This window comes from Typopeltis vanoorti, chromosome 6, assembly GCF_054136105.1.
Source record: "Typopeltis vanoorti isolate ZY-2024b chromosome 6, IOZ_Tvanoo_1.0, whole genome shotgun sequence".
Classification (NCBI taxonomy): domain Eukaryota; kingdom Metazoa; phylum Arthropoda; class Arachnida; order Uropygi; family Thelyphonidae; genus Typopeltis; species Typopeltis vanoorti.
This window is the reverse complement of record NC_143554.1, coordinates 120,240,408-120,312,496: the sequence shown is the minus strand read 5'-3', so window position 1 is coordinate 120,312,496 and position 72,089 is coordinate 120,240,408. Positions and strand designations below refer to the sequence as shown.

At 35.8% G+C, this 72,089-nt stretch overlaps 1 protein-coding gene across 1 annotated transcript; it reads left to right on the top strand.

Annotated features, from left to right (window-relative positions):
• The first annotated feature begins 12,771 nt into the window (after nucleotides 1-12,771).
• Nucleotides 12,772-49,325, top strand: LOC150105874 (uncharacterized). Its single transcript, XM_090393640.1, has 8 exons — nucleotides 12,772-12,846; nucleotides 13,570-13,736; nucleotides 13,853-13,951; nucleotides 14,292-14,397; nucleotides 20,096-20,165; nucleotides 25,124-25,175; nucleotides 27,769-27,843; nucleotides 48,049-49,325. Exons 1-8 carry the CDS (start codon nucleotides 12,789-12,791, stop codon nucleotides 48,394-48,396), a joined length of 975 nt encoding a protein of 324 aa, XP_090249766.1. The 5' UTR covers nucleotides 12,772-12,788; the 3' UTR covers nucleotides 48,397-49,325.
• Nucleotides 49,326-72,089: the final 22,764 nt, after the last annotated feature.

Sequence of the window (72,089 nt, the reverse complement as noted above, 5' to 3'; positions counted from 1 at the left end):
TTCAAATTGTTTTGAGTTATGTTTTGATTGAGATACTTTTTTACAAAAAAATGTAAGTAAAGATGTTTGAATCGTGCTCGACCTTTTCATCTTATCATGCAATTTGCGATGGCTGGCGATCGCTTTTTCAAGATTTCCGGACTTCGAAGCTTCTTTCCATATTAGGATCAACATCGAACAAAATTTCCTTAGCATATTCAAAGGGATTGAAAACTAGCTCAAGTTCTTTTGCGGTAACATTCTCTTCTTGTTCGCAATCCTTATCTTCTTCTTCTTCTTCATATGCACACTGTTCTTTTAGTTGAGCTAGTTTTATAGCGTCCTCGCTATAAACCAGTTCATTAAATCCGAGTTATTTTCCAATTGTCCTGATTTCTTCAATAATGTTAAGCCTTGGATTTTTGAGCACGATAAACTAACACAGGCTTGAGATTAAAGTCGCTTTATGTATTGCCTCCTAATAAAAGCATAAGACGATCTTTAGGTACTTTGTATCTTGGGTTGAGATGTTGAGATGTTTCAGATTTAGTTCAGTTATATGTTGAGATGCTTCAGTTTTAGCTAGGAAAGATTTTGTTGGAATACGCTTCCAAAGGAGACAAATTTCGTCGATGAATATCTGCCGATTGTCATAATTACCTTCCTGAATTATGTTTGGCAATTCTTCAGGAAGCTTAGCTGCAGAATCTTTATCAGCACTAGCAGATTCCCCAATTATTCTTATGCAATGCATCCAGTTCGATTTTTAAAACGGTCAAACCATCCTAAACTCGCAGTAAAGTTTTCACATTCCTCTTGAAATCTGGTATCTTTCAGTGAGGGAAAAATATTGACAGCTTTTGCCAGAATATTCCCTGTACTAAGAGGCATTATTGTTTGGTTATAATCCTCAATCCAGGGTGACAGAAGACGCTCCATCTCGATCATTTAACGGCTTCTACTTCGGGTGACCTGCATGCATAAAGAAGCAGTAGCAACTTTTGATTGTTCTTTATATTCTTTGCTCTTATTTAATATATTCCAAACTGTAGACTCGCTGTATCCCCGATTTCGCATAATCATTGTATTACTAGCTCCACTTTCATGTCTCTTAATGACTTCCAGCTTTTCCGCTCGCTGCAGATTGGCGACGAAACATTTCGCGTAACGTAAAAAATTGCATTCACTGATTAATCACTCGCTTAAAGCAGGAAATAGTATCATTTCAATCAATCGCGCTAATTGATTATCACGCATATGGAATTCGCGTTAAGCGAGGTTTTCCTGTACTTTCTAATTGATCAGCATTGTCATCTATAATAAGATTTTTAAATCTGCTGTTGATTACCAGGTGATGATTACAAATTTTAAAACAATCTTCACGAAGCTATCCTAAACCAAACACCAGACTAAATGTGAAAAATACATTAGCTTAAGTACTGCTAACAGTAAGAAAATGAAATTTGTACAATGAAAAAAAAAGAAATATGCAATATTGATAGCAAATAAAATTAAATTTATGAGGAGGTCTCAGCCAAACATATCCTATTTGATCATAAAAGAAATGAAGAAATGATCAAAGACTCAAACCAGGAGCAATAAAGAAATATGAACACTGTTGAATGAAGAAAAACTACTCAAATAGAAAACACAAGCTACGGGAACAGAAAGAATACTCAGACAAGTTTTCCATTATAAATCATCAGATCAAAGTTGACGTTAGGGCGTGGAATAAGTGGCAGAAGATTTAAATCTTTCAAATGCATGATGAGGATGACAATGAACAACAGATTAATACGTCCTTCTTTCTGCTTAATATATTAAGAATAGAATTATGTCCTAAACGCTTTGCTACAGTTCTTCTGAGTAGAATGATATTAAAAATCATACTTTGCTTTCTCCACAACAGACAAAGTGATTGATTACTGAATTCGAACAACCGGTAACATTCATTCATTTATTTTTATTTTAGGAAAACAACTTCAAAATTTTCTTGTAGGTATAAGATAGCTTATTAAGATGTTTAGTCTTTTTTTGTATTTTCTTTAGTTCCCAAATAAATCCATCCCTTTTTCCTATGAAGATGTAGAAGAGCTCGGACCACGCTTGAACGCTGGATCTGTTTGGCTGAAATTTGAGGACAAAAATGTAGCAGAAACTAATATAAGGTAAATAAGTGTATACATCTTGTAAGAAGAATCTAGTGTTGAAATGCTGAAATTAACAACTTATCATATTTAGAAAATTCCTCAAGAAAGTAAAAGATGCAATGATAGTATGACTTGAAACGTTTATATTAGTGCTAACTTCCTATCGATAATTTTCGTCTCCACTCCATAATTTCTTCAGTACTTCGCTCTTGAATGATTTCAGTACTTGTCTTTTTAAGAAATAAGTGTTCCTTCTTGAATCCTAACTTTTATTTAAATGCTTCGCTAAGGATACTTTCCAAAAATAATACCAAAAGAAGTTTTGATAAAAAATATTTATAATAGAAAATTACAGAATTGATGATACATTAATATAGAAAGACATTGAGACAATCTAGAAAGATAGTTATATTCAATCAAAGCCAATGGAGAACTTTTTCATCTCGTTTTTTTCTCTATATTTATTAATTGTTGCCGATTTTATTTTTCTTTTATTTCCTTTCGTTAATATTTCTCTGCCAACAGTTTTACCATAAAGAATCTAAGGATTCAATACTCTAACCATCATCAGTTCAATAATGTCACTTATATTTATCTTATCTCTAACCATTATCCAAAATTCAGACTCGAACCCAAAAGACACAACGTTACGTCACAGATAGATGTGTTCCCCCAGTGAAATTCCAAGGATTCCATAATCATGACGTCACTTATCTAATCTGCCAATGATGTCACTTTTCCTTATCTTATCTATATCTTGATCAGGTTTAAAGTGACCCCCATACTACTTTCCTATATTATTTTTAATTTTCATGTTTCCAATTCTTGCTTTCAAGTCTCCTGCTAATTTTACATAATCACCTTTATTTATTTTATTATAAATAAAAATATCTTTGTAATTTTGTAATTGATTATAAAATTCAATAGTATCATCTTCTCTTCCTTCGTTTGGGGAATATAGACCAATCGTTGTTAAATAACCTCTGTCTTTATTCTAGCTCCTAGTTTTCGTTCATTCCAAAATTTATAATATTTTAAATGTTTTTAAAGGGATGTATGAATCCAAATCATAATGCCCGTTTGTGCTGTTTGGTCTCTGTTGACTCCACTATATATTACAGTAAATTTGTCACGTCTCATGGTTCCTTTTAATTTATTTTTTTGCTTCAGTGATTATTGCTATTTGAAAAATTTTGTCATATAATATTTGATCTAATTCTATTTCTTCATGTGCTGTTCCAGTTTGCTATGTGTATTATATTTTGTCGTTTCCATTTTTATTTTACTTTTTCCATTTCAGGTTATACATATTCATTTCGAATACCTTTCTCTATTGTCTTAGAAGTAAATTAGTGCTCTCGTGTCAGGTTACTAGCCTGTCGATGTAGGGCTGCTACCTTAAGGCTTCTGAACTTGCCTTCGGCCAGTTTTAAACCCTTAGAAGGAATAGGAATAGAGTATATTGAAGAGGAAATAATAGATTTTAGAAGGGTCAAAATTTATTGGCCAGAAATGGAAAGATTCTATTGCCCTCAAATACTCTAATAGCGCAGTTTAATATTTTAACCAATTTTTGTTTACTAATTTTGTCAAAGGCTTTTTATAATCAATAAAGGCCACATTTGTGTCTTTTTGAAATTCGCTTCTCTTTTCTATTAATAATTTTAAAGTAAAACTTTAATTTTAAAGTAAAAATTGGATCTATGCAGGATCGTCCTTTACGGAAACCATTTTGTTCTTCTAGTTGTTTGTCTTCTACAATACTGCTTAGCTTCTCTTTTAATATTACTCCATATATTTTATATCCTGTATTCAGCAGACTAATTCCCCGAAAGTTATTGCAAGCTTCTTCATTTCCTATTTTTATAGATTGGGATAACCAATGCTTTTTTTCCAAGAGTTAGGAGTTTTTCAGACATCCAAACCATATTAAAAAAAAATTCAGAAATCTTTCTTTAAATTTTTCCTCTGCATTTTTGTATAGTTCTATACGTATATTGTATTCTCCAGGTGTTTTCCAATTTTTCATCTTCTTTATTGTATTTTTAGTTCTAACATTGTGATATTTTCTATTAGGTCATTCTTTGTTTTATAAAATTTTATTTCATTGTTCTCATCTGTCCAGAGATTTTCGAATTAGGCCACCCATTTCTCTAAATCTATTGTTGGTATTTTTATATTTTCTCTTATTTCTTTAATCATGTATTTTATTACTTTATAGGTTTGGGGTTGTGGCTTAAATCCTTTTCTAATTCTGATACGAAATTCTTCCATCTCTCTCTCTCTCTCTCTCTCTCTCTCTTTATCTATCTATCTATCTATATCTATCTATCTATCTATATCTATCTATCTATCTATATCTATCTATCTATCTATATCTATCTATCTATCTATCTATCTATCTATGCTTTTTAATCTACAAAGATGCCCTTCGACGATGGAAGAAACTAAACCTCCAGCATACAGTGAAGACAGCATCCCTACCTGAAATCCTCATGGAACCCATCTTTCACAACACGATGGTAAGAAGCCCGATCACTCAGAAAGAATTTTTCTTTCCTCCATGGAGCTGGCGAAACGTGAGAATCTTGGGTGACATTCTTTCTCCAAGCCTCACCTGGCGCTTTCCAAATTCGCTCGAAAACCTAGAATATGGGAATGAGTCTGAGCAGATAGACACCGTAAAGGCCGCGTTTCAAGCCGCTATGCCTTATAGCATAACAGAAGTGGGGCTTAGCCCTCCAAACTCAGAAGTTTTGGCGCCTATCTTTCTGATAAAAACCAATAACTCATGGGAGAAACTTACACCCAGCAACACCAACAAGATCTACAGCACACTAACACAACAGTCGAACCAAAGCACTTTGTTGGAAAATCCTGCATCATCTGATCAAACCCTATTTCAATGGGATCTACCATATCGCACAAGAGCCATCAAACCTGACGCAGATATTCAGTGGCGAATGTGGCATAATATATTACCCACTCCTACTATATTAAGAAAATTTAACTCAAACGTCTCAGATAACTGCCTCTTCTGCTACCAATTAGGAACGGTCCGGCATATCTACTTGGAATGCCCAGTCAACACTAAATTAATCAGTTTGACTCGGGAAACGGCAGCTCTTACCTGTGGTAATCTTCATACAGAAGAGGAATATTTCAATCTCGTCCATGTGGAGTCAAATAACCATTCATTCTGCAATTACCTTTTCATCACCGCAAAAGCGGTAATATACAACTTCTACCTCAGACATACAAGACCAGACAGCACAGCAACTTCACAGAGAGAGGCAACTGACCAACTCACTGCAGCCTTCCAACAAAAGGTGAGAAGTCGGATCCTACACGAGCATCACCATCATAGGCAAAACAACACCTTAGATCTTTTCCACCAAGAATGGAATCCACGGAATCAACTCCTGGCTGAGCAGGGCGACTGCATTATAATCCACTTTCCAGCATAGAAGTGACACCTTTACCCCCCCCCTCCCAAAAAAAAAAAGAAAGGGGGAAGAAAGAAGGACTGTTGTGCTTAACAGTGCGAAAGTTAATCAGCTGGCACTCTCATGATAATAGATAATATTGTGCAATAGTAACTACTGTGTTCTTCCACATTTATGTTCTTATGTTATCATGATAAAATAACTCTTAATGGCTTTAATTTATTTTAAAAAAAATATATAATTAGCCTTATAAGTGACTTCGATGTAACATACCTCAACAAGAGTATGAGCATGTAACCTCTCTGTCTGACTGCAGAGAACCAAAAACCGGTTAATCCTGTAGATAAGATTGTTATGTTTACAATAAAAAAAAAATATCTATGCTTTTTCCTTACTTCTCGTTTTGCAATTGAACTGCTTCTTTTATATTCTATTTCTGCTTCTATTGTTTTGGAATTTAACCATTTCTGGTAACTGTCCTTTTTTTTTCTTTTTATTATATTTTTTATTTCTTTGTTCCAGTCTCGTAGTCCTCTTTTTTAAATCCATTTGCGCTTTATTCCTATGGTTTTTATCGCTGATTTTGTGAGAATTTGTTTCAAATTTTCCCATTCATCTTCTATGTCACTTGATTCATATGCAGTTTCCGTTTTTAAGTTTGTACATTTTTGATATTGTCTAACTTGGGGATCCTGTAATGAAGAAATTTAGTAGCTTTGCTGGTAAGAATTTTCAATTTTATGTGTTTTTAGCCACTTTGGTTTAAATCGAATTTTTGCTGATACCATATAATGATCAGCGTTTAATTCGAAGAATCGATATACTCTTACGTCAAAAATTAATTCCACTAATTTAAAATTTGCAATAACGTAGTCAATTACTGATCTGTATTCTCTGGCTGACCAAGTATATTTATTATTTCCTTGTGCTTAAACACTGAATTCATTATTATAAATGACAAAATCATGCAGTGTGCGGCCATTTTTACATGATTATCTTTGCCAAATTTACCTATGTTTGTTTTGTATGTTTTGTTTCCTATTCTGACATTTAAATCTCTTGCTGGTAGAAAACAGTCAGCTTTGTTTCGTTTTATCTATGTCATTCTGTAATTCTTTATAGAATATATTACTGTTTCTTCTGGTGCATATACACCAATTATTGTTATGTGGCCTCTGGGACGTGAAACGGGTTGATGAAGCGCAATACATAGCCTCTCCCACTCAAATGTCGACCTCATCTTCCCGTGGTCCATTCTGTTCTATATCCTGCGGTATAACCCTAATATCCTTATAGAGTAAATGCTGATAGATCTGCCTGTCCAGAGGCGTTAGGTAGCAGCCCTACCATTCAACGTACCCAGCGACAGGTTAATAACCTGCCCTGGGGAAATTTAAAATACTTTCAAGTATTTTGAATTTTCTTATCCAAAGAAAAGCCGAATTCAGCTTTCTATCTACTAAAACTCCAAGTCCCTAGCCTGATCAGTTTCTACCCGCGAAATCCCAAAAAATATAATACGACATTGGATATCTAATCACGCCAAAGTGAATAACTTTACATTTACTGACATTGAACAGATAGCCATTTGCACATACCCACAATTCCAGACTATTCAAATCATTCTGCAAGTATTGCATATCAGAAACACTCTCCAATTTTGGAGAGAAGTACTATCCAATTTATGTAACAGTGTTCCATGCAATATTCTATCAAAAGCTTTGGTCAAATCCAAAAGTATCATGATGTATCAATTCCACTTGTCTAACTCAATGGTAACATTATTATAAAGAACATAAGTTCATAAAACATGACCTTATTTTTAAACCCGTACCGTACCGGCCACTGAAAAGTAAAGATTCTCTGTCAGTCCATTTCTGAATGAGAATACTAACCAGCTTTTTTCCAAAATCTTCACCATCACTCCTGAAACACAGATTGGTAGATAGTTGTATACATCGATCTTTGCACCACCTTTGTGCAATGGAATTACCATACATTCTTTCCATTGCTGTGGAATCTTCCGTTCTGAGACTCATATTAAACAGTGTGGTCAAAGGAATAGCCAGTTCAGCTGAATATTATTTTAGCATTCGTACTCATTTCCCATCAATCCCTATTACTGAATTCTTATTCAATTTATTCAGCAGCTCTAATACTTCCGCTTCATTACACTGCGTTTTTTCATCCACGAAAAAGGTAGAAATTAGCATAATGTCTCTTTTACATCTGTCATTTTCACGTCATTTGTATTCAGTAAAGTTATTCTTTATTTTACTTGCAGCATAACGATTCAATTCCTTGGGATAGTCTTTAGCTTGCAGAGCCAGTTTTTTCACACTTTCCTTACAACAGTTGTGACTATTCCAGCCTGCTGCTTACAATTTCATAACGGGATAATCACTATGCACACAGAATTCCTTTCGCATCAACAATTTCTAAAGAATCTCTTTCTTGATAAGATTACACATCCACATGAACCCGATTTATCTTTGAACTTTCGGTAAACATTCTGATATTGCATAATTTAAGTATTTTTTAAACGTTTCCCTTGCACTGTCGATATTCTTTTCATCCAACAACCGATCTCATTCCACTGAACAGTTTCCTGCTTTGTAGTTCAGCATGTAGCCTTTTCTGAATGGAACATTCATAAACTTTGTCACTTCCCAAGTGAGTACCGCATGCCCTCGTCACCAACCGGATGCAGAAGAGTTATGTCTTTAACTGAAACCCTTCCTCTCTCTCTCTCTCTCTCTCTCTATGTTCACTGGGCATCTACAGATGCCGTATGGTCACTCCGATGCTCGGTGATGTGCAACACGAGGCCTCGCCATGTAGTCCTACTGATCTTTTCTGACACCCATTCATTTGTATGCCTTTCAATATATGATATCCTCAACAGACTTTTGTAACACCAGATCTCAAAAGAAGATATCCGTTTCTTATCTGACTTCTTTAGGTCCCAGGTCTCACATCCATAAGTCGCTGTTGGAAAAACAACTGCATCCAAAATCCTCAACTTTGTTCCCATGGAGATAGATCTATCCTTCCATATTTTAGACAAGTCTCTGGCTGTTGTTTTAGCCATTTCTCACCTTCTTCTGACGTCTTCTGAACAGCAATTCTTACCATTAATAATGGATCCCAGGTACTCAAACTTGCTGACTTTCTCAATTCTTTCTCCATTAAGGTACACTTGTTTCTCAAAATCTTCCCTGTTTGTATTTCCCTTGAGAAGCATAATCTTTGTCTTGCTAGGATTGAGTTGAAGTCCTCTGTCATTACTGATCTTGTTAACTTTGTCAAGAATTAGTTCTAGTTCTTCCATGTCATTACAAAGGAGTACTGAATCATTAGCATATCTCAGATTACTGATCAATCTACCTCCTATCGTAATTCCTGTCCTGAGCTCATCCAATGCTTCACGCATGATGTCCTCTGCATATATATATTATACAAGTGAGGAGAAAGTAAACATCCTTGCTTAACTCCTTTTCTAACTGGAAGCCAGTCAGCCAATCCAACACTGTTCTTACCATGGCTTCTTGCTCCTTATACAAGTTGGCTATCAACTTGATAGTGTGTTGAGGAAAACCCATTATTTTCATTACTTCCAGTTTCCTATGCTCAACACAGTGAAAAGCTTTAGAGTAGTCTAAGAAACACATTACAAGAGGGAGTCTGAATTCTTTATATTTTTCTCTGATCTGTCTAAGGCAAAGTATCTGATCTCTGGTGTCCTTACCTTTCCTAAAACCTACTTGTTCTTCGGGCGTCTCTGCCTCAATTTTGGCCTCAATCCTATTTAGCATTAACTTCAATAAAATTTTACTTGCATGATATATCAAACTAATAGTCCTATAATTCTTGCACGCCTTCATGTCACCTTTCTTATGTACTGGTATGAAAACTGCCTTCTTCCAGTCTCTAGGCCATGATCCTGTCTTCCATATCCTTGTAATCAATCTATGAAACACTGTTATTCCCTCTGACACTATAATGAAATCTAACACTGACTTCCGGTACCTTCTGTACTCGATGTTTCTTCCTTGCCAGGAGATTTTACTGCTACCCAATGAATGCTCGGATAATTAAACTCCTCCATTATGATTAATCTTTTCGCGCCCGTTGTATTTATTTGGTGATGCATTTCTTCGTCACTTGCGACCAATCCACCAGGTGTGTGGTGGATATCCCAGTATGTAATTGATCTTTTTAGATTCCACCTCACATCAGATGGCTTCAAATTCTCTTCCACCTGAAAACTGTTACTAATATTACAATCATCCGTCTCGACACAAACTGCATTCATGTTATTTAATATCCTTAGAAGCATGCCAACACCTTTTCTGTTCTCGTTATCCCTCCTAAAAATACTGTACCCCTTGTTTCTGATACTCCAAGCATTCCTGTATAGACATAATAAGCTACGTACGTGTTCTTTTGCATACTCTTGGCTGTAGTCTTCGTGACACGGTTGACTAACTTGCAGATCTCTATTGTTCTCTAGTACCTAGTATATGCAGAAATTTTTGAACGCATTTAATGGATCCAAACCGGATGAACAGAAAACGAAATCGTTCTCTGCTCGTAACTATTTCCATAATACTGGCAATTCCCATCGCTAACACATTTACATAACATTCTCCTTCTTACATTTCCATAATTATCCATAATTTCTCTCTATCAGTACTGTCGAAAGCTTTGGCAAAATATTTAAATTTATGTCTATGGTTCTAAAGTTTATACTTCGTTCAATGATATTCTTTAAACTCAAATTTGAAATCAATTTATTTTCTTATGCATTTCTATTGTTATATTAGTATACACATGCCTTTCTGTTCTTCGTTATGTCTGTTACGTTGAACTCTGTTACGAGCATTACACCATTTTATATATCACTTCTATTTCGATATTTAAACCCATACGTATAAGCGATAGTTCAATTATTTTTCTTCTCATTGTGCTATTTTTGCTTTCTATGCTTAAAATCTATATTAATTTCATATATTTTGAATATGATCTTGTCATTATAATTCGACCACGTATGGACTTCCAGCATAAGGCAGCATTGACTTCCCTAAATATAAGACCCATTCCTCTTTCATGTATTCTGTCAGATTCAAAAGACGTTGTTTCATATCTATCCACAGTTCGCTCTTTAACAAAACCTATTCACCTTAGTTCATTCATTCTTAAAATATCTATTCCAAATTTTCTGCTTTCTCCAATAGCCTGTCGTGTCTTTCATGATTAGAAAACTGTGCTAAACTTTTATGTTGTAACAATATTGAATGTGATTTATGTTTAGGTGAAAGTAGTGCATTCATTCCTTTCAAAGGTCTCCTATCTTTGCCCTTGTAGTTTAATCTTTGCATTATCCTCTTGCATCTTAAATAGCAATTATCCGTGCATCTGCAAGTTGTCACACCACAAACCTGATAAATAGATTATTCGAACACTCCTGTCATAATGAAAAAATAAAGTAATTTTTTCATTATGACAGGGGTGTTCGATTTTAGATATGACAGGATATCCAAAATTGATATCCTCTTCTTGTGTACTTGTATATGTTGTAGAAGGAATTCTTTAATTTACTTTTCTGATATAATACAAGGGTAATTTCGTACCATTTTTGTTGGGTGAATTATCCATATGCTCAGATATTATTTTAAATTTCGGTTTATTTTTGAATTTAAATCTCCTGTTGTGATCACCTGATTATATATATATTGTTGTTTATTATCTTTACACACACACACACACACACACACACACACACACACACACACACACACACACACACACACACACACACACACACACACACACACACGCACACACACACACACACACACACACACACACACACACACACACACACACACACACACACACACACACACACACACACACGCACGCACGCACACACAGATAGAGAGAAGAGAGAGAGAGAGAGAGAGAGAGAGAGAGAGAGACATTAAGACTAATAATGCATGTGAATAAGTTAGAGGATTGCGATTAAATGATAAATTATTAACAAGGATTAAAGAGTGGCTGACTGACAAGTAATATATGGGGAGGAATGTATCTGCGAGAGTTAAAGCATCCAATGCGTTGTACCATATGGATCAGTCCGCAGTTCACTGTTTTTCTCTACAAATTAATGACTGGGAAGTACCTAACAGAAGATGTAGAACTATTCCGTGATAATGCAAGATAGGCATGCAATAAGAAATGCTACTGTTATATTGCCAGAATGATTTGAAGGGCAAAATTGGGGACAAATGATGATGATGACAAAAGTGTAAAATTGTGCACTTTAGAGTGATGAGATTTGCAATTGCACATTTTATTGGGGTGTTATATTAACATGATTTGATGAGACTAGTGATCTTGCAGTTATAGTAGATAGGAAACTGAACTTCAAAGGTCACATAGCAAAAATTTCAAACACAACTCAAAAGATAATTGTGCCGCTTAAACGAACATTGCTTCCTAAAAGACGAACCTTCTCGTCATAGGTGGAATCCAGGTCTTGACCATCAAATAAAACGACAAGTCATAATGTCGATACCGACAGCGCTGTGAGGATCGCACAACGTAACATTAATTGATGACAATGCAGCTGTTGAGAAGTTTCTTATTAGAATGATGTAGTAAAAGTAGATTTTACATTACTGGTTAGAATTTGGATGTGCTAGCGGCTCGTCCTAATAAATGTAGTACTTCCTTGCATTCAAATTGATGTTACTTTATACCACACTGTGGCTGTGTTGTATATTTTATTGCTTTTTTTTATTCAAAGAACAAAGATTATTACCTTATTAGCATTGTAAGCTGGAAAAGGCTCAACCGATCGTTTTACTGATTTCATCTCACTGTTTTATTATTCAGTATATCCCAAATATCGACTCCGTAACAATTCGATCAGCTAGAACGTAGTTAATTATACTGTATATGCGGACTGAAAAAAAAAAGATAACTGCATTGACTTCGTCTGTTGTTGTTGTTGTTGTTGTTGTCTTGTCCTTTGAGGAGTCTTAGATGTTTCCGTGTGTTCCGTGTACTGCTTTGGCTATGACTTCACCTGTTCTTTCTTGTATATTATTTCTTTTGTGATACTAATTTATATAACTTATTTCCTTTTAGCAAATTCGTTACAGAACGAATTGATGCTTATAATGAATTTCCCAGAAAGTGCATCGATATGTTTTCTGGGCGTAATCTATCAAAAGAAGAACTGATTCGTATTCAACTTAAAGGAGGTAAAAATTAATTTAATTTCTATCATAATAGTTGATGTATATTAGTTAGCAGAAGTTAATGTATAATTGCTAAGAGAATAAAGTTCATATTATTCTCTATTCACCTTATCCAACAACAACTATTAACCAACACCCAAACTAAAATATGTTTATGAGTTTATGACGATGTTCGTTGACAGGATATCAAATTAGGCCTCTGTTCTGTCATCTAAGATGTCGATTGATTCTCTAATCCAAATTTGATAAAAAGACCTTGAATTATTTCAGTGTTGTCAATAATGATTATTGCTGTTATATTGCAGTCGATGCAAAGTCGAAGATAATGGCAATGGAATAATCATGTACGAGTTCGATAAATGTTCAAGTATTTATGATATTCATAATCAATTTTAATTCAAACTCAATACGTATTCATAATTATAATAAAAATAAAGTATTGATAATTAAATTAACTGGTTAATCATGTCCTTTATTAAAGTGTGCATAACTTTCTTTCTTACAACTAGAATTACGTACGCTTTCGAATATATCACTCGACTCAGTAAGTGGAACGTCCTTAGGTCGGTTTATTTAGACGAGCCTTTAATTGCAAAGATCGGGGTTCGAATCCCGTCTATGACGTCATTTATACATCGTTCATTTATAAATGCACAATGTATAAATGTTAAATTTGTTTCAGATTTCAGTCTAGCTAATCAGAAATTTCTTGTTTCCATATTTCAGAATATCACACAGTTCTCACTGTTAATATATCTCAGTTCCCACACGAGCACTCCTTCATAAATGAAGCAGGAATTTTAGTAGACTTTCATTCCCCGTATTCCTTGTATACGGACCAAATTCCAGTCCTTGTTAATACTGGATATCGGGTAGATTTCAAGATTACAAGAGTGAGTTTGCGTATTGTATACAATTATTCTTTTTTTTTTTTTTTTGTATTGCTTTCCAACACTAATTCTTAGTTGCTTTAAGATTTTGCTAAAATCATTTCATTTTTTTTTTACAGCAAACAAGCAAACTCCTTCCATACCCATATAGGACCAACTGCACTGACTATTTGAGTCAAAGGAAGTTCAACGGTGGCTTCGAGCCCATGTCATTTGATGTAATCATATTTTAAATATTTATCTTTTAAATCTTTCTTAATTAAAGATGCATTCAGTGTGCTAAATTTAATTTTGTTTCTTGAGCTTTGATATTTATTAATTATAAATTTAAATTAAATAGCTGTATTAGCAATCAATGATCATCTTCCATAGCAATGGATTAGAAAATAAGATCATTCCTTCGTTAAATAAATAAATAAATAATAACAAATTGATATCATGCTGAATATTTTCAACTCTCGCCCTCCCATAACTCCTAACTTGACATTACAGAATGCGTTTAATTGCTCTATTTACTTAACATATTAAGCACACGATTTCTTTCATTTCATCTTCCAGGAATGCTATGATTTGTGTTTAGCAGAGGAGATGCTCGCTGATTCCGAAAGCTGCAAATTGCCAGATATGTATATGTATGTCTCTAACAGAAGTGGAAATCGAAACTGTAAGTTACTCATTCAAATAGTTGGAATCCAAATATAGCTCAGTTGTAAGCTTTATTTTGAAGATCGAAATGCTTTCTGAAAATACCAAATGTCATACGAACGAGATATTCTTCAACGTGATAAAAATTGAATCCGGTTATCTTTTTAACATTTCCGAATCAATTAATTTATATTTTTAGTTAAACCAAGTAATGAATACTTCCATTAAAATGAATAATCTGTTCAGGAGGGAATTTAAAACTCGTTTGCTGTATATGGAGATTGTTTTAAAATATTTTCCCACTTTTTGTTATATCATATTCTACTATATTTTCTATTTTATAATTAATTCTATATTCTGTTCAATATTCCTGTTATGGGAATCTTGCATTTTCTAGACGTCTAGAAGGCATTATTTAGGGATGGCCCTTCAGCATCTTAAATAAATTTTATTTTTGTTTCACTTTAATTTGGCCTTAAAAAAATAAAAATTTTCATGGATATTCAGATGATACAATATTATATTAAATTCACTATTTTCCGGTATTAAACAGTACACATAGAATTCAAAAATAAATTCCATTTTAATTCAACTATTTTTGTGAGAAAACTGTTTCACTTGATCAGGAAATAGCGCGAATAAATAAAAACAAACTACAAGCAAAGTAATAACAGTTAACAATTCTAGTGAAGACTGTTTGAAAGCTTTTAGAAAATGGAAAGCATGAATTCGCTGTTACACTGGCCACTGGTTCCTCTGTTGCAGTATATTACTGATAGACACATGTGTGTCGTGCTGGATTAAGGAAGACCAGATTCGATACCAAATCATCCCTTAATTATTGTTACACTGTAGAGGTGTTCGAAACAACTTACTGCTGCGAGCAGTTCTTCTCAAAACTTACCATCGCAAAGAGTCGACTGCAATCCAGACTGACCGACACAATCCTGGAGAAGCAGTTACGAGTAGCAACATCATCAATACCAGCTAACATCATCACACGGCTCACCAAAGAGAAGCAGTTCCATCTATCACATTAGAGGTGACTTAATTAAATGTATGGCCAAATATAGCAGGCTAATTTTTAAGTTATGACCCGCCAATGATGTTATAAATACCCAAATGGCCCTTGGCAGAAAAAAGGTTCCCCACCCCTGTATTAGACGAAGAAGAGGTAGGTCGCAGATGCCCTTTCAACAAAGAGTTAGTAGGAGAATTACAAACATTCATACCCATTGCATGGCATGGCGGATTCGAATCCGCAGCTTCTTGGATGAAGAGTGTATTCGCTTACCACTCGGTCAACCAGACGCACGCATTTCACTGATTTCGTTATTTCTAATTCTATCAATTTTGGCTATGTGAAACATTCTTCAAGGCTCTTTGTTTTTCTCTCTCTTTTAGTCGCTGCTCCATATCTCACTTCAAAGCGCGTATTAATGGCTTTCTTTTGTGTCTTCTTGTAACACTCCTCTCTCAGTACTGAGTTCCCTTCCTGATGCTCTAACTTCATACTAGCTGTTGAATTCCTACAAAAAATTACTAATAATCTGATATCTTTTGCTGGAATGAGCTGATGAAATGCGCACAGATCTGGTCACCAATAAATCCAGGTGACCAGATCTGTGCGCAATAGTCCAAATGCAGTCTTATTAATGCCTAATAAAGTGGGCTAATCACTTCCTTATCCCTGCTTGTCAGTGTGTTCTTCAACAACCGTGTAATTTAATGTGATGTTTTGGCAACCTTTGCAATATGCCCTTTAAACTTAATTTCTCTGACCACAATAACTTCCAAGTCCCTTGCATCGCTTACGCTTCGTTCCTAAAATCTTTCTCTTATTTTTATATTAAGCAATGTACAATAAAACATTAATTAATAATATAAGTAATTCCTTCTCAGTCTCCCTTTTACTTGAATGTAAAAGGGAGACTGAGAAGGAATGAGAATGGCTTACGTATATTATAATGACTCATTATAAAGTTTTCAGTAATAGTAACAGTTAGCCATAACACGTCCCTTAACTTTTAATTTAACATTGTCCATGTTTGGACACCTTTAGACACATGCAATGAAAGGATTTAGAAAAATTGTTATGGTTATTCGTGATATTTCTAAGATAATTGTATCGGGTTCTTTTCGAAAAATAACCATCTTATGGACTTCCTTTTCCCCTTTGTGACTAAAAGTCTAGTTTTCTCTCTCTGGTTTTTCCCACCCTTGTTCCCAGGATCATTCAAGTGAATTTCACTGTCATGTGTTATTTCCTGGCATAAACATCTAAGTAAACTCCTGCTCAGTTTTTGAGAATGTTCTGACAGTGGAGTTTTCTGTGATTGGGTTGATTTTCACATGTAGCCTCTCCTGTTACAATGGCTTTCTAACAGGATGGCTTTGTAACTTTCGCCTTCTAAATGCTCACTGTTTTTCGTCCCTAATAGGACCTTTCTGCTGCCCAATTCATAATACTTTATAAATCCTAAATCCGATAAAATTTAGAATATTATTCACATGTCGTTTAATAAATGACCTTCTATTCTTCCCTTTACTTAAAAAATAATAAAAAGTAAAATAAATTAAACATGTGGAAGTCTTCACCAAGTTTAATCTTTTAACTCGAGTCGTTTTATCGTTGTTTAAAAAACGTCGTGACCAATGCTGAGAGCCATAATCTAAGCCTTGCATGAGTAGAAACTTGCACAAGGATATTATCGATTTTTTATTCCTGTGATGTGAACGTTCGCTTCAATAGACCAAATAGAGACAAACACTCTGGGTGTTATTAGTTGTCTTATCAATATGATTCCTTCCCTTAAATTCCTCACCCACCATAAATCCTGAATTCTTATATTCAGCAAAACTTTCAAAATTCTTCTCATCAATTTATCTCATAGTACTTGACTACCAATTCAATTATATTTAATGTTCACATTAAATGTTAATATCTTCTTCTTTTAATAACGTATTATTATATCCAATTTCTTATCATTTCCAAAGAGATAAATTAATATTAATTCAAGAAATTATATCGTGGGTGTTCAATAACAGAGGTCCCCAAAACAACCAAATCCTCGTGAGCTTCGCTTCTAACCATCTTAAAGGTTAGAAAAATCATTAATTAATAAATTAGTTATTAACAGAGTGAAATTAATTATAACAATTTAATAATGATAATAATATAATGTCCTCAAAGATTCCCGTGTTGCGAGCGCGGAACTGAAAACCCTGGAGTTTCTTAATTTCGAACTCGCAAAGGAGAGCTCACAAATTCATAACGTGGAAAAGAAAACAGAAAAAAGTCTAGAAAGCTATGTTATTTTTTATATTTCATGCTTATCTGATGACCGAACCCCTTTTCTATTTTGCTAAATCTCATCTTGTTACTTTTCTAAGATACTTCAGGTCACGTGCTATAAGAGCAGCTCAAGGGCTAATCGCCTCTATTCTAAAAACTACTCTCCAGTTCTTATTGCTCTATTGAAAGCTGTAAGAAATTTATGAAATTTATTTTTCAATCAGTCTGTTCAACTTGGTGGATAACACCAATATTCTCAATGAATATAAAGAGGAAAAGAATGGCCGTAGTACTCGACGCCATAATAGACAAATTAACATACCAATAAATAGGACAATATTGAGTCCCAAAATATGAACAAGTGGTTCCAAACTTGAAAAAAGGGCTTTTTCTGATTGCACTAAAGAAACATAACCAAGATTTAAAAATAGAAAATACATTAAATAGGAAGAAACGATCGTAAGAACTATGTATGAGCTACTTATAAATGTTTACACTCTTATCAGATACGACAGATTAGTAAACCTGGATGAAGGGATAGAATATGATTACTAATGGTTAATTCCTCTTATGTTAATAAGAAATACAAATTCCTGCTATGCTTATCGCTGTACGCTGTCTTATGATTTAAAAAAACTCCCTCGAATAACCAAATCCTGAAATCTTAATTAACATCTGTACTTTTTAAATTACATCACCAACTACTGTCCACTGCTTAAAAATGACGACTGTGATACATTCCTCCTCAGTTTCGTCTAATTATGCTTTGCATATGAAATCACCTCTTGAGCCAGTCTGTGTTAAAAACGGCCTCCTGAATTTATTTAACTTTTTTACTGATACTTATGAGCCTCTTTGGTCGAAAAACTGGTTCGATTCCCGTGAATTCACGTCTATGATGTGAGGAACCTTTATCTGGTCCTTTCGACTAAAGGTGAGTTATCCAGTCTCGTACGGAGGTGGGGGGGATTCACCTGGAAACTTGGGTTTTACGTTCCTCGGAACAGGCAAACCGGCCTGTGAATACGCACACGAATTTACAATCATAAATACATACTTAATCCCTCATTAGGAGGGCTCAACCAACCCTAAGGGATGGATGAGGAATGGTGGAGAATCCCATACGAATAAATAAAAACCCATACTTATTAACAGTTAAAAACATTTTTTTTAAAACTATATATCATTTTACTTACAGCCTGTCTTTTAATGTTTTCATATTACTTCTAAACTAAGCAATACCGAACTGTCCGAAAAATTGAGAATTCAAAATAACACGAGGAGAAAAAAAAAAGGGAGCAACATGCATACCGATATGTCACCTATAATATGTTTGTCGTTTTCCTATCATTGCACGTAAAATCTGCTTTATTGAAGAACTACCTGTATATAAACAGGTTTTGTTATCTTAGCAGTACTGAATTGCTCGCATGGGTCGGATACGCTTTTGACTAATTTGTAATTGAATTTGGTAGGATTTCACTTAATATTTCCTTTAAAGCAAAACTAAGTTCCACTAAAGAAGAGAGGCGTTTTAATTCTAATTTTCAACCAATCTCACCTGAATCAGATTAAACCGCAGAGATTAATCAGGCTTACATCCAGCCTCTGCTGAATCCAGAAGTTTTCTAATTTATCCTCTTCAATATCTATGATTTGGAAATCATTACTCTGCAACATTAAACTGTTATCATGAGCCAAAGTAACGATATGCGACACCATAAAATGTACCCATTGAAGAGCATCCCATCATTTCGAAATATTAGTATAAGATGACACAATCATGAGTCTATGGACAATACTCCTCGGAACTAATCCTTAACGCAAAGTGATTACATTGATGCCTTCAGACTAATTGTTGGAATGGCATACTTTTGTCAAAAATTGTCACCAGCAATCCTTCGAGGTTAAAGATGTGCAAGTTCGACCGACCAGATCGATTCCTTTACTTCATTGTCCAAGTTCTGTGTACTTTGGCAAATATCGCAGATTTTCTCTGAAAAATCATGGCATACTGTTTTCCACATATTAAGAACTGCTATCCATCTTGACCTTCGGCTTCTGTTAGTCACTAGGTAGTTTTGGACTTACCTATCGAATCTTAGATAAATTCTTATATGGAATTCGACGATTATTTGAGCAGGCGTTTGTTCATCACGTTTAGAACGCAGATTTGTAATTTTAACTAGTTCATATCCGATGATATTTCCCGTATGAAACGCTAAATATTCTTTCGGGAAGCGAGATCTAAATAAAGTTCATTGAACCACTGATTTCCTTCAGAAGCGACGTAATTTGAATAATGGATAGTTTCCTCTATCTCCATGCAATAAGAAAAACGCGCATTGATTTTCGAGAGGAACTATTATTTTTCTCGTTTTTTATCTTACAAATATTTTTTCTCTGTTTTTGTTTTTTTCAGCCACTGAATTTTGCTTAATAAAAAGCGAGTCTTTGTTGATCTGTGAAAAGAGATGCAGTCCTGCATGTGAGTAAGTAGAAAGTTTTTTTTTGTTGTTGTTGCACTTTACATACTTTATTCTCTTACGCATATTATAACTTCCACTCTGTCAGAAAATGTATCTTAAACAAACGTGTTTTCTTTAGTTTTTAAGCATCGTTACAATTTATTTTTCATCTGTTATAATATTAAAGCTTATACGTTGACTGCTACTCATTTTTGTTGTTCAAGGAAAGGACAACGTCGAAGATATAATACATAATAAATTCCATTATTACTTAAATTATCCCTTTATTCCAATTATTCATCAGAGGAGCATTCCACAACTATAGATGCGTGCACGCAAGCACCACATGAAGTAACCAAGACTAGAAAAGATACACCGAATGAAGTCTCTAGTCGTAATTTGAGCCAACGATTGGGTAGTTGGAGTGAGTAGTCTTGATCTGGCTGACTGCAGATAAGGGATTCCTAGATGGAAGTCAGTTTGATGCAACCACATTTGTGGAGTTTGAGATGAGTTGAAAGGACCGAGCAGATTTAAATTAAACATTTCGTATTTATATTTGTTTCGGGTGGAATATGGGGTAGCTAAATCTTATACGTTTGTTAACCTGCTAATCCTCAGTAATCGTTGTAGTGGAATCGGATGATGATTCGGTACACTGAGCTCCTGACAGCATTTCTCGTTCTACATAGACCTTCACATGCCAGTATAAACAACTCGGTCTACTTTAGATGGTGGTTAAATTCTAAACGAATAAGCTCCGGGGACCTTAAAGTAAGGATCATTAATGTGAGGCTATTGCTAGATCGTCACGACATTTTTAAAATTTTATTTATTTATTTATTTATTCTGGTAGAGTTAACGCCATCAGTCCTTTTCTTCCACACCACCAGAAACATTAAATACAAACAAAATTACAAATTAATATAATAATTCTAACATATTAAAAGATAATTAGATTTAAGATAACATTACGTTATATGAGCGATTAAAAAAAACAGTAGGTCTATTCAGCTTGTTATGTAAATGCAGAAAAGAAAAAAATAGAAATTCAATAATGATGAAATAAATAACTGAAATTCCTTAGTAAATTTCTAATTTAACTTACTTAGACTGCACCGACTTGTCAAATTTGTGATTATATTCTCATAAGACCGTCCTTTATTTATTTCCATTGTGGTTCCTACCCCCAAATATTTTCAAGGGAACTCCTTTGAATTGATTTGCTTTTGACTTTATATACACATTCAAAATTGCAAACCATTGTTGAATAATAGCAAAATAATGTAGGCATAATTACCGTAATGGGAGAAAAGTCACTAAACAGAAAAATGTTTCGGGTTCGGTGCCTAAAAAGGGTCCAGGGTCGAGCCCCGGAGGCCGGCTGAATTTAACCACTGGTCCAGGGATGACCTCTTCTTCTCCCCTATATCCATTCATTCTATGAAAATTCGATACTCATTAATCCGATAATTACCCCGTAAAAACTTATGTCTTGATGACGTCCCCCCCCTCCATTGTTCTTCTATCCACTAAACTCTACAGTGACATTCCCTCAATGTCTTCATGTTCAACATTCCAGAGAAAACCACCTTATTCAATCGTCTTTGAATCTTCTACAACATATCTTCATCTATTTGAAGACCAAGTAATGAAATCTTGGTACAGTAATCCATATGCGGTCTGAATAAAGCATTATACAATGAAGTTATTACATCTTTATGCCTATATTTCAGTGTTCTTGGCATCACTGACATAATTCGCTGTGCTGTCCTCACAATTTTAGCAAAAAAATATCTTAAACATTTCAGGTTCTTATCCACCAACATCACAGATCCTTCATCTCCTCTACGTCCTCTAAAATACCTCCCCACAATCCTATATTCTGCTTCCTAAACTTTTAAATCTTACGAGAGTGTGCTGAATATTTGTGATAATCACCAAGGTAGAACCACCTAACATTCTCATTATTCCACATATTCCCCACGAAGTGTTATACATTTATCACAACGATGCTGCCATTTGGAATCCTTTGAGAAAAGAGTCTTTCCATTTTTTTATCCAAAAAAAAAAAAAAAAAAAAAAAGCACAGCTCTCAGCTGCTAATATGACTTCATCATCTGTGGTAAATTTTGTTCCTTTCAAGTGTTTCTTTAACTTTTGAGAGAATTGGAAATCATCAGATGGGGGCTAGGTCTGGCGAATATGATGGGTGAGGCAGACATTGAAAGCCCAAGTTGTGTACTGTCTATTGGGTTTCTTTCATAAGCAGGTGCATTGTCCTGCAAAAGCAACACGCCTCTGCTATTTCCCTCAGCTTAATCCCATCCCTTCAGTACGTCCTTCAATTCCTTCAGAGCTTCTGTAACAGTTTCACCTTTTTTGAGGTACTTGGTAAGTATTATACGAGTACCATCCATATCCCAAAATACAAAGGCAAGAAACTTCCCTGGTGAATTTTTGGTTTGAAACGTCTTTGGTCGTGGAGAACCTTGGTGTCTTCACTCCATTGGCCGTTGCATGTTCTCTTGGTCATAGTGACGAAGCCATGTTTCATCAATAGTCAGAACCAAAAATATGCACCTGATTTCTCAAAATTTCCTTGAGATGAGAGCACACGTTTTCTCCTTTGATCGGCATTCAAACGTTTTTGAGGACCTACTATGCTGAGAGTTTCTGCATGTCCAGATTTTGATGCATAATAACCCCAACTCGTTCCTTGGATATCTCCAGAGTCTTTGCGATGTTTTTGGCTGATATTTGTTCATCAAGGATCATGGCATGCACTGCATCGACGTTTTCAGGTGTAATCGCTGGGGAAGGTCTCCATAACCTGGTAGCATCTGTGTCATAAGATGCCCAGTATTCAACGTGGTCATCAATCTAGCAATTGTTGGTTATACTGAGAGCACAGTACCCTAAAGTCTCACACGAAGTTTGGTGAATCGCAATTGCAAACTTTCCTTGCAGCACGAAAAACGTGATGGGCTGCAGTCCTGTGTCTACTAATTTCTTCAAAACCTCTAACATATCTTCTTACATATCCTTAATGAAAAACGAATAAATTATTACGATTTGAGGAAAAGTGGCCGTTAAAGTGTTTTAAGATATGTACTTCCTTTTGGTTTATATCAGTTGCTTTAATATCATTTTCGTTCTAAGTATTTATCAGAACTTTTCAATCCCCTACTCCCCCTTGTACAGCTAATTATGTTCAACTGATCCTTGGGCCACACCACTAGCGACTTCCTCTTCTGGGATATCGCGCCCCCAATACCCAACTTGCCGATATGACGCTATCGGACAGCCAATCTCCAGATGAGTGCACTAATGTATTATCCAACCCCACCTGTTTTACTTTAAATGGCAGGTTGTTATTTAGCAATCTATAAAAGGATTTAGCAATATCTAAATATACCAAAATGTACGCATCCCATTTTCCCAATTCACCTGACTGGCTGTTACAATAAATAACTCTATTGCTAAAACACGCTTTTCCTTTAGTAAACCCATGGTGTTCACCATAGAGAATACATACCTCAAGACGTATGGTGATATATCAGCAATTCCTAGACGCTGATTGATACCGAGTTTGCTCAATGTCTCATGTATATCTCCAACTCACGCACCATCAGTGTTCTTCCTCCCTCCATCCACTAATGTCAAGTTCTGCAGGATGTTATTTTCACGATGATGAAATAACTTTATGAAATGTTTATTTAATATCTCTACTATATCCGCCTCAGTAGATATCATTCACTGCAATCAGTATAACTAGTTAACGATCCTTCATATCGCCCCGCAAAAAATTGTTCAAAACAAAAAAAATTGCACGGACATCTTCACTCCATATGTCTTATAAATCATTTTTCGGTGAACTGTATTTTCGGCGAATTTAGATTTTGAATTGTTGTTTTTCGATCAATCGTGATTCGATGAATTCTGTTTTCGATTAACTGCTGATCGGTGAATTGCTTTTTCGGGGAATTGCCTTTCGATGAATTGCTTTTTCGATTAACTGTTCTTCGATGAAATGATTTTCGATGAATTGTTTTTTCGATAAATTGCCTTTCGGTAAATTATCTTTCGATAAACGTTTTCAGCAAACTCTTCGGATACCTCGCTGTATAGCAAATAACTGATTTTTTTTTCTTTCACTTGTCATGGTTTTATAGCATTTTTAGAAGTAGTATTTAATAGTTTATAGTATTTTAGTAGTTACTTATGTGCTTAAATAGCGTAAATAAAAATATTTTGTCTTCAGATATGCAAATTAGCATTTAGAATATTTTTAAGAACAAAGTTATTCTGAATAACGGCTTAAGGAAACAGCCGATTAATTTGGTAATGAATCTGCACCACAGTTTTTTTTAATTTTTTTTATTTTATTTTATCAACACGATTGCCTCATTTTCTGGTAATTGTGTTGTTAACTCGATTAGCACTTTCCTCTTCACTAAACATTTTACCATTTTTTTAAAGAACTCTCCCAACACCAGTGACAGTTAAGGTTGCCTTGCTGCCTTTTCTAGTGCTCGATACATCGCCGACACTAAATTTAATAATTTTAACCTTATTATGTAACACACCAAATACGCATCTTCTTCTCTTTACTGGAGGCAACAACACCCTCACTTTGACTTTCATCTTCCAATATTAGCAACAATAAAATAAAATTAGTTACAAACATTTATTTTTTCACAAGGAATCACCGAAACACAAAGAGAGAAATTAAGTGAGCAACGACATCATAAGCAAAAAGCTCATGCAAACTCCAAATCGGTTTATTCACGTGAGCATTATATCGCTAATACCGTCATATAAGTATCGTATAAAAGGGCGTGGTCATAACTGATAAGCATCATATGAGCGGATCATCGAAGCGAAGCATCGTAAGCCGGAATATTATTGTACTATTTATATAATTGTATGTACATGAGTGTGTAGCCTTTTCAGTGTAATTTAGTTTCTCCATATTTTAGGACCATCAAGGATCGGTATGAAAAAGGGATTATGAAGAAAGATAGTTCTGGTGTAAGTATACATAGAATATCAATATGAAATCTTAATAAGGGGGGGGGGATAAGAAAAAAAGACAGTTTTTTAGTTTTATTATCTTGAGATAACATTTAGCTGATACACTCTAAATCAATGTTTGTAGCTGTGGCAAACATTTCCTAAATGGTTTGTTTTATTTGACTTTTGGTTAACGTTAGAGCATCTAAAGATCGACATAAAAAATCACTTAAAAATGTAGTTCTCTGCGGACAGAATACCGAAAACCACAACCCTACTTCGATAAAGAAAGCCATTCGAATGGAAATTAGAAATTAGAAGTGTGGAATAATTCAAGAAGATCGCAGGAATTCATATTAGCCTGCTTGTATGGATATCATTCATTATCATAACTAATCATACTAAACTGAATTTGTTAGATGTCATCGGTATCATACAAATATAACGGTTTGAATTATGTCACCAAATCTGGACAGTAAATTTATCTAGGCTTAATACGTACCATGAATATTACAGATTCAAAATGACAATTTTACTTAAGTCATTCTACCTAGAGGTATATAATATTTATATACAAACAAAAATGTGATTTTCCATTCATTCCAAATACGCTGAACCACTGTTAACATTATTTTATTTAGTTCAGGAAATACTGTTTCTTGAAGATGAAACAGCACAATATAAAAGAGATGCGATTTTCTCACGAGGACAATCACAGCACAGCGCAAGCCGCAGAACTCAATGCGAATGCGAAAAAAAAAATCTAGTCATCATCACTTGATAAAATGCAAACACAAAAGTCATCGTACATTCTACTTGATAAACATATCATTTATTCTTTGGTACATTTTTTCCCCATTTATTTGTGGTTAAAATATGTAACCACAAATACATTTTTTCAGCCTTTCGGAGTTAGTCGATCTTAGGCATAACAAGTCGTGTTTTTGTCCCTTATATAACTCTCAAGGCTACAAGATATCATCGCGCTTGGCTGCAGTCTCTCTCTCTCTCTCTCTCTCTCTCTCTCTCTCCTTGAAAGCCTTGATTCGTTGATAGCTCGAGCTGATCTTTAGTGAAGACTAAAACGTGGAGACTGATTGTCCTCCGATCATCTTCGTTCACTCATGAATGAAGAGAAGAGAGGAAGTTAATTTGCTCAGTCTCTTTTTGAAAGGATTCTTTTTTCTTGTATTTGTAAATGATAGAGACAGAGAGAGAGAGAGAGAGAGAGAGAGAGAGAGAGAGGGAGGAAGGGAGAGAGAGAGAGAGAAAAAAAAATTAATTTGGTTTTAGATCAGAAGACTCTAATACAATATGCAAATGTGACAGTAAGATAGTTCAGATCGATTCAATCCTTTCAAAATTGAATTATTAAACTATCATCTGCGAGAGAAATTCAGCAAGTTGAAACAGGAATTATAATTAAATGGAATAAAAAAAAACATCAACTGTAAAATGCATTTATATATTCTTCGTTTTGCTGTTAACAAGAGATAATTCCGGATTCTTTCTTTCATATTTCAGTTGCATGATTTAATATGAAGATGAAATCGTAAAGAGGAAATAAATTGTGTAAATTCTGTGCAGACTGAGATAAGTAGACTCCGACCACCTTTGGCAATGCATGGAAGTGAAATTTGAACAATTAGATTTGTAGGAGGTGAAATTTGGACAATAAAACAAAAAAGATAAGCAAGGACTAATAGCAACTGAAATGATATTTAGGAGGAACACAGAAAATATACGCCACTAAATCAAAAATTATTAAAATTAAGTAACAAGAAATTAAAGAAGGAATAAAAAAAAAGAAATATAAATTTAACTGGATGAAGCAAGGTAAACGAACTTAAACAACCAAGCTCTTCATCATAAGTGATCAGGAGAAGAAAAACCAGGTCGCTCATCGAAAAAAATTCAGAACGGTTATGGGCCAGAACAGGCCGAAATTCTTGTAGTTATCCTTATTATAATTAGCAGCCGCAGCATTTATTGGTGGTAGTAATAGCCATAGAGTAGTGGTACGAATAACTATGTTTATGAAATAAAACGAACAAGTTTAATTAAGTGCCCTAACTATTTTATCGAAAAAAAAAAAAAACTGACACGTTAAACGTAAGAAAAGTACTTTGGAAGGAAGAGATTTGCTTAATTTTACAATGTTCCAGAATGAAATTTATATTCTCTTCACTCAAAAACAAAATAACAAAATAACGCTAGTCCCACTGACAATACTTCTCATTTGTAGAAAATATCCTGATTCTTCAGTATCTGGTTTCCTTTTTTTTTTTTTTTCATACAATATTTATTATTGTGTGCGACACTTTTTTTGGATGAATAAAAGTATCTTAAATACTTTTAGCGAATAAAAGTGGATAATCTATAATATTTCTAAAAGTCGCATGTACAGCAGGGCGCATTTTAATCTTAATGATTTTTGCAATGACGTGGCATGTGACTTGCTACCGTACTTCACTTCAGTCGCCTTTCGTTATAGAGGTTTGATTTTTAATTTATTAGCGCAGTACAAATATCATTATATTACTTATATTAATCAATGTTAATTTGATATATTACTGAATGGCTAAATCGGACATTTTTTTTTAAATTTCAGTGTGACAAATGCGCAAAATTTTCATATTTTTTCAACCGAAATATGCTGGAACATTTCTATACTCCGAAATATGAGGTAAGGTAATTTTAAATGTTTCTTTTTCACACATAACTTTCTTTTACCTTCTATTATTAATCATTATTTGTCTCAAAAAATTAATTAAAAATAATATACATATATATATAATATTCATCAAAGCTTGATTTGCTTCCTCAGTCTTAAGAAAAGGCTGGTTATATTTCACTAATTCGGGCTCTACCCAAGGGCCTATGAGTTGTGGAAATACTTTCTAAATAGGAATGCTGTGCCGAACACCTTTTGCAGCTGCCCGGTTTTTAATTCATGTAACGCGAGTGCTTTTAGATGTTTTTTCAATGTTTTTTATGGGAACAGCTTTCGTTTTCTTTTGCCAGATTCGTTCAACTTCGATTTGCAAATCGCGATATTTTGTAATTTTTTCATTTTCTTTGTTGTCAAAGTCGGATTGACAACAAATATATATATATATATATATATATATATATATATATATATATATATATATATATATATATATATATATATATATATATATATATATATATATATATATATATATATATATACACACACACACACACACACATATATATAAATAATATAAATATATAATATAAACATATATAATATATTTATAAACACATACACATATAAATATATATACAGGGTGTTCGGGATAAATTTGACAGTTTCGTAAGGAAAAAGAAAATCTTCTTTGTATCTATTAAATTTAATGAATTGACAAAAAAACATTACAGGCAGAGTTAATTACAATACTATCAACAAGATTTACTCAAAATAACCACCATTAGCATCGATCACCGCTTCAATTCTGCTTCGGAACCTCGAACAAGCTGATGCTACAGTCTCCCTGGGAAGGGCCGCAAAAACTGTTTTAATTTTATCCATTAACTGGGCTTTTGTATTACTGGAAGTGCGATTGGTGTCTTTTTCAACTGCGCCCCATACAAAATAATCCATGGGGTTAAGGTCTGGGGAGTTTGGAGGCCAAACATTTGGACTGGTGAAGTCGTAGAAATTTTCAGACAACCATTTTTGACTTTTCCCAGAGGTGTGGCAAGGGGCCGAATCCTGCTGCCATACATGCGGCCTACCATTGGCTACCCTTGTTATCCAGGGCTTGACTACAGTTAGCAACTCCACGAACAAAGCCCGAATTCCAATGCCAGGGTTCTTCAACACCCGTTCCTGCAGATTTGCGAGGAATTCTGCTGTACGAACGCAATCAGATCGTCTGCTAGGGATCTTTCTTCTTGCTACATCCTCGTAGTCACCATTGCAAGTCTCTAGTTCATGCCTGATTGTTTTTACTGTATTCAGGGAGCATTGGGCAGCAGTCGTAATATCCTTATTTTGATGGCGGGCACGAATCATCATGATACAAGTTATTCTCTTCCATGATTCAGGTGGGTTCCAGCTATCCATCCTTTCTGACATCTTGTATATGAATAAAGAAGGGTCCAAACTTTTAAATGAAGAGAAGTGTGTGTTAATACATGTAACTTACGGAAAAATATAATTAATTATAAATATGTCAAATTTATCCCGAACACCCTGTATACATATATTAATATTTATATATATCAGTTACAAGATACAGGCAGTTCCCGAGTTACGGACGACTCAACTTATGGAGTCCGTACTTACGAACGGGCTCCCAAGGCTCTCCAAAGGATAATTAATAAGTAAATAATTAAATTAATATATCGGAATCTAGTTTCTTTAGCGCATGTGAACAAACCCGCACTTCGCCGTATTATTAATTAAAGCAGTTCAACCCGTTATTTAGAAGTCAAATTTAAGGGCCTGGGTCACACTTGCCATGTATGAAGATTGGATCTTGAATTGTTTTATTCCTGCTGCAGAACGTTATTGTTCTTTAAAAAAAAAATCCCTTTAAAATTCTTCGTGTGCTGGACAATGTTCTTTAGATGACCTTCATCCAAATAAACGTCGCATTTTTACCACTCAACATTACATTGTTACTACAGCCAAAGGACCAGGGATTCATTTCTGCATTTAAAGCTTATTACTTCCGGCGTACATTCCCGCAAGCAGTCAGGGCTACGGGAGTTGATGTGATGGTCTTGAGAGAGTTCTAAAAGAATTATAACATCTAAGATGCCATCAAAACATTGCTGATTCTTGGAAGGAAGTGAGGCGATCAACAATTAAATGGGTGTGGAACAAAATATGCCCTCAATTCTGTGATGAGTTTCGTGGCTTCACAGAAGACATCTCCGAAGCAAGAAAAGCTGTGCTGGATAGTGGCAAGGCACTGAAATTGGACATCAATGAAAGTGATGTCATTGACTAGAGTCCAATTCACAAGAATTGACCAATGAAGACCTTATGGAGATAGAAAAGCAGCTGACAGAAACACGCGAAAACGAAGAATCAGAAAATCCAGAGCCAAGAAAGTTTACGACAAAAATATTAGCTGATACTTTTCGTCTGATTGAAGCAGGATTTGCCAAGCTTGAGGAGCAAGATCCTAACTTTCAGCGGTTTACAAAGGTTTACCGTGCAATTTGTAAGAACATCAGCTGCTGCAAGATCATTTATGATGGTAAAAAGAAAATGACTGTAAAAACAACCCTAGATACCTTTTTCAAGAAACCGACTTCAGTGGTAAGCTCTACTCCTCCAGAAACAGAATCAAATTCTGAATCTCCAGCACCAGGTCCATTCTCTCTAGCACTATATACATTATCATCATCATCATCATCTTCCGATTAATGGTAGCCTACCTTTTTGCCTCAAAAATGCCTCTTTCAGTAAACCAGACATTGATCCAACCTTTAATATTCTTTTTTTTGTTGAAATTTCTGCTATCTTCTATCTAAACTTTTTGTGTAAGTTTCTTTTCATATTCTGTTTGTTTGAATTAAAAGAAAGAGCAAAATAGTTTCTGTAACTTATTATTACAGTATAGGAGTAATACTATTATTATTTATTTATTTACATAATTGATACACAGTCAAAACAAAATTTAAACAACAAAATATTATTTAAAAACAATTTGACTGGTGATGCTGAACAATTCAGATTCTACCCAAGAATCTAAGAATAGTCTGTCAAGTAGCGTCGCAAAATATGAACTGTTCTAAGTAATGCTGTAGGTCATGTGGGGTCACTTTTTTGATGTTTAATTTCTGTAAATATTTGGATAGTTTCTTTGAAATTGCGCCAAGTGCACCGATAACTATTGGGAAGACTTTGGTGTGTTTAAGCCACAGTCGGCCAACTTCGATTGCCAGATCTCGATATTTAGTAAAATTTTTTTCCGGTTCTTTGTTGTTAATGTTGTTATCACTGGGTACTGCGATATTAATAATCCAAACCTGCCGATGTTCGATAATTGTGTTGTCGGGTCTATTATGTTCCAAATGCCGATCAGTTTGTATTCGAAAGTTCCAGAGAATTTTTGCTGTTTCGGTATCCAATACTGTCTCTATTTTATGCTGCCACCATTTATCAGATGTAGGATAGCCGCATTTTTTGCATACATGCCAATGGATTATTTAGGCCACTTGATCATGGCCGTGTTTATAGTCAGTTTGAACTATCTTGCTGCAGGCTCTGATTAGATGTTCTACAGTCTCATATTTCTGATCGCATAATCTGAATTTCCTGTTATTATTGATGTTCAAAATGCTTGCTTTCATTGCATTAGTTTATAATGGCAGTTCTTGAGCTGCTAGAATAAATCCTTCTGTTTCTTTTTTAATATATCCATATTGTAGCAATTGCCACGTTTTGATCATGTTAATTTTATCCTCAGTGTCTCTAAGAAATGGCCAATGCAAATGTTTATTTTTTCAGCGCACATATCGGTTATTTTGCTGTTCTTTATAAGCGGATTTGTTTCCTGTTGCTTTCAGAAGACCCTCTTGTATAACTGCTTGAAGCATTTACTCAGAGCTATAGTCGATGTAACTTTTTAAGCTAATTTCTTCTTCCTCTTCCACAGTCAGTCTCACTTGCAGCAGACCGCGTTCACCTATTCTCCTTGGTAGATACAACCGGTCAACATAATGCAATATGCGTAGTCATTAATTTTCTAGTTTTGCAGTCCAATTTGTCCAGATCTTCTTTTCCAATCTATTATGCTAGCTGTGTATCGATCACTGGTATAGCCCAATAATTCATTGCTCTAATTGTGTTTAATCAATTTAGTTTTGTTTTCAGAATAGTCCGCTACTGCTGCCTGTTGTTTAACTTTCGAGTGGAGAATATCATTGGCTTCTAATATTCCTAGGTATTTATAGTGTTCGTTAGCTGAAATTGCTTTTAGATATTTCTCCTGATCAATATTAAAATTGCTAGTGTCTTTAATTTTTCCTCGTTGAATAGTGAAATTTTCGCATTTATAAACCAAATTCCATTTTGATGACCTGACTGAAAATACGAACTGTGTTCAGTGAAGAGTCTATTTGCTGGGCCGAATTTCCATATAGCTTCACGTCATCCATATACAATAGATGGGAAATTTTAATATCATTTAGGAATTTCATATCCAAGTTTTGTTTTGTTCAGAATCATAGATAAAGGTATCAAAGAAATGTTGAAGAGCAATGGTGACATGGAATCACCTTGGAAAATTCCACGTTTAATCTCTGAATCGGTCATTATTCACTATTAAAGTTGTTTTCCATGATTTCATAACAGCTGCCGGAAAGGAACATATGTTTTTGCTAATTCCAAATATTTGTAGTGATTTTGGGATCCAGGATTGTGGGAGGGAATTGAATGTTTTCTTATAGTCTATCCATGTCATGTTTAAGTTAGTTTTTCGTATTTTGGAATTTCTGAGAATCATTTTATTAATAAGGATCTGGTCTTCTGTTCCTCTGGATTTTTGAAAATTGCCTTTTTGTTCAATCGGATAAATCTGATTACCCGATAAGTAGTAGTATATGGAATTTGCAATGATTGCAGTGAACAGCTTAAGCATAGTTGTAGGCATATTAGGCGATAGTTATTTGGGTCTGCACTCTTATCCTTATCTTTCATGAAAATGAAAGGGCGCCCAGATATCATCCAGTCTTCCACTGAGCCTGAATGCAACAAATAATTAAATTGTTCTGCCATTCGATCATGTAGACCGCTTTAACCAAAATCCATGTAGTTCTTCTCCGCGAGGTGAACTCCAATTTTTTTTTAATTTTCTACCTTGTGCGCTAACCATTTCTTTAGTGATAATGACATTTTGTATTTGTTTTTGTTTCACTTCTGATTCTATTTTCTTAATCCATGAGGCATCTTTATTGTGTTCAATAGGATTATCCCAGATTGACTTCCTAAATGTGAGTGTTTCTTCTTTTTCTGGTGAATGATTGCTTGCATTTGTATTTCTCTGGAGAGGCTGAAAGAACTGACGATGGTTCTGTCGAAATTGCAAATTTTGCACATATTGGTATATTCTTGCTTCATATCTTTTAATTTTCTGTGCAGTCGCTATCATTCTTTGTTTTAGCTCTTCAGTAACTTCAGCAATTGTTTGTTTGGCCAAATTATATGTTAATCAGTTTGTTTTTGATGATATTATTTTTCAGCCGTCCTTTAAAATTCTTTCAGTTGCTCAAATCAGTTCGAAGTTTATTGACTTTTCGTTCCAACCGTATTTTCCATGGTGCAGATTGTTTCATTATCGGATTTTGCTCTTGCGGTTTGCAACCAAGACTCACTGTAATGCTATAGGATGTGCTGTATAGGAGTAGATTTGTTTCCTTTATACTGTTGGTTGTGATAGTTTTAATCACAGCATTTGCGTCGAAGAGGAGCTGTTTTAGCTGATATTTATGTGAAGCTTTTAATGATGGTACTCTTATACGGTTATTTATGGAGTTCATATTTTCCAATATCCGTAACTTCATTTTACACTGCACTTCTGGGAAAACATTCTGAGGTATGTCGTCAGCTTACTAAATCGAATTCCAAAGTTTGACATAGCTACCTCCTGATGATTTGTTGTTATATGGAGTTGTTAGTTTATTATGTAACTCTTGCAGCTCAAGTTCAGCAAATATTTTGTTACGGAAAATGAAATTATTTTGGTCCATAAGTGTTTGTTCTGTTATTGCAGATTCTGGGAATTTTTGTTTCCAAATTAAATGCATACACTTTCTAAAACCTCATTTTTCTGGTGCTGATGTGTAAAAACATTTCGTAAATTCTCTGTTTCCTTCTACAGTCCATTTTTTATGTTTGATTTCTTCCAGTCGCTTTTCAGCTTCCTGCCCTGATTGCCCAGCAAGGAGAGGTGGGTCCTGTAGCCCACTTGTCGCCTGATGCCCAGGATCCCCAACATCTGACGCAATCCTTCATTACCCTGCGTTGACTGAAACGGTATAGATCTCTTCATACTTTTCACCATTAAGAGGGATGGAACACTGTTAGTCTGGTTCCTCAGTTGAGACCTGTCTGACAATGGTGGCCCTGCTGGCAGCTATGCTACCATCTGAATAGATCTCAACATCGCTGAAGCACGCAAGCCCCACCTCCACCACAAGGTCGTGTTCCTTCGGGGGGATTATTATTATTATTATTATTATTATTATTATTATTATTATTATTATTATTATTATTATTATTATTAATACTTCCGCATATGCGCTTTTCATCAGGGATCCTAGTTACGTACAAATCAGAAATAAAGACGTTCTCGGGAACGTATCTCGTTCGTAACCCATGGGACTGCCTCTATATATATAATAAAATAAATTAAAAAAGATTATGGAATATTAGCAGGAGACTTAAATCCAAGAATTGGAAACACGAAAATTAATAACAATATAGGAATATATGGCCGTGCGGTTAGCCTAGTGGCTGTGCGCTTCGCAACTATATGCCTGGGGAAGGCGTGTCCTAGCTTCGATTCTCGTCGGAGACGTGAGGAGCTTAAGGATTTTCCTCAGCCATAGCCAAGTTAGCCGGTCTTGGGCGTTGACAGCAGGGTTTTTCCCCAGTTTATCCTGGGGTTTTTCATCCCGCGAAGCAGGCAAACCGGCCTTGAGAACTCAACGACGTCATGGACAAAGAATACATCGGGGAGTAGGGCTGACCAACTTATCTAGTAAAGGTTGAGATCCGTTGATTAGAATCCCTCGACACTTGCGGTGTCGAGGGATAAAGGAAAATGACATGAGATGAGAGAGGAATATATGGAGAACATACGCTAAACAGGAATGGTAAAAAATAGATCTACTTCGTAGTTTATAATAACCTTAAAATAATGAATTATTTCTATAGACATAATGGCATACATAAATATACTTGGGTAGCAAGAGGATGGAAATCAATATTAGATTACTTATTCATAAATGAAAAGACATCAAAGTTCTCTTTAGATGTTAGAGTTCAGATAGTATATGAAATAAGTAGTGACCACTTCCTCGTTAAAATAAAATTAAGATTACCATATAAATGGCTACAAATAACAAGAAGAGAAAGAAAATTTAAAACAATGGTTTCTAAACCTAAATTATTAAATGACACAAATATACAATGGCTACATGTACAAATAATTAACCAATATTTAGAAAAAATAAAACTACAGAAAGAAATAGAAATAGAATGGCTTAATATAGAAACGATACTAAATACAGCAGCAAATGAAAATTTAGGAAAGACCAAAAAATTCAATAAAAAGCAAAAAATACTATAGATATGGGACTATATAATGAAAGAAATAAGCAGAATGAAAAAAGAAGCATATCATAAATGGTTAAGCAGTAAAAATTAGAAAATGAAATAGAGTATAAAAGAATAAGAATTATGGCTAAAAGAGAAGTGAGAAAAGACATAGAGAATTATGGAACAAATTTGTTTCTAATTTAGAAATATAAAATAAAACCCAATGTATAAAAGATTTTGAAGCATTTACGTACAGATAGTAGAGAAAGCATAAAATTAAATACCGAATTGAAATTAGAAGAATTTCTAAATATATATAGGGAATTGCGGACAGATAAATATTTTAAAAAAAATAACTGGCAAACATTTAAGAAAATAAAAAGGAAATAACTAAAGAAGAATTAGAAATCAGCCTGAAATAAACAAGAATTGGAAAATCACCTAGAGAAGATAAGTTCAGAATTATATAACTATGAAGTAATAAGGTTCAAACAAAGACTCCTATTATTTTAAAATCAAACCTATTCAACAAGTAACCCACCAATAGAATGAAAAAAACAATTGTAATTCCTATCTTTAAAAAAAGGTAGCGGAGATGACACTATAAATTATAGCAGTATAAGAATTCTAAATTCCTGTTACAAAATATATAGTAGAATTTTAAAGAACAAACTAATAAACTATTCTGAAAACTATTTTAGAAGTGCAGAATGAATTTAGAAAAGGACGATCATGTATAGACCAACTTGAAAGAATGAAAACAGAAAGATTACCAAAACCAACCTTAAATTACAAACCATTAGGGAAAAGAAAACCAGGACGTCGCCTTAAGAGATTCAACGATGACTTCTAAGGCCCGAACAGGTCGGTCTAATCCTAAATCCTTGATAATCATGATATACAGTATATATATATACACACACTTTGATGGTTTGTGCTCTTGGATGCTGATAGTTCCAACTGTTGGACATTTCCTATTAAACGGCGTTTCACAAATGTTGGTTTGAAACTGTTATATCAAAATAGTGTACTTATTCCTTTATTATTATTATTATTATCGAAGACCTCCAGGAAGTCAAGGACTCATCGAGGGATGCTGTAAATCATCCTCACCAGCAATCATACGTTCCGTTATATTCATTCACAATAGATGCACTCACTACCCCTAAAGACGAACTATTCCACGCACTTTCTCACTGCTATGTGAGAGAAAAACCTATATTTTACCGCTTTCTTGACTGTGAGAGAAAAACCTAACTTTTACCGCTTTCTTGATTGTGAGCAAACTTTACTTGCATAGGTGTCCAGTATTCTCTCCTCACCTTCCATATAACGAAAACATTCATCAGATGCTATACTATAATTCCCATTCAAAAGTTTGTAGATCTCGATCATATCACCCCTCTTTCTCCTGTTAACCAGAGTCTGTACTCCACATACTCACCATCTGTCCTCATAATCTAATCGCCCATAATCTTTGTAACTCCCCTTTCACACTTTTCGCAGATATTTTTCCCTTTAGAATCCGAATCCAAATCTGCGCACATTAATCCAGACGTGGTCTTATCAAATCCTTATAAAGAGGCAAAATGATTTCCTTATCCTTATATGTCAAGGTTCGCTTCAACATCGCAATTATCCTCTGAGTTGTATTAGCAATTTTTGCTATGTGACCTTTGAACTTCAAATTCATATTCACCAATACGCCAAGATCCCCTGCCTTTTCAGTTTCTTGTAGCATAAACCAGCTTATATAATATGTAAGATGTTAAATGGAATGTTAAATAATATTAAATGGAAATTTAATCACTCCAAAGTGCATAGCTTTACACTTACTAACATTAAACTGATAGTCATCTTCCTTTTCCAAAATTTCCAGCATATTCAAATCATTTTGTAATTGCTGAATATCAGTAACATTCCTGATTGCCCTGCTTATCTTCGCATCGTCGGCAAACAATTCCACACCTGATGTTAAACCCTGGTTGCTGTCATTAATGTATAGATTGGACAATAATTGTCCAAGAAGTAAGGTACAGCACTGGTCATCTTAAACCTCTCAGATTCACAACTGCTGCATACCACTTGTTGATATCTATCTGTCAACCATCCCCCGATCCAAGTTAAGAGTGTACATTCCAATCCCATAATCTCCAGTTTATGCAACAGCCTTTTGTGTGGTAACCTATCAAATGCTTTAGAAAAGCGTATCCATTCCCATTATACAACTTGGCCGTAACATTGTTATAAAATATGAGCATATTGCTAAAACATGACCTTCCTTTAGTAAACCCATGCTGCTGCCTTCAGAGTACGGCATATTTGTTTACCCACTTCTGTATACGAGGTCTTACCAACTTCTCCAAAATCTTCACAACCACACCAGTGATAATAATAAGTCGGTAGTTAAACACATCAGTTTTTGCACCTTGTACGCACGTACAATGAAACTATCATAGATTCTTTCGTTTTCTGTGGTATCATTCTGAGACTCATGTTACACAACCATGGGAAAGGCCTAGCCAATTCGGCTGAACATTCCTTTAGCAAACGGGCTGATATACCCTTTGTCCGTGTAGACAAATTTTTATGCAGGTTATGCAACAGCTTTTCACTCTCATTTTCTTGCAGTTATAACTCTTCATTCCAATGTGGCAGTAGCACTGTGCACCATGTTACATATCTGGATGATATATCTTAGCAAAGTGAGCACTTATTAATTGGACAATCTTAGCTTCCGATACTCGACGACCATCTGCATTCAATAAAATTATTCTTCTACCTGCTTTTGCTTGCAAAATCATTATTCACACAGCTTGACAATCCAAATGATTGTCAAGTTAAAGACAATCATTTGGATTACCTTTAACTTGCATGGCCAATTTCCTTTCATATTCCGATTTAGCATTCAATACAATGCTCGTTACTTTTCTGGAATGAGATTTATATATTTCATAACTTCTCTCGCTCTTATTCTCACGATATTCTTTCCACATCATCTTTATCTTGTGAATCTCTTGCTTAAAAAGATTGCAGATCCATTTCATGCCCAACCTCTTTGTTCTTCGAACACTAGGGGATACAATCAGACACCGTCTCATTTAAGCACTTTTTCAAAGAATCCCATGCATTGCTGACATTTATCCCATTCAGTAACTGATACCATCGGACTAAAGATAGTATTCTCTAAATTGATCATAATTTCTTGCTTTTTACTTCAGCATGTAACCTGTTCTAATCGGAGCATCAACACAATTAGATATTTCCCAAGGAAGTACGCCATGAACATTGTCACCACTTGGTGGTAAAATAGCTATATTTTTGGAAGAGACCCCCTTCTCAGCAAATGCAATACTCTTTGACCTCGAGTTCCTTCTTTCATATGTTACTTGAGAAAGTTGTCTCGAAACAATTGAATAAATTCCTCTTCTTTCTTATTATGAGATTTCTCTCTTACCCAATCAATGTTTGGAAAATTAAAGTCAACCATAATGATCACTCGTTTGGTGCCCATAAGGCTAAATTGGCGATGAATTTCTTCGTCCCCTGCAACTCGGCCGCCAGGTCTGTATCAACATCCCACCATATATTTCGTTTTGTTAGCCTCCACTTCACACCACATAGACTCAAACTCATCGCTACATGGGACATTGTTACCATCATTGTTTTCTTGTGTTTCAACCCTAACTGGACTTAAGTCATCTGATATCATTAGAGTACTAATGATATCAGATTACCTCTCCTCCTCTAAGAACATCTTCTATCATTCCTAAAAATAGTATACTCATAACACTAGATCCCACATACTACATCCTATTCTGATAGTCAGATTTTACTAATGCAAAGAATCTTAGGCCACATCGTATAAAGCTACGAACTCAACCCATCTGTTTCTAATGCTCCGGGCATTTGTGTAAAGGCATAACAAATTGCCACCTAGCCTATTCTTATAATTAAATATGCAATCTATTTGATATTGTTCTAGAATTTTCTCTTTTCCTTGCCCACACATACTTAAAAGGTCCGAACCCAAAGCATATTTTTCCATCCCTTCGCCATATACATAATCATGTTCGAGGACTTTCATATATTTATCACGTTTGCATACAATAGCTGAATTGTCACACATATTTTTCCCATTCTTCCCTTGATGATTTAGTTTCCCTGAATCTCTGCATTAGGTATCATAACAAGAAGTAATTTCTCGAGACTCCTGATGCCAAATGAATTCAAGTGCAGGCCATCCCTATTATATATTGATATAAGCCTCTTATAAAAGTCTTTTCCGCCATGAAACACACCCCACACTTCTAAAAACTTGCATCACTACACAGCTTGCGCATAGAATCATTTGATATCATCGCCCTTGTTTTCAACTCAGTACTGTCATATCTAGGAGGGAATCCTACAATTTTTACTCTCTCACATTTCTTCCTCGCTTCTTCCAAATGACCTTTCATATCTTCTGTCATACTCTATTTGTCATTACTTAAATTATTAGTACCTATAATCTCTTTTACTGTTTCTTTTTTCTTTGTTTACAATTATGTTTAAAATTTTTTGATTTTCTTCCCGGGAAACTAGAAGTAGTGAGTTCCTTGGCAAGCACATTTCAGATTGAGTCATCATACCATATCATCCCTTTTTTCTTAGATTTTAACTGACTTACCTTGTTGTTATTAATATTGTGATTACCAAGTTTAGTACTTACCTGCCTGGTCTTGTTCTGATCCTTTTTCGTATCCTGTCTAAGTTTAGTCAAACGTCTTTTCACCTTTCCAATTCCAATTCGATTTTCTAACAATTTCTTGAAATCTAGATATTTCTAATGTCACCTTATCATCAGATAAATTATCATCATCACAGCAGCACTAGTTTTGTTCATCAGGACAAACGCTATCCTCATTGGTAACAACTTGAAATTGAGTTTTATATATTCATTTGACATTTATGTAACTAAATATACATTTGAACAGTGCATTATAGAAACTGTTCTTCAAAACAGAAAATCACTCCACAGGAAGAAATTACCAGCGAACATTAAGTAATGTGGATACAAAATTAATAAAGGAAAACTCACGAACAAAGATTATTTAATAGTATAATTTTCGCCTGTGTGTTACAGGCATCTTCAGTACATTTTAAGCTCAAATTAAACAATAACTGACAATCCAAAAAGCGCCACCTAAGTAGCTGGTGTAAGATAACTAAAAAGGTCAATAAATTTCCTAAAAAAATGTATACAATAAAACGTTAGGAAATATTAGCTGATTTATAAAGTATTATCTCCCATAAAGGGGATAGACGTAAGCCATCGGATCTGTTTAAGTTAGGAGAATGGAGTAGAGTTTCACATGTTTCTTTATAAAAGCGTTCCATGAGGAACTGACTTTTGTGAAGGACTCTTGTCTTTCTCCAATGAACTCTATGTCTAGTGAAGATTGCATGTTCTGCAAGTTTAGACTTTTCAGGTTTAAAGTATTCAATATAAGATTGGTGTTCTAGCCGAATAGAGGCAGATCTTCCTGTTTGTCCTAAATAAGATAATCCACAAGAGCACGGAATCTGGTAGACATCTGGATAATTAAGATGTGGAAGCTTGTCCTTAGGAGAAGTGAGAAAGGTGGAGATTTTTCTAAACGGTCGAAAGGCAACAAAAATATTCAGTGGTTTTAAAACTTTTGCTATACGTTCACTAATGCCTTGTACATAAAGGGGTAGGAATGCGCGTTATTTCTTCTGTATTTGAACAGGAAGATATATTAAAACTACTCAAAGCTCTTTTAATGAAGCAGTTGGAGATAGCAGGAGAAAGAGGACTGCCCATTGCTGTTCCTTCAATTTGTTGATACAACTTATTTTTAAAGGAAATATAACCGGAATGTATTACAAAATCAAATACGTTTACAATGTCTGAAGGAAATTCCTGTTGCAGTAATTCAATGCTCTCAGAAAGAGGCACATTTGTAAATAAAGAAACAACGTCTAAACTGATCATGATATCAGAAACGTCCAAATGACGATCTCAATTTTTTTTTTATTTTTTGAAATCCGAAGTATTTTTTATATAAGTATCAGTTCTTCTAGTTGAAGAGGAGAGTCAACTTGATAAAACTTTTGAGATTTTGTAAGTGGGGCAACCTATACAATCTACGACTGGTCTCAACGGAACAACTGGTTTATGAACTTTCGGAAGACCATCCAATCTAGGTGGACGACCACAGAAGGTTTTAAGTTTTTTCTCTTGATCTTCATTCCATGTAGATGCATTATCAATAAGAGAATTAAGTCTCTTGAATTGACTCCCGGTAGGATCCGATGTAAGAGGCCTATAAGTTAATTAGTAGCGAAGTAATAGTCATTTTCTCTCATATTCCTTCCAATCTTGAATCACTACAGCCTTCCCTTTGTCAGCTTTCGTAATAATTAACTTATGGTTGTTCTTCAGTGATTTCAATCATTTCTTCAACTAGAAGAATTAATGCTTATATAAAAAATGCTTTGGATTTCAAAAATAAAATTTCAGATGGTCATTTGGACGTTTCTGATATCATGATCAGTTTAGATGTTGTTTCTTTATTTACAAATGTGCCTCTTTCTGAGAGCATTGAATTACTGCTACAGGAATTTCCTTCAGACATTGTAAAATTATTTGATTTTGTAATACAATCTGGTTATTTTTTCTTTAAAAATAAGTTGTATCAACAAATTTAAGGAACAGCAATGGGCAGTCCTCTTTCTCCTGCTATCTCCAACTTCTTTATGGAACATTTTGAACAACGTATCTTTGACAACATTTCTCACACACCTACTCATTGGTTCAGATATGTCGATGACATTTTTGCTGTATGGAATGGGTCTTCTGATGAACTTCAACAGTTTCTCACACTAAGTTAATACACTTCATATTAGGATCCAGTTTACCCTAGAAGTAGAATAAAATAAGCAGTTAGCCTTTTTAGATATTCTAATTCTTCTTCAACCAGATGGTAACCTACATTTCTCAGTCTATAGAAAGAAGACTCAGACATGCCATTGTATCCATGCTGAATCTCATCATCATCCCAGTCAAAAGGCAGGAACTATTAAAACACCGGTTCATCGGGCCCATCCTTTTGTTCTTCAGACGAGCTTTTACAGAAATAACTCCAACATATAACTTCTTCCTTTCTATTTAATGGTTATAAGAACTGCTTCATTAAAAGAGCTTTGAGTAGTTTTAATATATCTTCCTGTTCAAATACAGAAGAAATAACGCGCATTCCTACCCCTTTATGTTCAAGGCATTAGTGAACGTATAGCAAAAGTTTTAAAACCACTGAATATTTTTGTTGCCTTTCGACCGTTTAGAAAAATCTCCACCTTTCTCACTTCTCCTAAGGACAAGCTTCCACATCTTAATTATCCAGGTGTCTACCAGATTCCGTGCTCTTGTGGATTATCTTATTTAGGACAAACAGGAAGATCTGCCTCTATTCGGCTAGAACACCAATCTTATATTGAATACTTTAAACCTGAAAAGTCTAAACTTGCAGAACTTGCCATCTTCACTAGACATAGAGTTCATTGGAGAAAGACAAGAGTCCTTCACAAAAGTCAGTTCCTCATGGAACGCTTTTATAAAGAAACATGTGAAACTCTACTCCGTTTTACTAACTTTAAATAGATCCGACGACTTACGTCTATCCCCCTTTATGAAAGATAGTACTTTATAAATCAGCTAATATTTCCTAACTTTTTATTGTATACATTTTTTTTTAGGAAATGTATTGACCTTTTTAGTTATCTTACACCAGCTACTTAGGTGGCGCTTTTTGGATTGTCAGTTATTATTTAATTTGAGCTTAAAATGTACTGAAGATGCCTGTGAAACACAGGCGAAAATTATACTATTAAATAATCTTTGTAAGCGAGTTTTTCGTTATTAATTTTGTATCTATATGTTACTCACGGTATACCTCTTTTAAAACGTATTAAGTAATGTAAATGAACAACTATAAAGACTAAAACCATGCAGCATTTAAAATTGTAATCAAAGTCACTTCAAAAAAAAAAAAGCTCATTTTGTTACAGTTTTAACATCTGCATATATAGTCACTGCTAATATATAAAATAACGAACACTCCGACCATATGCAGATAAATTTCTTTTTTTTTTCTTTCTTTTTTTTATCATTCCTGTTTGTATACTCGTAAGAACTGTGGGCATTTGGATTCGTTTCACTCACTCACTGACAACTGAAAAATATAGATCATCATTTGGACTGTGTATAAAAATACTCGCAATATGTCAGGAAAATTACGTACCAACAACATAAAACCCTGCATGCACATTTGCGACATTACTGTAACATCTGTAATTAAATATTGTTGTTGATTCAATTAAAAGCAATAAGAGAATTTTATCCACTTCTATTGAAGCAATATAATTTTTTTCCTTTCGATTGATCTGCAACTATTTCTTGTATTAAGTGAGAGGATAAAATTTGCTCGTTATAATTAATAACCTTACATTCGCCGGTAACAGTTAATTTGATACGAGGGGATTTTGACCTCCACCACAAACTGATTGAAATAGCCAATATAGAAAATTTATAAATTATAAAATGGGATTCCAGGGCGAGCCGCAGCTACTGGGCGGGTCCACAGGTGGTGGATCGCCGAACGGCTTGCAGATATGTAAGCTAGCTGAAATGAGGGAAAACCTGAGCAGCCTCGAACCTAGGCGGTATTGCTAATAGGGCATTACCAAACACTGTAACATGATCAGGTCATCATATAAATGGTCATACCGCATCGTCCGTTGCGCAGGTTACCAAGAAACGCGTTCGGATTTTAGGATGAGGGACCCGTTCGAAAAATATGTTACAGTCTCCCTTAGACACCATTCGTCAGCACCCTGCTAGAGGAAACTCCATCAATGGGCCCGCTACCTGTTTGGGGAGGTGTTGTTTAGGGGCTGCGAAACGAAATGGTTCTGCAAAAGGACAGAAATGGCAACGAGAACGGTACCAGCTTTAGTCAACTGGAACATCTTTTCTCTGACAGGGAAGGAGAAGGAATTGGTCGATTAAGCCAAGCGCTACCAACAAGATTTAGTCGGGCTTTCTTCGACCAAGATGAGAGGCTCTGGAACTCGACCTGGAAGAGGGGTGGAAGCTCTACTACTACTCTGATGTGAGCCCGACAGTCTCTGCTCAGGCGAGTGTGGGGATACTCACAAGCCCCCACGGCTGTCAGATTGTGTTGCTGAGTGGATCCCATTGGGGGGACGATTATGTATGTTAAGGCTCCAGATGAAAAACCACAACTTGGCTGTGGTGCAAGCCTATGAACCTAATCTGGAATCAGAATACTCTGCCTTCCTGGAGGAAGTGGATGCTGCTGCTGTTGACAAGGTGGCAGACATGGAATCAGTCCGGCTAATGACTTCAATGCACATGTTGGAACAGATGTCCAGACATGGATGGGTGTGGTTGAGAGGAACGGACACTCTGACCTTAACGCGAATGGGTTGAAATTATTGGACTTCTTCTGTACTAACAGCTTATCCATAATGAATACCTTCTTCCAGCACCGAGAAGTCCATAAGTATATCTGGTACAGGGATACACTTGGACAGAGGTCTCTAATTGACTTCTTTATAGTCTCAGCAGATCTATTTTTCTCAGTGCTGGACGTTCGTGTTGGGGGAGATGAGCAGAGCTGTCAAAGGACTACCACCTTGTTATCTCTGTAGTCTACGGCTACAGAAATTAGATGCTACCATCAACACTTGAAGACCTAAGCAGCTATACCGTGTGAAATGGAAGGCATTGGAAAATGAGGCTGTGAGGAAGAATTTTGCAGATAACATCTCCTCCAGGTTCAGAGAGGTTCCCAGACATACTGCAGATGTTGAGGAGTGGAATCTGTTTACAGTAGTTGTCACTGCCTCTGCACTCTCATGCTGGGGTAGGAAGCAGTGGTAAAGGACACCTTGATGGAACCAAGAGGTCCAAAAAGCTGTCCGAGAAAAAAATGAGGCCTACCTAACATGGCTTAGGGTCAGGTCACCTGAGATGCGTTTCTGGTACGCTGAGCTGCGAAAAGCTGCTGCTGAGGCAGCAAAGCAGAAATCCTTTGGAGAAATCTTGGGGAAATCCTTTGGAGAAAGATAAGACTCATCCTATGCAAATGCAAAGTATTCTGCAGACCATCCGCTGCCGTAGAGGGAGGAAATCGTGCACAGAAAAGGCAATTAAGGCCTCTTTTGACAACAGGGAAGGATATCCTCCACAGATGGAGGGAATGCTTTGAGAGTCTTCTTAACCCGGGTGGCCCAGCAGCTGTGTACATCCAAGAGGTGCAGATCGGGGCAATGACTAGTCTCACAGCGCAAGAAGTCCAGTTAGCAATAAAATCTGGCAGGGCTGCTGGTGATGATGAAATTCGGGTGACTCGAGAGTGCCAGGCTGCTTGGATAATTGGGCGAGCACCAAAGCAATGGCAGACAGGCATGATACCAGTCTTCAAGAAGGGAGTCCAGAGAGACTGCAGCAACTATCGTGGCATCTCTCTCTCTCTCTCTCTCTCTCTCTCTCTGCTCAGCCTGCCTGGGGAAATATATGCTAGGTGCTTGGAAAGAAGGTGCAGGAGCATAGTTGTGTCAAAGTTCCAGGAAGAACAATGTGGCTTTCATCCTGGTAGAAGGAGAACTGACCAAATCTTCACTTGAAAGCAAATCGTTGAGAAATCTCGAGAATATGGCAAGATTGTCTACACATGTTTTGTGGACTTGGAGAAGGCATATGACTTCTTGGCTCCTCGGGATAAGCTTTGGCAAGTGGTACAGGATAATGGAGTGGATGGCCAACTATTAGCTACCATCAAGTCCTTGTATGAATGTCCGTTGTTTTATGTCAGGGTAAACAGCACAAAGTCTAAACCTTTCACAGTCTCAGTTGGTCTCCACCAAGCGTGTGTTCTGTCACCCCTCCTTTTCATAATATTTATGGGCTGGATTGATAGACACAGCCAAGGCAGTGAGTGTATCAGAATTGGAAGATATAGCCTTGGACGTCTGCTTTTTGCAGATGACCTAGTTCTGCTTAGCTCTTCCACAGATGACCTCCAGCTTATCCTTTGTGATCTACTGGAGATCATTCTACACAAGTAGATTATACACAAATAGCAGCTATTTGTGTAGAAGCCAGGATGAAGATCAGTGTGGCCAAAAGGGAAACATTTGTGGTCTCAAGACAACCATCCCAGTGCACTCTACATGTGAGTGGAGTCTCACTGAGGAAGGTGGAGAAGTTTAAATACCTTGGGTTCATATTCACGAGTGATGGAAAATGGGATGTAGAGCTAGATACTCGAATTGGCTCGGCAAGAGCAATATTGCTGGAGCTTGGCCGCTCGGTAGTACCGAAGCGGAAGTTAAGCCAGAAGACAAAGCTATTCAATACAGTCTATGTCTCCATCCTCACCTATGGTTATGAGAGCTGGGTAATGACCGAAAAATTGCGGAGTCGAATCCAAGCGGCTGAAATTAGGTACCTTCGAGGGGTTGCGGGGCTGACAAGACTCGACAGAGTCAGAAGTTCTGCAATTCGGGAAACCCTAAATACTCAACCGCTGCTTCTCCGTGTTGAGAGATCACAGTTACGATGGTACGGGCATCTGGTCAGAATGCCATAAGAGAGGCTCCTCCAGCAGGCCTTCTTTGCTAAGCCAGAGGGTTGGAGGCCACGTGGAAGGCCAAGGACTCGCTGGATATATTATATCCAAAACCTTAGGTGGACACGGCTGGGAGTCCCACCAGACACCTGAGCTTGGTGGCGGAGGATCGTGACCAGTGGAAGTTTCTCTTGCAGCTGCTTCCCCCACAACCCAATTAGGAAAGGAGAACCTTGAAGATAGATGGATGGATGGATAAAATGGGATTCGTAAACTTATTGATAAAAGGAATAGAGAAATCGCAAATAATTGTACGAAGGGGTAGAACCTCCAAATGGTTGTTTACTAAAGAAAAACCGTAAGAGATAAAACTTCTTAATATCCCTCAATTAAGCTATTAAAATCTTTGGACAGCAGTTCATTTGTTTAATTTATTCATGTTAAAGTAACAATGTCAACTTACTTTAACCCCAGTGCTGTAATGTATGCAAAGTGGTTAAGTTCAACGGAATACGAGTTTAAGTCATTTACGCCATTTGTGTTAAGTGTTCCATTGAGGAGAATATTTTTTATAATATTTCGCTTTTAATTCTCTTCAAAAATTCCTTTAAGAAAGCATTTTCATGAATAATGGATTTAATAATAACCAAACGGTATGAAATCGTACATTTAGTAGAGGTCCATTTAGATCATTATTGATTTTTCGACAATTATTTGGTAATCGAGATATTTTAATAATTTTATGATGAACAACGTTATGGAACAAACGCTAAAACACGTCTAGAATGACACAACTCATTAATAAGGTAGGGTAGGTGAATTTTTTTTTGTTACTTTCATACTATTCGTTATTTCTCATTGTACTTATCATTTAAGATTCGCTGTTTTAATCAATTAATTAAACTTCTGTTTATCTTTTTAGCCAGAAGCGCTGCTGAGTATTATCGGCGGCTACATTGGAATATGGATGGGAGTGTCTTTGGTTGCGATGGTCGACTTCATAGAAACGCTTATTTTGATAGCAATTGCTTGGTGGAGTCGATTTAGAAGAGGAAAAGTGAAGTCAACAGACATTTCGAATGCACTTGTGAGAGTGTCAGTTGATTCTGTGAATTCCCAAACTCGGCAATCCAATCAGAAGAAAGAAGAAGTTGATTCTGTGAAATCAGTAACATTTCTATCTAACCAAAAGAAAGAAGAAAATGAACTTCACAGAATACCTGAGTGTGTAATCCAATTAGGAAAAAAATATTCTAATTGTGATGGTTAAAATATTAAATTTCCTTTATATCTTTAAATTTATCTGCTTTTTTTTTCATATCTTTTCAAGTCTTTTTTCGAAAGCATACATGGTGGGGCATAAATCTACGCGTAGGAGTAAAAGAGAACAGAAACTTCTTCCATTTATTAAAGCACATTCAAAGGTCTGTCTGTCTCTTCCTTCCAGTATTTCGTTCCATCATTATCACTCCTTTATCATGTCAAGGCCATTGAGATATTTAATAAATTTCTTCTTTTGTCTGCTATATTCTCAAGTATCATGTTCTTAATATGATCATATTTAAATATTTTAGTCATTTGTTGTTAAAATATTCATATCTGAAATATTATTTCTTTCTAACTCAACATTTATACACTACAAAACTGCCATAATTTTCTAACAACTCGGATATTATTATTAATAGACACCTCCAGGGAGTCCAAAGACTCATCGAGGGAGGGCACCTCTTCTACAACTCCTTCAATCCACCAACTAACCACAACTACACCAACGCCATCTATCGCCGACTACCACCACTAGTATTTCCAAAGACAATCACAAACATCCATGCCCACGGCAGGATTCGAACCCGCAGCCTTTTGGCTGGAGAGGGGGATACGCTAACCACTCGGCTATAAAGACACAATGCTCCCACTCCCCATCCCTGCCATGAGACGCAAAGAACTTTCGAAATTTGTGAATTTTAAGATTTTAAGTCTTTAACGTTCACAAATGCAAATTGAAATTTGTAAATGGAAGACGAAAACAACTTTAGAAAACACTATTTTGTGTGACACATTCATAGTGCATGATTTTGCTTTAACGTGCAGACATGGTTTGCTAAACAAAGTCTTAACGAGGGTACTGCTAAAAAATTCCCCATTTTATTCAGTATCCTTCCTGGTAATAATGTGCAAGTCGAACAAAAATCAATCACACATCGCAGAACACTCCATGTAGACTTCATTAACGAATAGTAAACTTATAATACCAAATGCTTTTCGCTCTCCAAAAATAAAAGATATTACTTTGTGAAGCAGAGGCGTTTCGCAGTCAGAAGCAAATGCCTGAATGGTTTGTTAATTGTGTTTGTTTTAAACTTATTTTACGTTCCTACTGTGGTGACCAACATTAAGAGAAACAAATAGTGATCTAAAACCAAAGCACATCGTTTTATTTTTAAGACTGCAAATCAAAGGCGAATATTATTATTAGCAATACCAGGAGAATCGATAATCCCTGGCCATTGCTTACATTACTGTTATTTTATGTATTTGTTCATTGTTTATTTATTTATTTTTATTTTATTTTATTTTATTTTTTTTTTTTTGCTTTGATGCTGATTATTGTTTTCATCGACTTACAGTTTATATCAATATAGACGATATGGATAAAAAAAAAAAACTGTCGTAGTCCTTCGATTTGCAATAAACTGTTAATTGTCTACTTGTGAGTCCCCTCATTAACACAAGTTTCAAACGATTTGTATGAAGTAATACTTCACCGACTGTCCTCTTCAAACTTATTTGATGATTACTACACTTTCATCAGTTGATGAAAATAGTCATTTGATAAATACACTTAATGCTAATAATAATCTTTGCCTAGAATATATTTTTTATATCTAAATGTTACCTTTACATGATAACAGGACACGCCTCTGATATAATTACAATAACTTTACATTGATAACGTTATTTCTAGAAGAAAAAAAAAAAAAAGATGAGTTTCTCAGTAAGATTTTTTCGTAAATGCTTGAAACATAAAAATTAAATAACACACACACACACACACACACACACACACACATACATATTATTATTATTATTTATTCACTAATTGATACACAATCAAAGCAAGATTCAAACAATATTATTTAAACAACAATTTGATTGGTGATACAGAACAATTCAGATTCTACCCAAGAATCTAAGAATAGTCTGTCAGGTAGCGTCGTAAAATATAGACTGTTCCAAGTAAAGTCATATGGGGTCACTTCGTTGATGTTTAATTGCTATAAATAGTTGGATAGCAACTTTGATATTGCGCCAAGTGCATTATCAAAGTAGTAATCCCAAGTAACTACTGGGGTTAGTTCAGTGTCTTTAAGCCACAGCCTGCCAACTTCAATTGCCAGATCTCGATATTTAGTCATTTTTTCCAGTTCTTTGTTGTTATCACTGGATACTGCGATATCGATAATCAAAACCTGTCGATGTTCGATAATTGTGATGTCAGGTCTATTGTGTTCCAAATGCCGATCAGTTTGTATTCGAAAGTCCCAGAGAATGTTTGCTGTTTCGTTTTCCAATAATGTCTCTATTTTATGCTGCCACCAGTTATCAGAAGTAGGAAAGCCATTATTATTATTATTATTAGAGTAAATTAGCACTTCATAGTTGCTGATAATTCTCATCCCAGTTACTCACTTATTGAAGAACATCAGTCCATTCAAATACTTTAACATCGATTATTTTTAAACTTTTTTTCGCTGAAGAATGTCTTCTTATTCGTGTAGAACATAAAAATGTTCTCTAAAACATATGATTTTATTCACTGACTCTACAGCATATATTGTTAGAAACAAACAATTATCAATGCGATGTCATAGTGTGTCCACGCGGTTAGCCTAGTGGCTTTGCGCTTCACAACCATATGCCTGGGGAAGGAGTGTCCTAGGTTCGATTCCCGTCGGAGACGTGAGGAGCTGAAGGATCTTCCTCAGCCATAGCCAAGTTAGCCGGTCTTGGGCGGGGGCAGTAGGGTTTTTTCCGCCAGTTTATCTGGTGCTTTTCATCCCGCAAGCAGGCAAACAGGCCGCGTGAACACACAGGGATACAGCCAAGAATACCTTGAGGCATAGGAGTGACCATTCTATCCTCGTATTTCGGTTACGAAATCCAATCATGCTTGGAAGGTTGGGGGTCTTAAAGGCCTGTTAAAGCCATGGGGATAGATAGATGTCATAGTGTAGTGATCGCTTCGTTTTCTCGAAGCATTATTTAGAAATAAAATCAACTACTTGGTGTGTTGAAGAGTGGACATACAAAAATAAAGAGCTATCCTTTTTATTTGTGTCTTTACTATGCATGTCTTATGATATACAAATAGCAACTAATTACAAATATTTATAATTAGTTCGATGTTTGTGATTGCCTGTGAAAATACTTCTGGTGGTAGTGGTCGGCAGTAGATAGTTGGTGTAGATGATGAAGATAGTTGCGGTTGGTGAAATAGGTGGTAGAGACGGAGAGTTGTATAGTAGGTGACCTCCCTCGATGAACTTTTGGACTCCATGGAGGTCTCAAATAATAATAATAATCTTGTAATTGCATATGTTCACTTTAGAAGACGATGTACTATGTGTTGCAAGAGAACCTTGTTTTTGCAGAACGAACTGTACATACATTCAAATACATTCATTTTAAATTAGGTGGAAGGCGCAAAAATAAAAATGGTGCATTAATATAGTTTAGTAAACTCTATAAATTTTAGAAATATTAAAACTTCTTTTACAATTAATTAGTAAGAAAATATAACTTGCAATATATGTTTCCTACATCACATCATCATCGGTTAATGCCCAGTTTTTGTGTTGAACAATACTTCTAACCTTGTTGGAAAAGTGGCCAGTTTTTTAAACTTATTGCTTGTCTTTGATTAAAGAAAGAAAGAAAGGAAAAAACTTTGGTTTCATCACATGGCCGAAATAATATATTGGTCTGACTGTATTCTTGCTATAACGATTTGGGAGATCCTTTATTTTCAAAAAGGCAACTTTTTTGCGTACCCTCTTATTCTTTCACTCTCTCTCTCTTTCTCTCTCTCTCTCTCTCTCTATGAAGAAGGTATATTTAGTTAGGTTAAACTGTTAGCGTAGAAAAGGACGTGTCATCGTTTGAAATGGAATGCCACTGACGCAATGATTTGTCGAAATGCTTGCACAGAGAACATCTCTATTTGCCATGCTCTTTACATGATACAACGTTTCATTTCTATGAAGGGGAAAGCATGCAAGCAGCATTGATATCTTTTCCATCCAGTTTCCCTTTCCAATTTATTGCCACAAACTATTCCCTGAGCTTTTCATAATCACCACCCTCATAATTCCACATATATCTGTTTCTAACAGACGTTCTCAAATGACTGGTGACGTTGAAAGTGAACTGAAAGAACCTCGTGGTCACTTTCACTAACTGGTGGAAGATTTGACATCCCATTTATAATAACATCATCTGATGCGATAATCAGATCCAATACCCTTTATCTTCGTGTACTGTCTGTTAAGTACCGCCTACGGTAATTGTCTCTTAAAAACTTTAGAAATTAATTTCTTCGCTCCCAAATGCTGTCCCTTGTGTGCAGTCTATATTACCATATTTTAAGTCGCCCATAATGATCATTTGTTTATTGCTGGCTAATTTGCCTGTACATTTACTTCTCATTACCCTGCATATCACAAGGTCTATAGTAAAACCCAACTACATATTTCATCCTGTTCACTTTCACCTCACACCATACTGCATCAAAACCACGGCCATTATTTGCACCTTGCATATCCATCTTAGATGGGCACAACTCATCTGCTACCATCGACAGTAGTCCTCCTCCCTTTCGTCCCTGGTGGACTTCCCGAAAAATATCATATCCGTTCTTCTCTATTCCTGTCAGGATGTCACTCATCTAACCATATTAGCTTATACCAACAATTTTGGGGTGAATAAATTCAGTCAATGTAACAATTTCGTTTCACTTATTTCGAATACTTCTGGCATTAGTAAACAAAAGTATGATATCATTTCTCTTTCTACAGATTCTACAAACATCACTTCTCCGATGTGACTCTTCAATTCCTTCACTAGTCCCTGCATATTACCACCGATTCTGTTTCTCACAGCCAAACTCTTCCTCCACACGAGGCAACACGTCTTGATATATACCCTATTAATTGGGTAAAACACACTGTGGCAGTTTGTGGGTGTTGAAGCAGCCTGGTGAATGCTTGTTGCCACAGTATTTTACCTACAATAAAGTTTGGTGGTGAAGGAGTAATAGTATGCGTCGCGCTCAGCTAGTTTGGCGTGGGTTCACTGGTCGTTGTCGCGGATCGGGACAGACCATCCGTGATGAGTTCCACAACGCCAGTAACATTATGGTCAACACTAGTACTATACGAAAAGAACTGTACAGCTTAGCACCGTGATATTCTGGATATCAATATAGAGCTGTTTCGTCTGATGGCAGGGTGTGGATGTGAAGGATATTTTGATATTCTGGATAATCAGGTGCTGCATTCCCTGTGGAGTTTTTATGGAACGGACTCTGTTATTATCAAGACAACAATGCACCATGCCACAAAGCTGCAGCTGTTATGGAATAGTATGAAGATATTAAATATTGAATTATTTAAATAATACATTTTCATTTAGAATATTTCATTCCGAATTTATTAAACAATACTTATTAGCTGTAATTGAACAAACATGCCCAGAAAAGAAGACGTTATTTCAATATATTAGTTTATCTTCTATGACTTGTACAAAGCGAGTAGAAGAAATCGGAACCCATTTATTTCAGCATCTTAAATCTAAAATCATTTGATTGTTACGCTCTGGCAATGGATGAAGATACTGATGTGACAGACACTGCGCAGTTAATGATATTTATTCGACTCATCGATAGTGACTTTAATGTTTATGAAGAATTGGCCACTTTGAGTAGTTTAAAATGTACTACAATCGGCAATGATTTGTTCATAAAAGTAAAAGAAACTATTGATTCTTTAGAATTGGACTGGAATAAATTAAAAAGTGTGACAACCGATGGCGGAAGAAATATGTGTGTGTTGCTCTAACACCGGTGTAGTAGGTCGAATTTGTGCGGAATTATAGAATTTAGGTTATGATAATCCAATGGTGCTTCGTTGTATCCTTCATCAGGAAGCACCTTCTTGCAAAATTTTACCATCAATGAAAGACGTTATGGACATCGTGATATCAACTGTAAATTACATCTGACGCAACTGTTTGAAACACCGCCGATTTCAAGAAATCTTAATTGAAATAGAATCGGAGTATAAGGAAGTTATCTACTACTCAGCTATTAGAGGGCTAAGTAGAGGTGCTGTGCTAAAAAGATTTTTTTTAATTTACATGAAAAATAGATATTTTCATGATGAACACGAAAATACTGTCCCACAAATATCAGATAAAAAATGGATATGTCTCTTGCATTTATGGTAGATATTACAACGTTCCTTAATGAACTTAAGTTGAACCTGCTGGGCCAAGGTAAATTAATAGCAGAACTGTTTCTGACATAAAAGCATTTGAAGACAAACTATGTTTGTTGAAGTCTATTATTCCATATGATGGAAGAAAGTCTGCATCATTATATATGTTTGCGATCCAACTGTAAATCTGCATTTACAGTTGGATCGCAAACACAAAAGGAAACTTTTGTTGGTATTATTGAAGATTTATAAACGGAATTTTCAGCAAGATTTGTGGATTTTCATAAAAATGCGATTATTTTTGAACCCTTTTAATGTCGATATTGATGCCGTACCAAGCCAACTACAGATTGAAGTTTTGGAATTACAACACAAGCATTAAAGAACGCATTTTTGTTAGAAAATATCCAAAAATTTTATCGATGCTTACTAAAAAAATTCGAAGGATTAATCAGTTTTGCAAAGAAGATGATAGTCGCAATTGGAAGCACATACCTTTGCGAACATGCATTTTCTGCCATAAGTTTTAGAAAAAATTAATTTTCTTCTGGACTGACCGATGAACATTTGCATGCTTCAATTCAAATTTGCACCTCAGGTTATTAAGTGGATATAGATAATTTGGCTAAGGGAAAAAAACAATCACAAAAGTCACATTAACCAGGAAGACATACATCGCGATGCATAAACTATATTACTTTGTTTTTACGTGATAATTTATCGTTGAGTTTCATTTCCTTGCTTGTTTCATATCTGTGAAACAAGCAAGGAAATTGATATAATAAAATTTTATAAGGTTTTTTTTTTTTTTCACTCACTACTTTCTCTTCAGTGCTCGCAGCCCGATTATTAAAAATAAAAGTTGAATGTGGCCCCCGAGTCTGAAAAGGTTGCCGATCCCTGTGCTAGACCTTATGGCGATGGAGGAGGCACGAACTTACATTCGCTTATGACCAGCTTGTCGAAGTCACACACGTACTCACTCAGCCAATGAGCGATTGGAATCAGTATGCCGTGGACTGTAATTGGTCCACATGGCCCTCACTCAGCCTCAAACTCCGTTCTCCTCCCTGTGTTTTGCACGTGATAGTGTTTTTATTCGTCACTCAACTTTCGTTCGGAAAAGGCTCGCTCTACTGATTTAATTTATAAAAATCTCCTAACTCCTTTTATTTTATATCCGTACAAATAATTTAAATTTTGTTTAAAATTCTTTATATTTATATAATTCTGTTTAAATTCCACTTCGGATATTTGTTGATGTCTTTAAGTTGTAAGTGAATTTCATCATGTGAGATCGCCAGCATGCTAAGAGAAGGCTTGAAACGGTAGCGAACCGATTTAGTCGACCTCTAACTCAAATACGATGCTAAATGTACAATAACTTTATCACCATTAGTGAACGAAAGTCTCTTTTTTAAAATGTGTTTTCGTGTATAGCTAAACTTACAAGCAGATGGGACTCCTTTCATGTTGTTTGATCTATGTTATTATTTTTGATTGGCCTATTCAATAACAACCAACTGACAGATACCATTCGACGATCAACCAATCAGATATCTTAAAATTAATCGTTTACTCTCAGAAATCAATTTCACGAGTTTTGACGTAAAATTTGATGCACACGGGCTGTTCATTGCAATGAGCTAGTTTTTTGAAGACGCTTATAATGGAAATAACGCACAATCTAATTTTGAAGGTAATAAGTAAAGAAAGGTTGCACGCATGGACATTTATGAATTGTCCTAGCCGGACCTTATACGAGACACAATCTTTATGCCAAAGCGCCCGTATAGTCGCCTCCTATTGGTCTCTTTTGATAAAATTTCAGTGGTCTGACAGCTGTGTTCAAACTGGTTGGTTTTCGTCAGAGACCAGGCAGAAACTTTAGTATATTATTAACAGTTCATTATTATTCGCATAACGTATACAAGATATACATATTATACAATTTAAATTGTACAATACAATTCAATATACAATATTTTACAATACAATTCAATATACAATATTTTACAATACAATTCAATGTATAGTATTGTTGGTAATTATTTTTGACTATTTATTTTGTTGTAGTTAATAAAACGTTTTCTCATATATGTAAGTAGAGTAAAATATATTTCGGATGGTTTTCGTAGTTTATAATAAATTATTGGTTTTAGTGATCAATTAAGTTAGTTTATATATTTGTGTGTAACCAAGGGCCGTAGCCATACTGGTTACTAGAGAAATAGTTAGCTAGTCACTGAGAATCCAGTGACTTTAAGAGAGCAAAAAACTCTTTCAGTACTAAGGAACTTGAAACGTCGGAGAGGTGTATTTTTCGTAAGCGAACTCTCGGTCGGTGGGTAAAGGTATTTACTATTTACTAGGGCAACTCGTAAATGCCGGAGTGTGTACTCCTGTAAACTTTTTTTGGTCAAATTTCATTTTAGTAAATACGTTTGCGCACTGACCGAGAGTTCGCTTACGAAAAATACACCTTTCCGATGTTTCAAGTTCCTTAGTATTGAAAGAGAATTTTTTTGCTCTCTTAAAGTTTCTGCCTGGTCTCCGACGAAAACAACCAGTTTGAAACAGCTGTCAGGCCAGTGAAAACTTATCAAAATGGACCAATGAGAGGCGAATATACGAACGCTTGGCCATAGCGATCGTGTCTCCTATAAGGTCCGATTAGGGCAACTCGTAAAATGCCGGAGAGTATATTCCAGTAAGCTCTCTGGTCAAATTTCATAAGATACTTTTATAGTCATTTCTGTATTCGGCTTTGAAATAATGCTGGATTTAATATCCACTTGATTTTTATAATTTTAGCATCGCCGGACTGAAGCCTTTTGGCTGTTTATTTTAGTAAATAAATGTGAAATTTCCGTTGAGATGTTCCACAAAAAGTTTAAAAATATTCAGTATTTTGTTTAATAAATTTGCATACAGGAATACAAGTATTAAAATGTAAAATGGATGTTTGAAATATATTTCTATTTTCTTTTCTAAAACTAGACTATATCAATCGCATATACGTACGTACATAGCTCTGCGAGTGAATCAACTAATGAGAAGCAAATATGCAATTTCTCTAATCTATCTAGCAGATAATTTAAGTTCTTTCACGACAGAGACTGTAACTGATCATCAGTATACTTCGATACTGAACCTTTCTTTCGTTCGTGCAAGACGAATGGAAAAAAAAAAAAAAAAACACCTCATAATCGGTAATTTCTTAATACAGAATTACATGAGTAATTGATGAATCTATCTTAAGTACAAAATTAATTAGCGTTCTCCACGTTTTGTCGCTTTCGCCACCCAATGAAATTAAAGAGCATATAAACTATCATTGAAGTAACTATGAACAGTTATAATGAGAAGCACAGGAAAAAATTAATCACTAAAATATGGTGGTGAGTCTTTCGCATATTTCTTGATTTTACATGAATACCCATAAAGCTGTGAGCAATATTAAAAAAAAAAAAATTAGATAAATTTGAAAAAGAAAAAGAAAGGCAGCATTTTAAACACCACAATGAGAACACTTTTGATTGAAATTACACATTCCGGTATTCCTTCGAGTAATTTTCTTCTTTCTTCTAGTTGGATCGCAATGATATTGATTTCACAGAATCAACTTATTCCTTTCGGTTGGATTGCTGACTGTTGCATTTCACAAAATCAACTGACACGCTCACAAGTGCATTCGGAATGTCTGCTAATTTAACGATTCCTCTTCTAAATCGACTCCACCAGGTAATTGCTATCACAATCAGCATTTCTATGAAGTCGTACATTGCAACCAATGTAGCCACCGATAACACTCAGCAACTATATATATATATATATATATGTATTCAAGATACCAAGTGATTTTACATAAACTTTGTTTTTAATCCTATTTCCGAAGTGAGCAAACAAACAAGACAAGTTTGAGGCTGCATGTAGTGCAAGTCTGAGGCAACTCATGGTAGTGCTACTCTAGGCAACTTATGGTAAATGTGAATTAAGCTCTGATAACTTTCCCTAGTATTTTTACCTTAATGTAAAGCACATCCCCTTGCCGAGATGTATGATGCTATGCGTTAAAGAGAATGGTCACTACCCATACCGGTTTTCCTTTGTTTAAGTGCGGGGATACCTCTTCCAAAAACTAGTAAAATCCCCCGGATCACCCAATAATGAGCGACCCGCAGGATCAGAAAGTCAGAAACTCAGTTGGCTCAACACTGTGTCAGGCTCCCCCACCACGGTGCAGAGCAGCTAATTTACTCATCTGGAAGGGTAACAGCAACAGCCGTGCCTCAGTTAACTTCACATGCTACAGTATTTCCATTCTTTACCCCCCACTCTGGCCCTGGGTGACAGCAACAGCCGAGCCTCAGTTAAAACTTCACGGGCTACAGCATTGCCATTCATCACCCAAGCTACCAACCGGTTTCGACCTTTGTATAGGTGAAGTGAGCTCTAAAAATTAGGCTGTCCCAAAAGATCGTCCATCTCAGCGTTGTTCCACTCAGTGACAGGCTCACCTCATCACCAAGAAGAATTTCTCAGCATTGGCTCTACCCAGTGGTAGGCTCACCCACACCACCAAGCAGAGCCATAATTTCAGCTGTAGCCCCACTCAGAGACAAGCAAAAACCTATCCCCAGCAGAGCCGAGCCTCTCAGAACCCAAGCCTAACCCGCACCAGTTTTGACCTTTATTGAGGTCTTGTCATTGGGAGCCAGACCTGACAATGCTAAGGTTGAAGTAATGAAGAGCTTATGAATTTTACCTAAACAAGTTGCCACAAGGTGCTTTGACCTTATTAAATGAAATCTCAGGATGAGAGATAGACGTAGAAAGTTTTCTAACTTGGGTATATTATGCACTAAAGATACCAAGTAATTTTATATAAACATGTTTTTTAATCCTATTTCCCAAGTGAGCAAAATTCAGACTTGCAATACGTGCAGGTGCAAACTTGACTTACTTGTCTGTTTGCTTATTGGGAAATAGGATTAAAAACCAAGTTTATATAAAATTAATTGGTATCTTGAATACATAATATACCCAAGTTAAAAAACTTTCTACATCTGTCTCTCATCCTGAGATTTCATTTAATAAGGTCAAAGCAACTTGTTTAAGTAAAATTCATAAGCTCTGCATTACTTCAACCTTAGCATTGTCAGGTCTGGTTCCCACTGACAAGAAGACCTCAATAAAGGTCAAAACCAGTGCGGCTCTGGCTCTGATCTGAGTGGCTCTACTTGGGGGTAGGTTTTTGCCTGTCTCTGAGTGGTGCCACCGCTGAGATTATGGCTCTGCTTGATGGTGGGGTGAGCATGCCACTGGGTAGAGCCAATGCTGAGAAGTTCTTCTCAGCATTGATCAATAATGAGTGACCCACAGGATCAAAAACTCAGCGTTGTTCCCCTCAGTAACAGACTCACCTCTCAGCATTGGCTATTACCAGTGCAAGGCCACCCCACCACCGAGCAGAGCCGCTCATATTTCATCTGAGGGGTAACAGCAACAGCCATGCCTCAGTTAGTTTCACAGGGTACAGCATTGCCATTCATTACCCTGCCTGCTACCTGGGTAGTAGCAACAGCCATATCTCAGTAAGCTTCATTATCTACAGCATTGCTATCCACCATCCAAGCCTCCAATCGGCTGAACAAAAGCAGATTAGTGGGAGCCAGGCCCAGAAATGGTGATACTAAGGTGGAAGAAATTAAGAAGTCATATCACCATATACCAATTGCCAAAAGGTGTTGTCAACACTTTATTATTAAAATTCTCTGGATTACAGATAGTTGATGGAAGTTTTTTCACCTGGCTATGATACCAATTATATATTTGGTTTAATCCTTTATCCAAGTGTAAGCAAACAAAGTTTGCGCCTGAACTATTTTCAGGACTGAGGCAACTCGTGGTAAAGATGGTATAAGTTCTGATAACTTGCCTTAGTATCCCATAATGCAGAACACATATCCTTATGGAAAGGGTCACTACCCAGACCAATTACAACCTGTATTGTGGTCACGTCAGTTGGAGCTAGACCCATAAGTGGTAATACTAAGGTGGAAGTAATGAAGAAGTCATATTATTATTATTATTCAGGCCTCCATGGAGTCAAAAGACTCATCGCGGGAGGTCCTTCCTAGGAAAGACAAAGTCTATCAAGACTCATCGTGGGAGGTATCTCCTAAGAAACACAACGTCTATCATACCACTCCTTATACTCATTGCCCGTTCTCGCTTTCACCACTCTATTAGGCAATGCATTCCACTGTTCAACCACCCTTCATGCAAAGAAACCACTCACCCTCTTGCTCATAGCTTCCTTTCGTAATTTCCAAGGATGATGGCTCCCCTTCATCACTTTATCACTCCTTCCCGCTGTTCAACCAAGCGAAAGAACTCCCCAGTGTCAGCTTTGTAACTACCTGTCAACAGTTTAAAAGTCTCAGTCATGTCACCTCTCCTTCAATCTACCAAACTCTGCAGTTCACATTCCCTCAGCCGATCCTCATAACTAACATTGTACAGTCCTGAAACCATCTTTGTACCATTTCCACAGTTAATTTATCCCCGTCAAATCCTGAGGACCAAATCTGAGAACAATAGTCCAAGTGTGGTCTGATCAGGGTCTTATACAATGGAATGATAACTCTTTTATCTCTACAGGTCAGCATCCTTCTCAGTATTGCATCAACCCACTGTGTTACCTTCACTAGTTTTGCAATATGTCCCCTGAATTTCAGGTTTCTATCAATCATCCCAGATCTCTTGTCTCCCCTACTTCCTCCAGTACAACTCCTCCAACAGAGTATCAAGTGCCCCATTAATGAGTCCCAAACTTCAAGATCTTACATTTTGCTGCATAAACCGATACACCCATTCATCGGCCCATCTCTCTAGCTTATTCAAATCCTCTTGCAGGGCTACCAGATCTGCACTATTACTAATAACCCTTCCCAGCTTTACATCATCTGCAAACATCTGAATATCCCCGCTTCAATCCACTGACAATGTGATTGATATAAAGGTTAAACAATATAGGTCCCAGTCAGTAGCGCACTAAGGATTTAATCTTGGGGAGGTGGGGACCCGAGTTGAGTAGGTGACTTGAGAATACACACTACGCATGGCATACGACCAGAGCATCTGCACTGATCGCTACTTCATAAGTAGCATAGAAATAGAAGGCACGACACAACATAAATTTTAATAAAAAAAAGAATTTTATTAATTAGGGAAAAGATTTTTGGAAAATGTTCTAGTATTTTTTCCTTTTTCATTGGGAGTGCCCGGGTCCCTTGCCTCCCCCCCTCTGGGTGCGCCACTGGTCCCAGTACTGAGTCCTGTGGGACCCCCACTTGTAACCTTCTGCCTCCTTGAAACTGCTACACCATACACAACTCTCTGATACTTATCAGAAAGTCAATCCTGAATCCAGTTGACCAACTTGATATCCAAATCCATGTGCTGCAACTTAATTATCAGCTTATCGTGTGGCATCCTGTCAAAATGTAAATCCATTTTCTTGGATTTAGCCTTTGCTAAATCCAAGAAAATGGCAGTATATGCCTTTCCCTCATCTACTGCTCTTGTAACTTTATTATAAAAGATTAGCATATTACTAAAACAAGAGTACACTTTAATAAATCCATGTTGACTGTCACAGATAACATTACCCTCATCTGCCCAATGCTGTATACAGTCCCTCACTAATTCTCCAAGATCTTAACAATTACTGATGATGCATAAACTGGCCTATAATTAGATACTTCCAGTCTGCTACTGCCCTTATGCAATGGCACTATCTTACCTTCCTTCCATTCCCTGGCACCCTTTCTGTAGCCAGACTTTCATTGAAAAGCCAGGTCAAAGGAGCTATCGGTTCTTTAGCACATTCTCTCAAAACTAGTGGTGAAATACCATCCAGTCCCACAGCTTTACTGTCATCCAGAGTACTCAGTATTTGGAACACACTCTCCTCCAACACCGCTTAACCTCTAACCTGCCCTATCCCTCTAGTATTAAAATTTGCTCCTCCAGGATGAAATACTCAAATAAAGTGTTCATTGAACAATTCCACTATGTCCTCTGCATCAGTCACTCTATTCCCATTTTTATCCCACAAAGTCATTCTTCCACAATCATTTCTCCTCCTACTGGCCACTTAGCTAAAAATTCCCAAGGATTTTCTTTGGATCTTATGAGAAGGGCCAATCTCTTCTCATAATCCAGTTTCACCTTCCTTACCATACTAGTCACTCTCCTGGCCTGTGTCTTATATTCGTCATGCATCTGCTCTTTACCTTCTCCTTATATCTCTTCCATAGCCTCTTTCTCACATGCAGTTCCTATTTAATATTGTTAGCCATCCACTTTACACCAAATTGTGTCCTCTTCTTCACTTGTAGTATACAGCTTACTATTGCTGCTAACAAATATTCCTTCACAATTTCCCAAGCAATAATGATATCCCGGCCTTCCAATTCCTCCCTCCATGAAACTTCCCCAAGTTGATAGCTAAGACTATTATAATCACCTGCTTTATAATTTCACATACGTTCCTATCTCTCTGATACTCCTGCATGGTTATTCATTTTCCAAGTCAATACCACATCGTCACTCTCTCCAACTGGCAGGAGAGATGTCATGTCAATTATTATCAACTCTTCTGATGCTATGACCAAATCCAAAACTCTTGAACCTCTTTCCTTCTATTAAATGTTGCCTAAGACATTTGTCCCTCAAGAATTCTAGAAATTCCATTCCCTTATTGCTACATGCGTCTTCCTCTCCCCAATTTATACCGCTGTAGTTAAAATCTCCCATAACAATCATTCTTCTTGCACTTGCCAAGCTCAACTGTCTAACCATCTCCTGGTCACCACCCTCTGTGCTCCTTGGTTGTAGTAACACCGCACTAAATATTCTGTCTTGCCCACCTCTACCTCACACCATATGCTTTCAAAATCATTGGTATCACTGCCTTCCAAAGCCTCCACTCATAAAGGACATAAGTCTTCGCTTATCATAAGCAATACTCCACCGCCACACTTTTCCTTCCTATCCTGCCAAAATATGCTGTATCCTGCTACTTCGATTCTGTTATTATATCCTCTTCTGTCAACCACGTCTCAGTGATCCCAATAATCTTTGGCCAGGCTGATGCTATCAGTACCATCAATTCCTCTCCTTTATTCCGGATACTCCTGGCATTAGTATAAAGCATAAAAATGCCACTGTTTCTATACCTAGCATTATCGCCCTCTAGACTCAACTGTGCTCAATGTTACTGATGTCGTCCCCCTTCTCCCAAGTACCCATTCCCACAAGACGCCACCCCTATTACCATCTACCCTGGGTATTCTAGTTTCCCTGCCTTGACACACCAACCCATTCAGAACAGCAATCTCTCCAGATCCCTATGTCCTTCCTCATTCAAATGCAAGCAGTCTCTCGCGTACAATTCCTTTCTGTCCTCAAATGCCCTCCAAGCATCCACATATCCCCATCCTCTCTTCTGACACATTCTAGCTATTATGTTATTCAATGTTACTGCTCAACTCACCACAATACCTAGGCAACACGCACACTATCTTTTCTCTCTGCATCTTCTATCATACAATCTCAAGCAAGAATCTCATATCTCTCAAAACCCAATTCACATTGCCTCTCATTCGTTCATTTGTTCCTACCATCACAATCATCTCATACACCCTTTCACCCCTCTTAATTGCCATAGCCACACTTTCTATCATTCCTCCAGGCAAATACTCCTGGTATATCATCATATGCCAGTTGCCAAAAGGTGTCAATAACTTATTATTAAAATTCTCTGGATTAGAGATAGTTGACGGAAGGTTTTTTTCATTTAGCTATGCTACCAATTATATAGTTTGTTTAATCCTTTATCCAAGTGTAAGCAAAAGGCAAATGATCAGAACTTATACTACCTTTACCACAAGTTGACTCAGTCCTGAAAATACTTTAGGTGCAAACTTTGTTTGCTTACACTTGAATAAAGGATTATACCAAATATATAATTGGTAGCATAGCCAAGTGAAAAAACTTCTATCAACTATCTCTAATCCAGAGATAGTTGGGGTGTAATCTAGCTCGCCTCCTCGTCAAATAATACTGATTTTTCTCATTTTATTAATGATGCTGACAAAAAACTGGGATTTAGCCTTAAGATGTGTCAACTGAATATCGAGGAATTAATAGAGTAAAATGTGACTATCTCTGCAAAATACTACAAGAAAATAACATTGGCATTGTGCTTCTTCAAGAAACGCATGCTGAAAACGAAGACGACCTTAATAGAAGAGGAAAAATAACTGGTTACACTCTGATTGGTGCTACATACCACCAGAATTATGGCATTGCAATATATATCAAGGATGATATAGAAGCTTCTGTCCTGACAACGAGATGTCATAACGATACCCATCTTGTGAGTGTGAAAATTCACAGCATAACAGTAGTCAATGTCTATAAACCTCCTTTAACATCGTGGTCTATAGATGTTATACCTACTTATCAACATCTAACAGTATGAATTGGTGATTTTAATAGCCATCATGAACAATCGAAATACCGTAATAACAACGACTGCAGTACTACCCTGCTTCAATGGGCAGAAATAAATAATATACACCTTGTATTTGATGCCAAGGATAGAAACACCTTTAGATCATCAGCATGGCAAACAGAGTCTAATCCGGACTTATGTTTTGTTTCAATAAACACCGAAGGGCAGCCATTACCAGCAAGACGATATGTACTTTCTAACTTCCCATACAGTCAACATCGACCGGTGTTATTGGAAATTGGTATGACATTACCTATAGCAAGATCCTTTCCACGACCGCATTGGAATTTAAAAAAAAAGAAAATTGGAGTAATTTTGCAAATGATTTGGATAAATGTGTTCGTTGGATACTTGCTAGAGTTGTGGAGTACAAGAGCTTTGTAGGAGCATTCATATCAACTGCGAAAATATATATCCCTAGAGGTTACAGAAAGGATTATGTCCCCGGATGGAATGAAGCGAGTGAACATCTCTACAGAGAGTTCCTGAAAAGTGAAGATCCTGAAATAGTAGATGAATTACTACATAGCCTGAACTCATCTCAAAAAACAAAATGGATTGATACGGTTGAAAACCTTGACTTCAAACGATCAAGTAGAAAAGCTTGGAATCTTCTCCAACAACTATCCACAACTAATCGACCAAAAAGAAAAAGCACAATTATCTCCCCTGAGAAAATAGCTAATCAAATCGTGAATATGTCAAGGGCACCTCGGGACCATGAACATACCAAGAAAGTTAAGAAAGAACTTAGAGCTTTAAAAACAAATGCCCCTGCTTTCTCACAATATGCCTCAATCTTCACTATAGATGAAGTAAAAGCCGTCATAAAAGATATCAAAGCAGGCAAGGCCCCAGGCTTCGACAATGTCCATCCTGAATTTCTGATTAATAGCGGGCCAAATACTATAAAATGGCTTTGTGAATTATTTTCTGATATATTATTGACTGTCCGACTACCTAGCTAGTTTAAGAAGTCAAAAATAGTTGCTATTCTTAAACCTGGAAAACCACCCCAGGAGGTAAAAAGTTACAGACCTATTGCTTTATTAAGTTGCACCTATAAAAGGTTAAAACGCCTTCTGTACAACAGATTGTCCATACCAATTATGCAGCATGCCCGATTGAACAAGCTGGTTTTAGAGAAAAACGTAGTTTTTTGAGAAAACCACATTTTGCTGTGATCAAGTGCTCACTTTAACATCATACATAGAAGCTGGATTTCAGAAGCAAGAAAAAACATCAGTTGTCTTCATGGACCTAACAGCAGCCTATAATACATTATGGCGTGAAGGTCTTATATACAAATTTCTTAGCATTTCCCATGTAAACGGACTGCACACTTAATTTCCTCCATTCTCAATGAATGCTTCTTTCAAGTTATATTAGGAAATAAAATGTCCCAATAACGAAAACTTAATAATGGTTTTCCAAAAGTGTCAGTATTGGCACCCTTACTTCATAACCTATACACACATAACTTGCCTGCTACCATCTCACACAAGTTCTGTTATGCTGATGACACTGTAATTGCCATTCGACAATTTGTGGATTCGACGTCCACAACATTACAACACTTGAATAAAGGATTAAACCAAGAATGCAATTTCTTGGCATCTTTAATTTATAGTATAACCAAGTGGAAAAACTTCGAACAGCATCAGCAATGAAGCACTCTCCTAACCTCATCAAGTATAATTGCATTAATTTACCAAAGGTCTGGGTGACTGTCATTTTAAGACCTGGCTTCTTTAAATGAATGTCGTGGTTATCCAACCCATAGAAGTTGTGTCATGCAAGGACATTTAGTTCTGTTGTTAGTTAAGATTTAAACTACTCAGAGCAGTTGAAATCTTAGACTACTCAGAGTTAAGAGAGTAACTTACTAATGGTGTGACAAGATTACATGCATAACAAAGAAAGGTAAAAAACATCCCCCCCCCATGCACACACACTCATGCCATATAACACTCAGTTTGGCTTCTCGCTGTGCACATGCATATTTTTATCGTTTTGACTTGTAAAGATGGCTTGATGAATGAGCCAAACTACTGGCCAAATAATTAAATACAATTTAATCAAAAACATGCAAGAATGATCATTAAACAGAAGAAACAAATTCGAGTGATAATCAGCATCTAAGTATCCAAAGCAAGTGATGGCATTTCTCTGTTTCTCTTATTCATAAATTGTTGCTGGCAATTGGATTTAGTTAGTTGTTCATATGTGGTGCTATTTGGTGCCATATGGTCACTTCCATACCTCACTGCATTTTGGGAGTGATCTTCTAGAAGAAATAGTAGTTCAGGGTCACAGATGTCCTTTCTACAAAGAGTTAGTTGGGCAATCACAAACAGGATTTGAACCAGCTGCAATGAAACAATAAAAGACAAAAAAAAAAAAAGAACCTCTGAGTATTTCTAAGACCTTCACTAGTGAATGGCTTTACACTACATAAACCACATCAGCCACAGAATGTGTGATGAGCTACTCTTACTATAAAAACTGTGTGAAACACCAGAATAGATCATTGAAGTCGGCTTTATACATGTTTAACATAAACATTAAGCATGCAAAATTTTAAACCAATTTCAGTTATTTTATGCTGCTTATTGTTAAATAAGTTACTACTTTTACGTTTTACTTCTAACTTATTCTAACTAACTTTTTATTCAATTTTTATTTTTTATTAACCAAATGAACCATTCTGTTATATTCCACAGTGCTTCTTTCATTAGCCACTACTAAGAAAATTAACTCTTATGAAACGGAGAACATCTTATAATATCTGAAGTAAAAATAGTCATAATTTCCAATTGTGAATCATTTTATGATGGCTTCTCTATGTTAGTTTTTTATTAGCTTTAGTTAAATAATCACATATGATCAGCACTTGCAATGTGTGCAATACAAAATGATATTTATTAAAAATTGTAAGATATATGAGATTTATTGTACTTACCGGATTTCAATACTTGCAATAATTTCAAATGGTTCTTTATTAAAATTCACAATTAAGTGTACAGTGATATCTGTCGTTGATCTTAAACACAGTCTGGTTTATTTTTTACTAATGATGATAACATATCAGCCATTATTTCTTGCTTGGCAGTTAGTTGAATAAGTGCACTTGCTCACTGAGGAGGTTGATTGACAGGTGACAGATAAAGTTCATAAGTCATTGTACCAATCTGACTGAACTCTTGTAAAATTTACTTAATACTCAGCATAAAAATAAATTTACAGAGATATTAACAGACAAGATATTATAATTTTCTGCATACACTGATCAACATCAACCTTCAGAAAAGCAACTTGAACATATATCATACTAAGTTCTTCAAAACATGGTGATATTTGATGACATGGTCAACACCTATAAAATATCATCAACATGGGAGCTTCTTAAGTAATATTTAGCAATTTTTAAAATTTTATGATATTTAAATCTTTTTTTTTTTCAATCATATATCATTATTAACTTATTATCTTATTATTATTAACTTCCACAGAGTTAAATCCATTGTTGGAAGTTATTCAGCAAGAAACATATCATACAACTCCTCACTCCACTCTTTACCGCACCTTTACACTAGTTTTGGAAGTTGTTGGGAGGGGAGAATCGTTGAGGATTCTCCCCTCCCCAACAACTTCCAAAATTCTCCCTCCCCAATATTCTCCCTAATCTCTTTTTACACACATCTATCATATTGCCTCTTTTCACCTATTTTAATACAAAAAATATTCTACTTTTTATTCTCCAAATGTAATTGGTAGTTCACAATATCATAACAGGTGTTAAGTCACATTATCAACATGTTTAATAATTCTTGCTATGCCTTATGCATGATATACTTTTTACTTGATTATAATTGTTGTCGAAGTGCAAGCTTCCATAAAAAATGAAATGGCTCATTTTTTAAATTTCTTCCAGTCTTACTAGAATATTTTAGTGCTTAATAAGCATCTAGTTATTGCACAAATTATTTTGTTTCCTGGCACTCTGTAAAAATGAAGTCCTACAAAGAATTGCCTTCAGATTTACAAATGGTTAACATCCATATCAAATCATTTTATTTTTATCAAATTTTAGGCCAACAGGACAAAATCTACAGTTAGTAGTTGCTGGGATGGGGGCAGGGGTTGAGGAATCACGTGGAAGACATTCAGCAAACTATGGAGACACAGATGAGAAGCAAGAAAGATCACGTGGCATGAAGAAAATGGAATTATGAGTAGGGGAATGAGAATCAGGTTTTTTTTCATGCAGAGTTGTGAATGATTGCCTGAGAGTGTGAGTGTGGCGTCTGCAGAGAATTTGAGTGTGTTTAATGCACAGTATGATGAGCTGTGTGTGTATGATAAAATGACCTCCCAGATGAGTATATCTGACTCCATGGGGTCTTGGGTAATAGTAATAATAAATAATTACTTGAAGTAGCATATATGATGGATAAGAATCAGGGTATGAAAGTGTTGAATCTGGTCGGAATCAGAAGAGCAATCCGTAACTAAGGTGGGTCACATTGTGTCCAATTGCAGACAGTATGTCATGTAGGCATGACTTGGGAGGTTGCAAAATACATAGAATTTTCAGTCAAGAAAGGATATATGTGGAATTACAAGGTAGGAGATTATGACATGCATAGGAAGAAACTCAAAACAGTGCCAGAGCATAAAAATCTGCAAGGGAAGGCTGATGGTAGTGTATGGGAGATAGTGAAGTTTGCAGGACAGATCAGATATGTGTCCCAGGGTACCTGGGATTTAGCAAAAGAGACCAAGTTCCATTTCTCTGAGTTGGAATGTGTGAGACATTGTTGGAGTAGGCAGCGGCGCGCCAGTAGTGTCTGGCGCCTGTGACTAAACTTTAGTTGGCGCCCCTATACTCCTTTCCCCAATAAACAATCACTTTATAAAAACGTATCAGTGAGTAAAAATGAAATATCGAATATATTAATTATACGTTTATTGAACAAAAAGCAGAAATTACAAAAAAAATTTATGAAAAAACAATAAACATACAAGAAAGGTACAAAAACAACAAAAATAATTAGAAAAAAATAAAGTAAATAAATAATAAGATAAATAAATAATAGTAACTTACAAGTATATAAAATAGGAACATATTAAGCATTATTGGATAAAGAAATATTTAAACAGAAAGAAAAATCACTTAGTGAATTGAACTTTTCTAGTTTTCATTAATGAAAATTCTCGAATAATCTCATGTATATCAAGTTGATCCAAAATATCTGACTCTGTTGATATAATGACAAGATTTGAAAGTCTGTCTTGTACCATTGTGGAGCGCAAGTAGTTTTTAATAATTTTAAGTTTAGAAAAGGACCCTTGCGCAGATGCTACAGATACCGGTAACGACAAAAGAATCCGAAGAGCAAGTGTAAAGTTTGGATAAACTGTGATTAAGTCGTTTGAATAAATATACTGAATTATCTGATAAATATCGTTTTTTAAATTAGAAATAAATGGTTAACAGTGTAAAATTTCTTCGCATAAATCGTCTGTGTCAATGTCTGAATGATTCTCATGTGTTAATTTTTGTCGTAACTTTTTACAGCAAGATAATAAATATTCTTTATTTCGTGAAGTACTTAACAAATACAAAAACTGAAATAAATTCATATTTTCATTTTCATGTTCGTAATCAAATTGTGTTGTCTTTTTACGTCGCCTTAGTGGTCTACTACTACAAAATACAGATTCTGCGTCAAATTTTGCTGCAATTAATTTTAGCTTTCTACAATTTCTTTGAAAGTTTCATCAGACCTATAATCATTTAAAATTTGATTTAGATCATTCAAGGCATCTAAAGTAAGTTGGAGATTCATAGATGAAGACTGCAGTATTTTGCTGACAAAATTCATTTTATTTAAAATATCAGGCCAAATCTTTGGCGCCTTTACTATCCTGGCACCTATGTGCGTCGCACACATTGCACATATAGCCGGCGCATCCCTGGGAGTAGGGAAAGTTGTGTAAAGTCTCCAATGTATATGTGTGATTTGATATTCATTGTTATATATGGAAGATCCACTGAAAACTGAGGGATATATGTAGGTATGCAGAGAAGAAGGGCAAAGATGAGGATGAATATGCAAACAATGTTGGAGGCAGTGATGTAAGGAAGTGGTATATTTTATTGATGTTGGTAGGAAGAAGTAGTAGAGAAGCTTCAGATGTCAAGCTGAAAGGTGGATTTCAGGGATATTCCAGAAGTAACTCAGGATGGCTGAAGTATAGGATCATTTTTCCCCTCAAGCTATTTCCATCACCTGCTGATAATGCATTTTACTCTGGGTGTTTTTAGTAAGAATCATATGAAGTTTTTTTTTTTTTCAGTTTATGCTCTCAGTCAGGAGATCTATGATTCCTATTCCTCTTCAGTGCCATGTAGAGAAAAGAAGGCATTAGCCAATTGTGGGACTTACGTTTTTGTTTGAATGATTCTGTAAGTTCTAATGGCTGTGTTAATTCCATCAGTGTTTGAAGAGTAGCCCAGTGGTGTTGCTAGAGCTTTTGATGCCCGGGGCAGTCCCTGAATTTTCCACCACTCTCAATACACACCAAAAATGCTACAAGAGGTCAAAACGACACTAGCCTCATCAAACACTGGAGGAATGTGGATAGGGTTAATTTGTGAAGAAAGTGTGAGTTGTTGTTGTTGTTGTTGTACAGTTATGACTGAAGTCTTGGAGAAAAAAATGATCTTACATGATGTAATATTTTTAAGGGAGACAAGAATGTCCAATTTGTTTTGTTGTCGTCATCAGAGACTTACAGGAAGTCATTGACTCAACAAGGGAGGCAATCCACCATCCACACAAGCTGTCTTAGCATCTTCAAACTCATTCATGCTAC

Bases quoted from the DNA above. Each gene is read 5' to 3' on its own strand.
- LOC150105874 (XM_090393640.1), top strand. From the start codon at position 12,789: ATGTTTTCTGGGCGTAATCTATCAAAAGAAGAACTGATTCGTATTCAA. The intron at 12,847-13,569 runs GTAAAAATTAAT...TCCATATTTCAG, and splicing joins TCGTATTCAACTTAAAGGAG to AATATCACACAGTTCTCACT. The intron at 27,844-48,048 runs GTAAGGTAATTT...TTATCTTTTTAG, and splicing joins TCTATACTCCGAAATATGAG to CCAGAAGCGCTGCTGAGTAT.